At 39.4% G+C, this 72,089-nt stretch overlaps 2 protein-coding genes and 1 long non-coding RNA gene across 4 annotated transcripts; 2 read left to right on the plus strand and 1 right to left on the minus strand.

The window, feature by feature from the left end:
• Positions 1-9,684: 9,684 nt before the first annotated feature.
• Positions 9,685-12,319, plus strand: ccl20l (C-C motif chemokine ligand 20-like). The gene is made up of 4 exons (XM_077221761.1): positions 9,685-9,842; positions 10,028-10,145; positions 11,885-11,962; positions 12,147-12,319. Exons 1-4 carry the CDS (start codon positions 9,761-9,763, stop codon positions 12,241-12,243), a joined length of 375 nt encoding a protein of 124 aa, XP_077077876.1. The 5' UTR covers positions 9,685-9,760; the 3' UTR covers positions 12,244-12,319.
• Positions 12,278-14,946, minus strand: LOC143731102 (uncharacterized). 2 transcript variants are annotated; one of them, XM_077221760.1, is made up of 5 exons: positions 14,805-14,946; positions 13,565-13,678; positions 13,258-13,399; positions 12,891-13,005; positions 12,278-12,724 (listed from the first exon to the last, which is right to left on the minus strand). In XM_077221760.1, the coding sequence occupies exons 1-5, from the start codon at positions 14,863-14,865 to the stop codon at positions 12,587-12,589; spliced, it is 570 nt and encodes a 189-aa protein (XP_077077875.1). In that variant the 5' UTR covers positions 14,866-14,946; the 3' UTR covers positions 12,278-12,586. The 2 variants fall into 2 exon arrangements, with proteins under 2 accessions (XP_077077875.1, XP_077077874.1); XM_077221759.1 differs by lacking the exon at positions 14,805-14,946 and adding an exon at positions 14,193-14,578.
• A 6,404-nt stretch (positions 14,947-21,350) lies between these two features.
• LOC143731105 (uncharacterized) lies at positions 21,351-42,421 on the plus strand. The gene is made up of 4 exons (XR_013200701.1): positions 21,351-22,077; positions 40,891-40,932; positions 41,063-41,150; positions 42,058-42,421. It is a non-coding gene; the product is annotated as an uncharacterized LOC143731105 (long non-coding RNA).
• Positions 42,422-72,089: the final 29,668 nt, after the last annotated feature.

The following is a 72,089-nucleotide window of genomic DNA, read 5'->3' on the forward strand; positions in this document are numbered from 1 at the left end:
CAAACAAAGGCTCCACCCGGCCCTCACCCGGGGGGAGGGAGTGATCGTGCCACTCCAAGAGCATCTCATCCATTCCTGGGCGGCCCGCTCCGGAATGCTTTCGCTGTCGCTTGCCACCTGGCTTGGCAGCGCCTGGAGCGGGCTGGGCGTCTCTACTGCGGCCGGCTCCCTGCTGAGGCCTGGGTGGAGGCTGCTGCGGAGGGCCAGCAGGAGCGGCGGCCGGAGAACGCCCACGGCGACGAGCAGGCGGAGGAGCTGCCACCGGCGGCGGGTGGAGGCAGCAGCTGGCCACCGGGGCAGGATGTGCCGGATGACCTCCGTCTGCGCTTGAGCGGCAGAGAACTGTTTGATGCAGTTCTCCACCGCGTCGCCGACCAGCCCAACCTGGGAAATTGGGGAGACCAGGAACCGAACCTTGTCCGCATCCGCCATACCAACCAGGCTGAGCCAACGAAGGCGCTACTGGACCACCAAGGTGGACATCGCCAGACCGATCACGCACGCTACGACACCCGTACCCCGGAGGGTGAGGTCGGATGCAGTGCGGTGCTCACCTATGAGCGCACGGTCTGGATTACCCTCGTGCATGCCATGGGTGCCCTAGCCTGCAGCAACGCCATGGCACGCAAGAGGAAGGGGCTTGCCCACAGGCTTTGTAAGCTCTGCCCGTCGGAACGGACGAAACTCACAGGCCTTAGGGGGGAGACGAGGATCCCCCCAAAAGGCAGCGGCCGCCGGACACAGGTGCACCTGTGTCGACAGACCGCTCCAATGGAGGGACACCTCGCAACCCTTCACCGTTCCTCCATCAAGGGTAATGAGGGGAAAAAGCTATTCAGGCAGTTTCTGGCAGAGAAAGATGCTGTTCACCACCTGATAAGCTCTCCATGCATTTCGGGAAAGAAAGGCACTGGGGCGGCGAGCTGAGAACCAGCGCGGCCCGCCCCAAGATACCAAACTCCAGATTCCAACCGAGACTGAACGGGACACGGTGGAGGTTCCACTCGAGCCCGGCAGCCTCGGCGGCCCGTTTCAGCATAGCTGATAATTCTGGATCCGGCTCGGGCAACATTGAACTCCCGGAGGGAGACAATGCAGCCGAGTCATCATCTCTAGAAGTCAGCTCACCCTCCGATGCTGCAATCGGCGTCCTGTCCTCCAGGGGGGGCCCCGAGTGAAACCGCTGGCCCACCCATTACAGATGGACCAGCAGACAACACAGGAGGCTCCAGTGGTTGCAGTGGAAGGGAGGAATGAGGAGCCCACAGGGAATGGTTACCGGGCGGGACATCCAACACTATTCTCCGGTCACCCATCCCACACAGCACCCGAGGGTGGGGCATGGTAATGGGGACTCGCTCTCCGCGAACGAAGGCGAGTCTCGCCCTCAACACTGCGACAGTCATGTTCCCACAGTGAAAACATGAGCTGTCCACAAAAGCTGTCTCAGCGTGCTGTAAGCCAAACACGTGACACAACAGTTGTGACCATCAGAGAGAGACAGGGAACGACCGCACCCAGAAACGCACGGGCGGAATGACATCTTGAAAAAGACGCAAACGCACCCGTGTTGCTCTTTCAGAAAATAGGACCGTCACCAGTGCCGGAGCACACAGGGGAATGACCGCGGCAACACTGAACAGAGAACTGAAACAGTGAAGCACTCACTTTTCCGCCCTCTAACCAGCCATCAACACACACAAACATTTAGAAATTTGTTGCTGTTAAAACAGCAGTTGAGAGCTCAAAGCTCGCGATCACCGCTGCACTCGCGCTGTAGAACACCAGCACTGGGAGAGTCTTCCTGAAGAACACCGACACACTCGCTCGTTGTAGACAACAGCACTCTCAGAGACATCAAACGATCGGCTCCGAAGCGAAAGGCAACTAGTGCGTGCATCCACTTCCGTATTTATACCCGCGCCGCGGGGGCGGAGTGTGTGATGCGAATCACGCACGCCAATTACATTGGCTCGTTCAATAGTACTCGAAGATGATAGGCTCCCTAGCGTGATCCCATTTCAGTCGCGTCGACTACGTCCGACGTTATCGACTGAAAGGGAACCAACGCTATCTCACGACCAATTCGTACGAATTTGTACGAATGATTAAAAAGTGGCTAATTCGTATGAATTCCTACGACCTCACTCGTACGAATTTGTACGATTTGTCTGAACCCACGTGATGGGTAGGTTTAGGGGCGGGGTCAGGGTAGGTCATTCGTACAAATTCATACGAATTGGGCAACTCGTAAAATATGTACGATTTAGCAAAAATCATACTAATTCGTACGAGTGAGGTCGTATGAATTCGTACGAATTAGCCACCTCGTAAAATTCGTACGAATTGCCGTGAGATCAGGCTGGCCAGAACATACGTTGTTTGGCGTGAATATGCGAAAAATAATTATTTTAATAATTAAAGTATTTTTCCTGTGATTACAAAGCTGGATTTTCAGGAATCCATTCAGCAGTTAATGTGAGACTGAAGACTGGAGGAATGATGCTGAAAATTCAGCATTGCCAACACAGGAAAAAATTACATTTCAAAATATATCCAAACAGAAAACAGTTATTTTAAATTGTAATAGTATTTTACTGTTTTTTTTACATCAAATAAACGCAACCTTTGTAAACATAAGATATTTCTTTTTTTCGTAATTATTCCAAACTTTTGAGTAGTACAGTATATGAATTATATGTAGCAACATTTGCAATGCTTAATATTTGAAACAACTCAACTTTTGGGAGGCAATCCTTACTTTGAGAATTTTTGATGAATTGACCGGCTGACTCTACATTATCCCTTACTATATTTATAATTATGCTTTCAGAGCATAGTACTTGCATGTCACACTTTTTACCATGTTTAAACTCACCCCGCAAAATTCTGCAGATATTTTCCCCCAAAATCAAGATGAGAAAATGTGGGAAAATCCCACAAAATACATCCGAGCCTGTCCATGGGAAATGTTTCTGTGGGTTAATGTAAATCAGTCATAAATCTACTCCAACATAAAGTTATAGCACATTCACACGCATGCTGAGAGCATTGAGTAATAAAACACAAAGATAGCCAAAGAAATATGTAAACGACCTCCCGGCGCATATCTAATTTATGGATTTCATAATTGCCCACAAAGACACACCGGTGATGTGAGAATGAAGGGCATTAACCTCAACACACACATTTGGAGGAGGCTAATACATAATCGCATAATTTCTTGGCCTCTCTGACCATCTTCCAAACCACTGCTCATTTTTCTGGCTCTTTGGACGAGATGCCCCATTCATCAGATGTGCCATCTTCCTCCTCCTTCACTCCTCCCGCCGTTAAAAATGTTACGCAAACTTTCCTGAAAGTGTGTAGGTCATTGTGATTTTGCCAAATAAGACGTGTTCCTGGATCAACATATTTTAGTGATCCTGGAACAACATTCCTGTCAAATTTTGTCAAAACACTATCCTTACCTCTTAAGCTAACCGTACCCATAACTTATCCCTAAAATCAGGGGGAAATAATAGGTGAACAACACTGATGTAGAAGCACCTAACCTTGGTTGTAAGCCTAAACTGGACATTAACAGTAAACTTGTCCCTCAAATCTGATAGTTTGATTGGAATGTCTTTTCAGGATCAACAAAGATGTTGATCAAGGAACATGTTACTCGGTAAAATCACATTTACTGTACTGAATACTAGCAAAGCAATGATCAAATTCATTGTATAAATTCATTTCTCCCTCTTTCTTTGTCTAACCCGCCCCATATGGCTTAGAACCCTTTCTCTCTGGCGGTCTTCTCAGAAGCGTATGACTGCGATAAAGCTAAAGGTGACATGATAAGCTGTGCAATCATCTAGGTCTGAGGTGCCCTAATCCCTGCCTAAGCCCTGTCATAAATCCATCTGTTATCTGTGTAACTCCTCTGCTCCCGACACCGAAACACAAAGTACCCGCACTGAGAAGGCTCTTGTCAAGATGCATTCTGCCTACAGATCCTGCGTTAGTGTGTCAGAGCTGGCACTTTGATTTATTGTGGCGCACGGGCCCGTGCTCCTCTGGGCCAGCAGTGCGTGTTTGTTTTGTGTTGCACAGGAGGACAGTGTTGAGCAAATGTTAGCATGCTGCACAGAGCGCTAAAGTGTTTGCATAAGCAACTCTTCAGTAGCAGCAACACATAAAAGTGTGTGTGCATTGACGGGTGCATGTCCTTCGTTAAAATTCAAAGTGATTCATTATTGTCATGATGTATGGAGATATAACGCGATAGTTGCACACACCAAATGACAAATCTGTCATCATTTCCTGACCTGCATGTCGTTCCAAAACCTGTATTTTGAAAGAAAAAAAAAATTCAATGAAAGTCAATGGGATCCAATGTTGTTTTGGACCCTTTTCACAGACTGTGATGGCACTTATTAGTTTCAGAGTATTAGTATAGAGTTTCAGAGTTAACATTGTAAACTAGCAACGGTTTTTACATTTTCAATATATATTTTTTAAAAACTTAATTTACATTTATAACACTATACTTATATTACCTTGAACTTAAATTACAATTATCAGCAGCTGGTTAATGTCATGCGCCAGTGTTAAGGCAGTGTTAACGGCTGAGGCAGATTTGAAATCTTCTGACCAATGGTATCAATACATCAGATTTTTTTTCCCTCTTTTGTAAAATTATATAAATTGGAGCAAATGAGAAAACAAACTGTAGTTTTCATTCACCTCTATAGAAGTTCACCCAACTATATGACAACTTCTGAGAAACCCGGAAAAAGGGAAAAGGGTCTATTGACTTTCATTTCCTAACCCTAAAAATTATTCTCAAACTCTAATAATAAAAGGAAATGAGGAAAGTTGGTTGAATATGACATTGTAACACATAAACTATCTGTCAACATCAGCAAAAGTGCACACTGAAGAAACACAGCAGCTGCTAAAGGTAGGCAGAAACTCATGAGCACCCTTAAGAAACCTAAAATGACAAATGGGACACCACATGTTCTCATAAACAAGAAGTTTGCCCTTTGGGGCAGGGCCTTCCAGTTCCGCTTTAGATACACAAACTCGCTCTGTGTTCAGTCTTGAACTCCTAATCATTGCAAATGCAGGACTGCAAAAGACTTTTACACTGACACTTTTATAGAGTTAGAACTGTGCTGTCTCTGGCATGGGGCCCTCCTTGCAGGAAGCGGGGCCTTAAATAATCATTCATTCTTTTCAATGTCCTTTACATCCTTCATAGCTGTCATCTCGCCGGTTTTATTGGACAGAATTTATCACAAACTACAAAAATCACCCCTAGAATGAGAAATATTTGATTACTTAAAAGTTGGAGCGTGGCCCAAATTTGAGAGCAGGGGGAGGTATATGTTGTGTCACTGACAACGTTATGCCAGCTGTGATATTTATTCTCATATTTATGGCTCTGTGTCCACTCTGTCTGTCCTCTGTGACAAATCTCCTACTTAAGCAGACAGTTTTTTGGCCAAAGTCTTTGAGGTGATTTTAATGTTAAAAGCATTTTCGTTTTTCATGAGATGACAAAACTGAACAAATGCCACCAGGAAATGACTAAAACAGTTTTATTCAGCCTGGTAAGTAACAAATGCTATCCAAGTAAGCAGAATGCATAAGTTTTTTCTGAAAACAACAGCAATCTTTTAGCGATATCCTCATTCTTAACTCAAAGCAAGACAAGGAAAAACAAATCCATCTCCATATCCTCTGGCGCCCCCTGAAGGGAAATATTGACATTTCAAATTACTTAACGAGGAAGTTTAAAATGATATTAAGAAAACGCCTTTCCTTAGACTGATTTATTTTTAAAATTGTAGATGGCTGGTTGGGACACTTTATGTCAATGTTAAACTTCTTTTTATAAACCCATGGGGTGGAAAAGGGCATCCATATACAGTGCTTTGGTAAAACATATTTAAGTAATAATTAAGAGATATCATCGAAATTATGATAAAAAAAGGTCAAAATTATGACAAAAAAGGTCTAAATTCTGACCATTTATGTCATATGATGGAATCTCATAATTTACATTTGAGCCATAATTTGAACTCACGAAAGCATGTTTTTTTTTTAATGTGGCAGAAATGGGCGTGCATACAAAGGTTATATATATATATATATATATATATATATATATATATATATATATATAGTATTACTAGTTAATTTTTCTACTGGTCAAATGCATGGATTTTGTTACTTAGTTTCAGACCAAGACTTTTCAATATATATTTTTTAAACAATTTTTTTTATCGCAGTTCAATTAAGTGTTATTTTTCTAAAAAAGTATTATTTAAGTGGCTTATAATTGAAGAAACACCCACAATATTTGTCTCAGAGCTGAACAAAAACGAACATTTCAAGGTTCATTGCTAAAAAGAACAAATAAATGATAAGGACAAAGTTTTTTATGAGAAAAAAAAACTGAGCATACAGAATGTGCCTTTCTTTAATTGTCAGATATTTTGAATAAACAGCCAAGATAAATGTCTGTCTGTCTGTCTGTCTGTCTGTCTGTCTGTCTGTATGTCTGTCTGTCTGTCTGTCTGTCTATCTATCTATCTATCTATCTATCTATCTATCTATCTATCTATCTATCTATCTATCTATCTATCTATCTATCTATCTATCTATATCAGGATGTGTATTTCTTAAATTGTCAGATATTCTGAATAAACAGCCAAGATAAATTGCTGTCTCACCTCTGACCTCAAGGTCAATCTATCTATCTATCTATCTATCTATCTATCTATCTATCTATCTATCTATCTATCTATCTATCTATCTATCTATCTATCTATCTATCTATCTATCTATCTATCTATCTATCCATCTATCCATCTATCCATCTATCTATCTATCTATCTATAAGGATGTGTATTTCTTAAATTGACAGATATTCTGAATAAACAGCCAAGATAAATTGCTGTCTCACCTCTGACCTCAAGGTCAATCTAGGTCAAATACGAGTTATTGTACCTCGTGATTTCACAGGCATTTCCAATCAACGTATGCGAGGCCTGGCCTGAGCCTACTCACTTTGACAGGTGATCTATCTGTCTTCAAGGCTTCAGAGGACCCAGGTGTAACATTTACCCCATGAATTTTAATCTCAGCATCAAATATTTATCACCGGAGAGCAATGAATGAGAGAGCTGGTGACCTGACATGTCTTTTGTCGGTTTCTCCTCTCTCCGTCTCTCCAGATTCATCAATTGAGGTATTAATTTGTTAACCTCCCACTGGGTCATTATGAAGGAATCAAAATGAGAGAAGCTTACATCCACCCACGTACGGTAATTATTCAGACTGAAAGCAAACATGTGAAAAGACTGAAGTGCACGAGCAGAAAGTCCCACTCGCTCTGCCACAGACGAGAGGAGGCGTACAATATGATTCACGTGTGCTGCAGATCTGAGTGCGGGGGAGAGCGAGACAGAGACAGAAAGAAAGGTCTCAATAAAAAGAGAAAAGTGGAGATATTGAGAGGGAGAGTAAAGGTGTCGCAGCAATGATTAACTCAACTGTGCTGTATGTACAGATGGAGCTAGACTGCTGTTTACTCAGCGTCAGTATACATACTAATGCAGAACACCTCAATGTTCAGTGGAAATCAACATCATCTTCATTCACATTTATCCCTTCTATAAGTGAACAACTGTTAATGTTTTTATAGTCAAGTTAAATATGAATTATCTATTTACATATAAGCACAAAATCTGTATGATGACATTATGTGTTATCCATATACATCTATCCATCAAATTATCTGTCCATCTGTATCCATCTATCTGCATGTGTGCTTCCATCCATCCATCCAATTACAGTATATGTATGTAGGCTTTGCATGTATCTATACATCCATCTGTCTGTATTTCCTTCCATCTTCCAATTTTTCCATCTGTATCCATCTATTTGCATGTGTGTTTCCATCCATCCATCCATCTATCCATCCATCCATCAAATCTAGTAATCTAGTCAAAGCAAAAAATATTCAGACACCAGATATCATATTTTTTTATTAGTGGGTGCAGGACACTAGTTAATTTATGTAAGTGAGGAGAGCACAATAAAGTAAACTGTGACATATTATACCCAAAAATCCTTCACACAGTGGACTACTAGGTAAAATTTATAAAACTTTATTTCTGACTTAACTTAAACTTTAGTTTTGTTTAAATGTTTTTTTTCTTCTTTAAATGCTAATGCAATCTTTATACACCACAGACTGAACAAAATTAAGCATTGCTTGGTAATTGGTTGACCTAAATTGTTTTTTTCTAATTCTGTACTTAAATTAGACAGCTGATTCAACCTAATTCATGTGTGAGATTGTCTGAAGGATGGCCAAAACCACATTTGATAACTCTTGAGTTCTTGTCATATTTTATTACCATTTTCTAAACTATAGCGAATAAACTGTAATACTGTTAGAAATGTTTGCCGGTGTCTGAATACATTTTTGTTTGACTGTATATGTATGCACCCATACCCCTCTATCTACTGTACTCAACCATCCATGTCTGTCTGACTGCTCATCTATCTACCCATGAAGACTTCTCAGTAAATAAAGAATACTAACAAAGAAAATCACTTTGTCATGGCATTGAGAGTGCAGTTAGGGAATGTATGATAAATTACAGCAAAAAAAAAAAAAAAAAAAAAAAAAAAAAAAAACATCTTGAAAGCCACAGGGTTGCTTAGATATTAAGCCTGGTTGCAATTTCCTGGATATACAGAATAAATGATTTATCAGCTGACAGAAATAGAACTTGCTCACAAAAGACAGCTTGCACCTTGCATGAGATGTTTTCTAAATTTATACATGTCTCACAATTGTATCAAAGATATGCAGCATTTAGACAAAAATGCAGATTTACATGACAAAACCTCAATATATTTCACAATGAATAGTGTGTTACACTCAAAGGCACACATACAAGCAAGATGAAGTTAATATATGATCTTTACATTAACTCTACCCCTTGATGTTTAGATTCCAGTATTGAGATGTTTTCTAGGTCACGGAAGCTGTGCATGTTAATTTGTTCTTTTGCTCATAGGGGAAAATTCTCACCACTAAATGGGTCATGGTAAAGAAGAGGTTTAGCTAATCCTCACATTGCATAATAAACAACTTCCCCTGTAAACACTTTTGGTAGCTCAAGATAAGGCGCAAATTGATGTCTTCAATTTCAAATTGTCTAAATCATACATGTAATCATGTAATACCATCAGATAAAATAAATAATCTCAAAGAGCTAACAAAAGATTCAAAATAGATGACGAGATAACATGCATTTTCATTGTTAGCCATACAGGGGATGTAAAATGAACAAAATAGAATAGAATAGATTAGAATAGAATATAAACTATGTCTTTTTTCCTTAGACATTCTGTACAATATGTTAATTTGCATCATCAGTCACAACAAATTCAGTCATAAAAGGTATTACAAAAATTAGCATTTGCACAGGAGCTTCTCACATGGGACATGCGTAATTACTCAAAATACCAAGCGGAAACAGTCTTAGATCACTCTGCACATCTGTGGTTGGGACTTGCTTTGTAAGCGTTGTAATATCGCCATTATTGGATTTCCTGTCCTCGTTTTCCGTGGTTGCCGTCCCCATTTTTGAGCCTGTATCTGATTTGTGATTCTACGATACACGTACAGATCTTATCACTCACCAATATATAAGGCCCTGCACTGCCATAGCAAACATCTCTGTCCGAAATGCGCTTCATAATGTCTCTGGTCAGCATCACTCTCATCAGCAGCATTCTTCTGATCCTGTTTCCTCACACTTCAGCAGCATGTAAGTTTCTTATGGATACAAATGAGGTCTTACAGCTTTTTTTTGCATTGTTTTATTGGATTGATGTGGATTCAGCTGATTTTTCGGATGCTTTTTAATGGGCACTATGTAGTAGATACAATAAACGGACCTACTTTATGTGGGTCTATGATTATGACTGTAAAAACTATGCTATGTCACGTCAGATGGGCCGCTGAACTATGCCTGCTGTGTGAAATACACTCGAAATCCTCTGCCCTTCGGTGTGATCAAGGGCTTCATCGAGCAGAGCTCCCGCGAGGTGTGTCGCATAGATGCCATCATGTGAGTCACTGTGATCTGACCTCAGAGATGAGTCAGGGTTCACCCACTTACCCACACAATGTGGTTACACCAAAATAGGTGTTTATTTAACCATACATTTAAATATGAAGGCACACAGCCGATACAAAAAAAACACACACACAAAAAAAAAAACCCACATAGCATAAACACATGACATACAGTGAAAAATCTGTGACTTTATTTAATAATAATAAAATTATTATTTATTAAATAATCATAATTTTAAATATGTTAAAAGTGGGTGTTATTATAAGGTATTATATTATAAATTATAACGTAAAATGAGAAACATATACACTACCGTAAAAGTTTGGGGTCTGTAAGATGTTTCTTGCTCACCAAGGCTGCCATTATTTGATTAAAAATCAGTTACAAAATAGCAATATTTTGAAATATTATTACAATTTAAAGTAAATAAGTTTCTATAATGGCAAATCGGATTTTACAGCATCATTACTCCAGTCTTCAGTGTCACATGATCCTTCAGAAATCATTCTAATATGCTGATTTGCTGCTCAAGAAACAATTCTTATAATTGTCAATGTTGATGACTGCTTAATATTTTTGGAAAAACGTTTTTCAAGATTCTTTGATAAATATTAAGTTCAAGAGAACAGCATTTATTTGAAATACATACCTTTTTAGTACATAAATGTCTTACTATCACTTTTGATCAATGTAATGCGGTATATGAGTAAGATTCAGCATTATTTCTAGGTCACTAATTTTATACAAAATAATTTGTAAAAAAGGTATGACGTTCTTGCTTTCGTTGCAAGATGTTCTTTGAGTCTTTCTCAAATCATGCTGAAGATCAAGTTTTCAAACTTGTTGCGGAGTAAATGCGGCTCAGGTGCTGCTGCCATTAACGCAATGGCAGTTAAAAAGGATAATTATTATTATTATTATTATTTTTTTTTCATTTTTGGTTGTTGTTGAGGAGTAAAGCTTCCATGTAATGCGCATTGAGTCTCAATAAAAGTGCTATATAAATCTAACAAATTATTATTATTTTAATTTTTGAAATCAACTTTTCACTTAATTTACAGTATGTTGATGATGTTTGAAAAATAATTATAATTAAAATCTATGAAAGAACATTAAATGAACTATTCAATACACCATTGTTCAAAGTTTGAGATACATTTAGACTGTATTGTTTTTGAAAGTCTCTTAATCACACCAAATCTGCATTTATGTTATAAAAAAAATCAGCAATAATGAGAAAAATTATTCATATAAAATTAAGCCAATACTACAGTGCCATACTTCACACATCATTATAATATGAAAATTTAGTGCTCAAGAATTTTTCTTATTATTGTGAATGTTGAAAACAGTTGTGCTGCTTATACATTTTTGTGGAAATCATGATACATTCAGTATATTTTGATAGTGACAAATTATTTGAATTGAAATATTTTGCAACATTGTAAAATGTCTTTACTATCAAGTTTTAATCAATTTAATGAATTCTTGCTGAATAAAATGTATATCTTTAAAAAAATACTATCCATAGTTTTGAAAAGTAGTGTACAATATATAAATTGAGTTGAAGGCACCTTATAAAAAAGCTGAAACTGCATAAATTATTTAGATGAGTTAAAGTAATGTAAAAATATGTTGCCACAACTTGCAGCACCTTCAGAAGAAAATAAAACAGTTTTGCTATCATTGGTTTGTCTCCAAAATCAAATTTCTTAATCTTTCTCTTCAAGTTTCTTCACCAAGAACAACAAGAAGGTGTGCGCGAGCGTTGAGGATCAGTGGGTGAAAGCAGCGCTGGCACGTCTGAGGTAAGGAGGACAGTGTGTGTGACATTTAATACAAGTCATCTTATATTTGTGGCAACTGTATTATTGCAACATTGAAGCTAACATTTGCGATCACTGAGCAGTACATAGTGTCACAGACTCTTATTGATTTGTTATTTTATGATGGCCAAAATAACACTGACTTGAATTTATATTTTCTTTATAGGTCCAAAATAGCTAAATTGACAGACACGAGATCTCAGCGCCTCACCACTGTTGGACTGAAAAATACAAATCCTAGAACCACCACCCGCAGCCCATAAAGCGTTTGCAGATAAATAAGCATTAAAACAAGAATACGACGGCAGATTCTTTTAATTACAGATTATTATCCTCATACATCATACTTTGACTTCTTTTCTGACTAGTCATCCTTAACAATGAAACTCTTGTTTTCTACAAAACTATATTTTTGTACTCACTTTTGTATCACACAAAATGTATAATTCAGTCTGAGGTGCTGAACAGATGTGTCTTAAACAGCAATATTGAAAAAGCATTAAAAACTGTAAAAAAAACATTTCTGTGTACAACACTTAAAAAACAAAACCCAGTTGAGAGTTAACAGAACACAGATGCCAGCCATTATAAAACAATCACTGTAGTTTAGAATAAACCATAACACATCTGTTTAAAGGGGTGAGCATCTGATACATCAGAGCACAATGTCAAAATCTCATCTCTGTCCTCGTCAATCCCAGCAAGCATTGGTACAGGTGACCCAATTTTCATATTGTTCATCAGCTAAAAGAGAGAGACAACTAGTGAAAATTAGGCTATATGAAACAAACATCTGCTAAATACTTCTTATCTGCACTTAGTAGGTTAAGACAAACGGTATACTGTATATGTTAAAGAATTCTGCAAAAATCTTAATCTAAAATCTGTCGTTTAAAGTATTATTTATAACCTGAAGATACTCCTCAAAGTTGATAGCATCATAATGATGAGTGTCTACAGAGTCAAACATCGCTCGGCGCTGCTCAGGAGAAGAGTCATCCTGAAAAAAGTCAAGCAGCTCATTGCTGTCCCAGAGTTCATGATGGGACAGTAAATGTGGGAAAAACAAGAGGGAATAAGAGAGTATGTGAGATTATTAATACTTATTTTATTCAAATAATCTGATCTATTAGTGACCACTTGTGTGGAATGGAATCTAGTGATGTTAGAGAGTGCTGCCACCTAGAGCTGAAATAGTCTTTGTTACAATTAAAAAGATATCTGTCTGGTTTTAGCTTTGGAAAATGCATGGGTACTAAAAGTAAGTGTTCACTTACAGGATACAGTAGTGGAGAAGATACTTATAATTATCGACAAAAAACTCAAAATGAAATCTAAGGTTCAAGATGTCTTTAGAAGTCCACTGGGGGTATTTCTCCTTCAACTTCTCAACCACTTCACTCCAGTTGCGTCTATACACTGAAAAACAAGTGCAACATCGACATTATGCCTGTACCTACTATGAACACTGACAGGGGATTCTAGAAATACTTCTGCTCTTTCAGCATTGGTTGCAAAACAGAAAGTGTTAGGCACATTTCTAACTGTCTCATGTTTCAGAAATTGTGATAGACCAACTTATACCATTAAACATGTCCTCTTCCATTTTGGAGCGAGCATTCTGCCGATACATGTTTTCACAAATTTCCAAATTATCTGCATGGAATTCTGCAAAAACATTGTCATCTTCTTCTTCAACTGCAATACACAGATCGAAAACATCAAGTCATCATATGCCATTCCTCCGGGCTGCAGTAAGCTACCCTGTCCAAAAGCTAAACGACACAAATTACCCAGCTTAAATAAAGGGATAGTTCACCAAAAAATGAACATTATCTCACAATTTACTCACTTGAGGGTAAGTAAATCATGGGATCATTTTTATTTTTGGGTGAACTATCCATTTAAATAACATGTCATCCTACCTAGCTTGATTTAGCCAGTCAGTTTAAATCAAATAAACAAAATAAATACCTGCTACTCATTTTCTAAACAGTTCTGGTATGGCAGTTTGCTCTATCTTTACACTAATCTGGTGTAGGCTACTATTTTCTGAGATTAGCTATGATCAATTTCATGTAATTTACAAATGAGAAGAATAACACATTGGGAAAACCTGCCAGCTTAAAATAATTAATAAACAAACGAAATATTTACATCAGTTTGGAAAAAAAAGTGACAACCAGCCCTGGTCTCTAATTCAGTCACTGACCTTCTGTAACTTTAGACTCGGGAAGATCAAATATGAAAGGCGGTTGCGCCAAAGGAATAGAAATAAATGAGCCCATTTCTAACTGTTTGTGGACAGTCTGTTGTTTGTTTGATAAGACAAAATCACAGCGAAAGAAGACGAAACAACGTGCCTGGAGTCGAATAACTGTTTGCGCACTTCAAATACGTGTCCACGTGACGAGAAGGACGTTACGTACGTAGATCGTATAAAACAGAGGCCGTTACCTGGCTTCAGAAAACATCCTTAATAATTAAACCAGATATAATAAAATAATGTTCCTTTGATCCCACATAACCATAACAACCACATAAAACACATTTAGAGAAGGACGCATCTCAAATATGTCAGACCTCAGCGGCAAACACAGAATACATTTCCAAAAATGAAAACAAACACTGACGTCATATGGTCACCTGGATCCTAATTACCGTAACCCGCAGAATAATTGCACCTACGTGGTTAGTTCAGTTAACAAGCAGCAAGGACTAGAGAGCAGAAGCAAAGTTGCAAAGTGTAAGCAACACGCATTTAAGCATAGGTTCCAGAAGAATGTAATCAGTCATGATGAATTACATGAAACCGATCACTTACTTAACTCCTCCAGACAGGGCGTATTCTGGAGTCGCTGAACTAATGACTTCATGGCAGACATGGTGAGTAGGCCTACTGAAATGAAAATGTATATTAATGTAGTACAAATAATAGCGGGAATCAATTATTATGTAAATAGCAGACTTGAGATTGTTAAAGCAGAATCTATATTTAGTCTGGTTATGCCAACAATCAGCTGATTGCTAGGCTTGATTCACGTGATCTGCCCGAGCCGTTTTATTTCAGGCATAGGCTAGGCCTACTAAAGATTACTGTCAAATTAGTGTTAAAGAACACTCTGAATGTCAATTTTTTGAAAGTCTTACAGATATCAATCAATCTATCTATCTATCTATCTATCTATCTATCTATCTATCTATCTATCTATCTATCTATCTATCTATCTATCTATCTATCTATCTATTATTATTATTATTATTATTATTATTATTATTATATATTAAAATGCTGTGCTGCAATAACCCTATATAAATGCATTTTACAGTGATCCCAAAAGCTGAATTTTCAGCATCATAGCCGGTTTTCAGTGTCACATGATCCTTCAGAAATCATTTTAATATGCTGATTTGATCAAGAAATATATTTTTATGATTATTTGTGTTGAATACAGTTATGCTGCTGCTTAATAATTTTGTGGTAGTCATAATACATTATTTGTTCAGGATTGTTTGATGAATGGAAAGGTGGAAGGGACATCTATTTTAAATGTAATCTTTACTTGTACTTTTGATCAATAGAGTGCCCTTTTTCAGTGGTGCTGGTTCTGGAATTTTTTTTCCCATAGGGATTTTGAAAACGTCTTTGTTAAAGAATTATAAGCCATGAACCAAGCCAATTAGCTATGAGGGGAAGATAGAAGACTGTTATCTTTAGTGATGGAAATAATTACAATCCCATGAAACTTTGCAGAAGCATATATATATATATATATATATATATACATTTGCTTGTTCACGTGACATTTCGCGTCACATTCGCGCCAGCATTAACGTTACGTCTGTCTCCTGCACGCGAAACAGCAGGAGAGAAGGAGAAGAAAGCTGGTTAATTTCAGTTTAATTGTAAGTTCATTCTTTATGTGTGTAGTGGTGTGTGATGTGTATTGTCTATTATGATATTGTAATCATTGTTTTATTGTAACGTTAACTATGTACGAGCGCGCACTGCGAGCTGACATAGCATTGTCTCTCATGCTTGCTTTGACTGGTATTTTCCCTAATAGACGTATAACGTTTTTGTATTTTATCATATGTTGTTATCATACACTATTACAATATTACATCAGCAAGAGGGCTGTTTTCCCGTGGACAATATAGCAAATATGATATTTATTTTATATAACAGTTAACTTAAATTAACATTGTGAGTTACATTGACAATATTGTCAATATTGTTTGTTTTCCCTTTATTTCGCTGACGAGAATTTCAGAATGAAACCGTAGCAGAGTCTTAATGCAAAAGACAGCGATGATTTCTTGACTGAAATCCGCGTTTTGAATGAATCATTTTAACGATTCAATGAACATTCACTTGCACTTCCTGAATGAATCAGCTGTTTGAAGAATACGGTTGAATGAATGACTGCCTGAGACAGTGACTTGCTGCCGCCTACTGGCGGGTTTAGTTTCACATTTAAAGTACCCTGTAATTAAAATGTTACAATTAGAAATCAGTTCATATTTAAATATTGAATTAAGAATTGAAAAATTGAAAGAATTGAATATCTCATAGCTTTATTTATGCAATTGTAAATGGAGTGTAAATATATTAATGCCAGTTCTGATGCTGCTTCTGTGTCTCCTCTGCACTGCAAAGATGGATTTTGATTTAATGATTTAATTTAACTGGTAACAGTGGTATTGTGTTATTATTCTAATATAATTTAATTTGAATGTTAGAATTTGACCTAAAAGGTGATGCATACCTCTAAGTAAAAAAAAAAGTCCATATATGGGTGAAAATGCCCCTGGAACTCAATTTAAGGTTGCAAATATTGTCCTTTAATAAAAAATGTTAATTTATTTCACTGCTGTGAACTGACCACTGCATAGAATATGAAATATATATATATGTTCGTGAGTCAGCTGTCAACAACAGGCCTAAACCAGCCATGGCACCAGTACACAAACACAATATAAATATCATCTAATTATCAACAAAACTTTGAAAATGTTGAGACATATTGTTGTCAATATTGCGCACCCCTAATGTAAGGTATTAATTTTGATTTCTTCAGGTCTTAAAAAGGTCTTAAAAAGCCTTACATTTGACTTTAAAAAGTGTGTATATAAGACTAAATTTAATCTGTTCATCATATAAAGTGATCGTGTCTCTTCAGATAATTTAGATTTAACTACTCAATTTGTATGGATTAGTTTACGATCTCATTATGAACTTTTTGAAACGGCAAAGTGTCGGAGGGACAGAAAGCTCACAGATTTCATCAAAACTACCTTAATTTGTATTTCAAAGATTTAAAAAAAAAGTCATATGGGTTTGGAATGACATGAGGGCGAGTAATTAAAGGTATTGTAGGTAGAAATCCACAAAAATACTTTTTGTCAAAATTTGTTTAAACTGTCTTTATATATCAATGCATAATTAAAATGTAAGTACTCTGGAAAAGAAATTATAAAAATCGAGTGTCTGTAGTCCTCTTAGGACTACAATAAACAGAGCTCATTATTCCATTAACTCCCACTCCCTCCCTACTCGGCTCCTTCCAAAGCCACGCCCCCAAAACAAATGAAGGCGCGATCCCGGCCATTCGCTCAGCTGGAAGAGTCGGACGTGTTTACCAGCTTTACCAGATGTAGTGACATCATGTCAGAATCACAAGTAATAAAATAACTAACTTTATCAGTATGAATATAAACAATTAACATGGCTGTTACCTGTTAGTACTCACTATCCAGCTCGCATAACGATACTTGTAAAGTTTAAAATATTTTACTAGCTCGTAACGGAATCAAACTCAATATAAGGCAAAGCTATAAATAGCTTCATTGATACACGTTTGCCGTTACTATCAGTTACACTGTGATGAAGTTGAATTTGTAAGATTCATAACATAAGATTGTTTACAGATAAACTGAATTACATACACTCAAACACCTTCTCACAACTGCATTGCAGACCCAAGATAATATAACACACACACACACAACATATATTGTATAGCACATACAGATACAACATAAAGACATATGTAAACATATGTAGAGCATATAACAACAAACCAAACGTGAAAAAACGGAGTAGGTAGAGTTCACGGTGAAAATAGGAACACAGTTTAGGCAGAGGGTAAAGCTAGGTATAAAAATAGATCCCCTAAACTTTTTAACCTAAAGTTAGATTCGGCGAAATTAAATAAAACAGCTTTCGACTGCAGATAGGCCTATTGCTTATTTATCGTCTCAACCCTGGCTCACTAACAGTAACGTTATACTAGTCGACACCAAAGTTACACTGTCATAGCTAAGCCAGTACCGTTAGTTATGCTACGTAACGTTAGGTAGCTTTATATTAGGTAGTTAGGTGTGCTAGTGATACATGCTTCATGAAAAAATAAATGCCATCAAAATGAAAACAGCAACATTACCTGTCCAGCAGAAATAAAGCCATCATGGAGTCACTTTTCAGCCCCTTGAGATCACTCAGTAGTAGCCGACGCTGGAAAGCCACGCCGACTCTCTTATGATTTCTTTATTTATCCAAAGACTTTTTGTTCATAGCCTTTTCAAATACTGTCTTCCTTTTTTTAACTCGTTTGACTTCGCTGCCTCTATATGCAGGTAACGTTACTGAGAATTGTGACTGTTCTTTCTCTGCCATAATTGTTTGTTATTACTAGCTTCCGTTCCTTTTCAAACGGGTGCGCGCATTTGGGCTCCTCCTGTATCAGCAGAGGTGGTATCCATGGTAGCGAGGGAGAGTGACAGTCGCCCCAGCCAATCATTTCTTTCGTCCCGAATGGAATAAAGAGCTGTGTTTATTACAGTCCTGAGAGAACTACAGACACTCGATTTTTATAATTTATTTTCCAGAGTACTTACATTTTAATTATGCATTGATATATAAAGACAGTTTGAAAAAAATTGGAAAAAAGTATTTTTGGGGATTTCTACCTACAATACCTTTAATGACAGAATTTTCATTTTTGGGTGAATTATCCCTTTAAAGGGATAGTTCACCCAAAAATTTAAATTCTGTCAGTAATAATTGCATCAGACAGTTTGTGAGACTCATTACACTATTAGCACCGCAGTTCACTCCAACTCACCCAGAAAAATCACACGAGTTGTGTGAGAAATCAAGATGAATAAAACGTATATTAATTTTCACATTGAAACTCTTATCTTTCCATAAAATATGAATTAAATGCAGTTGATTTAGTAAGTCGGTAAGAAAAATATATCTGTTTCTGTGTTGGCCTTCAAGGCTGTTATTCTTATATCCAGAGATATAAGTTGTTGATAGTGTTATCGGTGAGTGTCTAGGTTCAAACATCACTCTGCGCTGCTCAGGAGAAGAGTCATAAAAGAGGTTTAGGGCCTCATTGCTGAAACTTAGTTTTATAGGAGAAGAATTAAAGAGAAAAAAAGAGAGACTATTTAACTTTAATATATTATGATGATTCTATGCACAAAACTGATTTATTAGTCACCTGATGAGAATGACGGCAATGTTAGAGAATGCTGCCACCTATAGGTGAAACAAAAACAAGGCTATTTCTCCTTTAACTTTACAACAGTGCCACTGCAGTTTTGTTTAAGATCTAAAAAGAGGTAATCAAACTATAAACTATGAATAATAACTATCAATGTAACATAATGATGTGACTAGATTTCTCAGTGGTTATTAAGGTACATATATTACCACCAAATGTGGCCTGTTCATTTGACCTCTGCTGGACTACGTTGTAACAAAACCTCTGGTTAACTTAATACGATTTCAAAGCTAATCCCAGATCTGAGTCTGTAATGTCTGTATTGCAGAAATCAACAACATCAGACTCAACATGGCAAAACCACAAGCAGGACGACATTCCCCTGGTTTCACAGAAAGCCTACAGTCCCAGACTGTTCTAACTGAAAGTAACTTGCACTGACATATCTTAAAATATTACTCTGCAATTGTTTTGTTTTAAGATGCACACCAGTAAAGGTTTTTGTTTTCTAAGGCACGTTTTTAAAAGCCACTTAAATATCCTAATTGAACTAAGGCCTAATCCTGGCTCAATCTAAGCCTTGTCTGTCATTATGACGAGAATGATGTGGCGTTGAAGATTTTTCTGACATTACGCTTTGTTTCATGATTAACTAACTGCGCATAAACTATTGGGATCTATATAAAAAACTTGTTAAAATGTCAATGTGATGACAAGCACAGCTTCAGATTTATTTAGCACTTTATTTGAGCACAATTCGTCCTCGTACAGGTGCAATAAAGATTGTTTCAGATATAGGAACATAGATTGTAAGCAGTACATATAATAAATGTCTTTCTTTAGTCAAATTCCTGAAACGCCAATTTAATATTGATGAATAAATACATCAATTCACTGATAAGTCACATCACAATAAAAAACATGAAGCATACACAGCATTTTCAACAAGTTAACTGTTTCAGCAGAACTTTTAATCCGTCTAAGCATCTTTCGAGTATTTAAGGGGAGGAGGTTGAGAGAGGTGTAGAGACTGTGCTGTTCATCTTCTGCATTCTGAGAAAAACACTAGACAAATAAGCATTATTATATTGAAAATATCTGTTCTTTCTGATAGATTTCTATAGTCAAGTCAAGTCACATTTATTTATAAAGCGCTTTTTACAATGCAGATTGTTTCAAAGCAGCTTTACAGAGACAACAGGAAAAGAATGCAAACAAAAAATTTAATCAGTCTAAATGTTGTCATTCTTAATACTACTGTTGCATCTTACTATTTTTCAGTCTTACCCTTGAAGTTTCCTGAGATCCTGGAGCTTTTTCCTCTCCCAGGTCTCTCTCCAATGACTGCATCTCGGGCCCTCACTTGTGTAGAAACTGTGCCAAGACAGGTAGACAGATTTAGAAACAGCATTTTTTTTAAAGATAATTGAATATAAGACTAAATAGATATTCTTTATCTAACATTACATGACTGCTTTGACACAAGGAGGTTTACTCTTCTGAAGTTTGAATCCTGTTATAGGTAACATGATTTTATTGGTGGAGACGGATGTGCAGCATTCGACAGGATTGTTTTTCAATCTAATGAATTGAGGAGTTTGACACGACACAGATGCATTTAAAAGTATAGCATCTCAAATACTCACTCGTCCCCATGATCATAACTGACATAATGACGGCGATGGCAGCGAGTCTCATCATCATCTTCTGCTTGAGCTGCATGTTGTGTTCACTGGATCTTCTGTCAATAAAAAGTCAGAGATGCTCACTGACTCGTCACATTTACACCAGCTCCTTTTGTATCATCAAAAAGAGGAACTCATTGTCTGATTCATCGCAGGAATTGCACACATCTTCATGTTGCCTTCTGGAAAACTACTGCTTATGCTTTCTCTGTGATTTTATAACGGATATTTGATGGTGCAAATAAGACCCTCAGTAAGTGGTGCAGTTATTTTTCACAGAAAAGAAAGTTTGATGATGTATTTTGGACATGTGAAATGCCTAACTTCATGGAGGGCAATGAATCATGGAAATTGCAAGTTGTTTAGTCATCAAATGCAACAAGGATCAAGGAAAGAATGTGAGCAGCACTGGCATATTTTGGATCTTCTATCAATGTAAAGTTAGAGATGCTCACTGAGATCTCACTTATACTAACCCTTTTTATATCATCAAAAAGAGGAACTGTCTGTCAGATTTGCGGTAGTTCATGATTTTATTTTCTGTAGAAACATCCTCCTGCATTTATGCTCACTCTGTGGTTTTGGTCCAGATATTTCATGATGCAATCCTGTGCCTGTGGAATAGATGAAAAATCCCCCAGTCAGAGACAACTTTTTATATTATTTTTATTGCAGCTTTTGCTGAATTCTCTGCTGTTTACTGTTTGGCAAAAATATATTTGTTGTTCTCCCCCCACATGTACTACTATGTTGATTTTATTTGAACAAATAAACAAACACAAATAAGCAGTTTGAACTTATGTCGTAGGCACATGATAAGGACATGGTATGGACAAGTGGCCGGAGGGGAGCATCAGAGCAGAAAAGAGGAAGGATGTGAAGGCTCCTGGAGAACTCGGTGAGTAAGAGAATCACTCAAATCATGACTGTAGGGTGGGATGTTCACCCTTGCACTTTCCATTCTGACCTCCATAAACTAAATCAAGACTCGAGAGTCACCAAAGACGGTGACTTTCCACTCTCTTGCACATTTTGAAACTCTCTAATACCCTACTCGAAAACTGTCATCTAATACACTGTGCATAGCTCTATGAAATAATCACAGTATTCAGTAAAAGATAAAATGGTGTCTCAAAAATACAGTTTGCCTTAAATTTTGAATCGTAAACACTACCGTTCAAATATTTAGGGTCACAGGTTTTTTTTTTTAAATTCAGCAAGGATGCATTAAATTAATCAAAAGTGACTGTAAAGACATTTATAATGTTACAAAAAAAATCATATTTCAAATTGATGAGGTTCTTTCTGTTAACTTTTTATTCATCAAAGTATTCTGAAATGTTTATATAAAGTATTAACAAAGACTTTATATAGCTACAGAAAGACGGTCCACTCATATTACTATGAATGGGAGAACGTGCAATGCGCAATATGGCGGAATAAGACCCACGTTCTAAAGAAAAGAGCGTCACTAAACCCAAAGTGCAGCTGCCGTTAGAAGCTATGGTTGCTATAGAAACAAACAGTGTTCTCAGACAAGCACTTAGGACTGCGCATGTGCATTACCTTGTTCCAGCCTGAAAAAATAATTTTTAGAAACAAGATTTAATAAACAGTTGTTGTCAGGTTTCATTGGTGATTTCAAATATGATATTTAATCGTAAGCTTTGCGAACAGTTTTGGAGAATTTTGTGTTTCACCATTCAAAGAGGAACTCATCTTGCATGCGTTTCAAAGATGGCCACCGAGTGAAATTACTTGTCTTAAAGGGACTTTGGTATTAAAGGGTTAGTTCACCCAAAAATGAAAATTCTGTCAGTAATTACTCACCCTCATGTTGTTCCAACCCGTTAGACTTTCAAGGAAATTTCTGTAAAAGTTTTATTTTTCTTTTATCAAGTTTCAAAGGTTGTAGTTCCTATTAACCAGACTGACTTACAACAGATTAAATTGTGCCAATAGCTCCCTGTGTATGCACTGTACTCAATTAGTTTTTTTTATAAAAACATTAGGCCTACTGTAATTCACCTTAAGATTTTTTTTTTTTCATGTTCCAAAGCTTGTGGTAGGTTCCTAGTGACCAGACTGACTTATTAGAGGTGAAATTGTGCCAACACCTTCCTGTAATTCTGTAATTCACCAAATGGTTTTTATTTTTATTTATCAAATTATATTGTAATAAATTATATGTTTTAACCACTTGGTGGATTTGCCAGACGTTTCCTTGTGGATTATGCGCTGTGGTAGCGTGTAAAGCATTCTCGATTATAAATACGCAGCTATAATTCATGAAGGTGATTTTGAAGTTATATTTTATGTCGATATACAATGGTTACATACTGTTAAAACTAATTGTGGCATTGATATCTCAAGACTGCCGACTCAGAACTTTTTTTATTTTTCTTAATTTATTGAATTTTATTGAATTTTCAAAATTACAGAATTCAATATCAATGGCATGGAAAACGTCTCAGGTTACGTATGTAACCCTGGTTCCCTGAGAGGGAACGAGACGCTGCGTTGAGACGCGGTGGGAACGCTCTGCGTGATTGCGTCGTGAAGCACGAGTATAATCAGTCCAATGGAAGAGCGAGACGTCATAGGCGGTGACGTCATAGACCAGGAAGCTATAAAGCACACCAGAAAACAGACCGCGACAGCTTCTGAAAAAGCCTGAAGCAAGTCGATCAGGGCATGCAGGAAGTATGGCGGGAGAACGCAGCGTCTCGTTCCCTCTCAGGGAACCAGGGTTACATACGTAACCTGAGACGTTCCCTTTCAAGGGAACTCGAGCTGCGTTGAGACGCGGTGGTGTGAAGTCCTTGCGCACACTAGAAGCAAGCAACCTAGCCCCGGGAGTGGAGAGGTGTAGGTCATAAAATCTGACAAATGTATGAGGTGAGGACCAGCCTGCCGCATTACAAATATCCTGAAGGGAAACACCCGAAATTAAAGCCTAGAGGCAGCCATACTCCTAGTAGAATGGGCCTGAACAGCCACAGGTGAACGCTGTCCGGCCGCTTCATAAGCAAGTGAGATAGCCTCAACTACCCACTTGCTCATTATCTGTTTAGATGCAGGGCAACCTATCTTAGGTTACCCGAAGTAGACAAATAATTGTTCTGATAAACGCCACTGAGCAGCTCTGTGGACCTAAGCATCCAAAGCCCGGACAGGGCATAACAGATTTAAGTTTTTCCTGATCTGGGGTATTAAAGGGACCTAGAAATACAACCCGATCTGGGGTGAAGAAATACTACCACCAACCAGGTGCAAATCCAAGTACGTGCAGGCCTCAGCCTCATGTACCACGGAGAAGACGAAATTAGGGATCTCTCCTCAGAGATAGCCCAGCAAAGAAATATTCATTACAGAAATCAAGTACTGTACCAAAAAGGGCAGAAACGAGATTCAGAAGGCGTTCTCTGCACCAGGCAGAGAACAGCATATTAGTCTTCTCGTGGAGGGAGCTCTAGACTGGAGTATGGTCTCCACGACCTCGGTCGAGAAACCTGAATCTATGAGCTGGGCCCCCTCAGAGGCCGAGCCCACAGTATCCACAACTCCAGAGCTCCCAGGAGCAAAGATATCGGGAAAAGCGTATAGGTGTACCACACCTATTCGATACATCCAGTCCAAGCGGAGCTGGATGCGTGAGGGAGAAACACAAGGGCAATGCATTGTACAAGCGATGCGAAAGGTCGACTTGTAGTTTGACCGAAGTTCTCCCTAAGAAGCTCCACCACCTCGGGGTGAAGTCTCCATTCCCCGGGCCACAGCCCCTGCCTCAACAGGATATCTGCTCTGATATACGAGACCATCAGTGTGTTGTCCGGACCCTTCGCCGACCAACCACTCATGATTGCCCCCGACTTGTGAGGGAAACATCCGTCGATAGCATTATGCGTCGACAAGAAGCCCCCAACACTGGGCCTGGGCGAGGAACCAAGGTTCTTCCACATGACCGAGGCACGAAGGCATAGCCGCGTGACCTTGATCATGCGAAAACGGATTTCCCCTCGGAGAAAACCCCTTGGTCCCGAGCCACCGCTGCAGGGGTCTCATGTACAGAAGGCCAAAAGTAACTACGTTGGACGCAACTGCCATGAGCCCCAGCCAAAGACCGTTCACCGACCGGCCACTCATGACCGCCCCCCCATCCTGTGAGGGAAGCATCCGTCGATAGCGTGACGCGTCGACAAGAAGCACCCAGCACTGGGCCCTGGGCGAGGAACCAAGGTTTCTTCCACATGACCGAGGCACGAAGGCATAGCCGCGTGTAAGGTCCACCCATTGGCCCAACACCGGAATCCAATGGTATGGTCGAAGGAATAATGCGTGTATGTCTTTTCAGCGCTCCAGTGAAGTTCACTTAATTTATTGGAATTTAGTTTAAATAATACTTTAGCTCTACGCTTAATCTGACTCCAATTTCAAATGTTAATCAAATTTAGATTGTGTTTCTTATTAGAAAACAGTCATAAATACTGATTATGAGTTAATTTAGATCTTTGATTATTCTGGCCATTTCATAATTTCAAATATTCGTTCATTAAGGACCTGGTGTCGCTTTGAGACGTCACGTCGCGAGTGTGCGCTCACGATCACAAACTAGCCAGTCCTAAAATAGTCAGAGGGTGCAGTGCAAACTATCTTACCCTACGCGGCCGCTCACTGCTGACTCATAGGTGTAATTTTCTCAATAGTTGCAGCGTACAACATGCTAAGTTAGGAGATAGTCAGGAATCAGAAGGTCTAATGATGTGCCCCATGCTCCATTCATTAGTGCCTTAGGTGTGATCTATCCTGGACAGAGATTTGCGGGAACAACAGACTACACATAATCTACTAGAAATAATGATTCCAGAAAACTTCAGAATAATCAAGGTTAACATTTATTTTTTTCAGGAAAAATGTACCGTGCCAATTTCACAAGTAAATGATTAAAAGCCAATTCAGAAATAATAAATGCATGACATCAATTACTCAAAGATGATTCTAAAAGTAAGCAATGCATTCCTGACAGAGACACACAGTAGTGTGTGAGAGCTTTCCAAGGGGATAACACTGACACATTACTGCATGGGGGTTTTCCTGGTTACAGGTCCCCCAGATTGCTCTGTTACCTAGCCTTAAATACCCAGACCAGAAAAAGGGTTGTACCAATATTTTCCCAGTGTGTTTTGGGTCAGTTCCTGTACCCCAGGGGGTAGCACCTGGTCTCGGGGGAGAGGGGAGATGTCTTGAAGAAACATCACCCAAAGAGGGACATTTTTGGACATTTTCCTGTTTCCACATTCTCAGTGAAGTCGATGGGTGCAGGAATCAAGTAGTCACCTGAAATAACAGCATTAAGACAGGTTGAACATTAAAAGGAAAACACTGCAGAATACACCTCTGTGACACAGTCCCTTTAGGTGTAGGCGTACTGTGCTGAGTGGATGCTGCAGCAGCTGGACGGGGTGTCCCATGATCCTCTTGGCCGGGTTTGCTTTCACCTGCACTTTGTTGCGGTGGTATCCAGTCTGTGGAATGACTCGTTGTATCAAGTCTGTTTGCGTTGGTCAGCATGATCAGAAAGTGTCAGTGGAAAGTGTCATTTTAACGCTCTGAGGAAACATCCGTGTCCTCCCTAGGATGTTTTAACTGACCCTTTGAGGTCCTCGTTCACCTTCAAGCAGAAGGTTTTGTTTGCCGGGCAGGGCAGAACTCCATCGTTGAAGGAATCTTTTCACTGATGACACTCCATTGCGTGTAAGACACCTGAACAACTTCTGAATGACCATGCAATGATTGAATACTGATGTATGTGTGGTCATGAGAAAAAGTTATTGGATAAACACAAGAACACAATATAACAAGACATGATGTACTCAAAAGTGCGAAAGACAAAAGTCAGAAGTGCGAGTGGTAAATGAGGTCTCTTTTTCAAAATCATATATTTATTGACCAGGTCTCATTTGATCACCAAATTCTTCACTACCACAGTGTTCTGGCAGTGGAATTTAGACTTGGTCTGGATAAATTAAGAAAGGGCAGCAGAAAGTCCGTATAACTATATTTACCAGCAGTATGCATAATTGAAGTATATCACATAATTAAACATGGAAATACACAATTGCATAATGATAAAATTGTCTATATTAGCTGTTTTAAGTGCAAATCATTAATGAAACCTAAGGTTTTAATATGTTCCATTTAGAGAATAAAATGTACAGAAACATAGATTTAAACTTTGTAGCTTAACTTTTGCAATCATCCTCTGTGCATTTGATGTACAGGCTATGTCACACTCAATAATGCAGATCTGACTGGGAATTGTATTTGACCAATAGAAATGGCTGCATTTTAGATCTGTTTAGATCATTTTTTATTGTCATTTGTCATTTGTAGAAAACCAGGGGGCCCTCCTGGTTTGCAACAACGCTAATGACTGGACATAATAAACATTTTGTCCAAAGACCAGTTGTATTGATACTTAGGTCTCAATTAGATTTTATCTGTGGAATTTTAACTTATTGATGTGTGACCATAGCCATGCCCATTATGCACATCAGTGTTTACATTCAGGAAGATTCTTGAAAGGAAATTATTAAAATAATTTCCCTGGTCCTATATGTATGAAGGTGAATTTTGTATTATAGATTTGCATGATGTGAATAATTTTGGCCTGGATAGTCTTATGATCTATGCCAGGAAGAGATGTTCTAAAGGGTTGTGGTACTGATAGTGTTTATTGTGTATGTTTGTATATAGGAGATGGGTGGTGTCTATCCTACCATAATCTGTGTTGCATAATTTAGTTCCGGTGCTAATCCGGGAGGCCACATACAGTAGCTACTTCTGTAGTGTTATGAGGTGTGAGCGGCCCCTTGAAGTTTCTCCACCCCCATCTCCTACATGTAAAGTTGTGTGTCCTGCTTGATGCAGGCTTGACCAGACCCTTGCAGAATCTGGTTCTGAAGAACGGCAGTTGTCACCCTGTAAAGGAGATAGACCTAGAGAGGAAAACACAGTTAATCTTAAGCCTTTAAACAAATTGCATTGAGATAGATGGTCTATCACAATATTTGTTTGATGGCCTTAACCAGAAAGTTGTTACTGGTGGCTTTGATCTGTTAATATTTTATGCCATTTGGAGAAAATTTGTTTTAGTTTACAAAGACATGTGTCATTATCATGATCCTGTTTTTGCAAAGAAAAGGTCAATTAAACTGTGTGATAATGGTCAGATCTGACTACCATTGCAGTTAAACTCATACAGTCTGCTGTGTTGTGTTTATTTACACTAGCCAGATCTGTGTTCAGAGCAATTAGATCACCAGTGGTGCTCTGTTTGTTTGTTTGTTTGTTTAGCCTTTGGAATTTATGGTGCCATTCAAACTCTTGACCATGTGGATCTCTGTGGTCCATACTGTAGATTCTCTGCCTGATGTTTACATTTCACACAACTTTCCTTACATGTCCAGTAAAATACCTTATTTGATCAGATCCCATGTGAGCTGATACTCCTAGAGAGGAGTTAAACACTTGCACCACTTTGTTTGTGGTTTTTGTTGCAAGAGAAAATTAAAACTTGTACCTCCCCTTGTTGTTGGGGTGAAGATATATTCGATCAAATTTAAATCCTCCTGTGAATTTGGACGCATTCAAGACATGGCAATCGGGTTGATAATTTTAGTTGGTATATACTGGGCATTGTAATTTTTCTCATTAAAGATTCTTGCACAAATAGAAGGTAAATAAGTTCTTTCTCATTCATTCTTCTCTTCAGTTTCCTTCCTTACCAATACTTTCTCTAACCATCTATTATCTCCTTCCTCCCAACACTAGAAGTGTTCCTGACTTCTTGCTCCCTACATGCACATACCATCTCTCTACATTCTGATTCTTTTCATTCTCCGTCAACATCTTCTCCTCTTCTAAACCAATGCTGAATCATCAAAAGACTAAAGCCATTCCTGGCCATTATAATATAATATATATCACAATCTGGTCATAATATAAATTATATTATATAAAATTGTATAAATCAAACAAATTTCATTTACTGGTCTCTGGGGTCTCTACTGAGTAGATGTCCAGGCTGACTTGTTATTATCTCCCTGATCTTTTAGAAGCCATTTGGCCCTGCAGCTCCAGCTGTGTTGGCATGAGCATTGTGTGGACAGCAACAAACTAAACTGGAAACCAGTTATAGCTGCTTTGATGCTGTGAACATTAAATGTACTGCAAGCACTGAGAAACATGGGTCAAATAATTGCTCACTTCAAAGATTTCTGTGTCTACAATATAGAATTGGACACAGTTAACTTGTTTTAGGCTGAGATGTTATCAATTGCATTCTTTTAAGAATCTATTTGAATATGAAAAAAGGGTTGGACAAACAGGTCTGATGGAGGGTGCCAAGATTGTTTTTTGGTTTGTTAGTTTTGTCTGTCTCTTTTGAGACATCGAAAACATACAAGAGTGCAGTGATTGCAAAGTCTGATATAAGACCAAATTAAAAGCTATGTTTTATAAGACTGGGTCTTAAATGGTGTTGTTTAAACCATATTCTGGGACATCAGTCATGAACTTTTTAGCACTATTGAAAGATTTTCGAAGAACAGCAATTAATTTGAGGTACTTCATATTGTGCTTTGTCTCAATTCTCTTATGAGACAACGACAAGCTGCACATGTGCTCTGAAACTATCAGGCCTGGCTACAAGCCTCTTAGTGACACAATAATTGTCATTATATGCATCAGTTTTAAACGACAAATATCTCAGAATTTAAGTTTTTAGTTTAAACTTTACAGCCCTTTGTTGAGTACCAGAATAAAATTTGAATGAAGTTATTCCAATTTAGGTTACATCACTTGTTGCGTGGGCAAACAAGGAGGTATTTAAAGTTAAAGCAAGGGAATATAATTTCTCATCTACACTGCCGCTATCATGTCCCTGGCATGTGGTTTTATCTAATTCTCAAGCCCCACCGGATTTTGCGCTCTCCGGTCTAACTGGGTATGCCGACCCATTCTATAAATGTGTCTATATGAGGTGTGTCTGAATTTTCCCTCAACACTTTTAAAAAGGCAAAAATAATTGACTTACCACAATGGCTGAAGAAAGAGAAGGAGATCCCAATATTTCGCTGAAAAGACACTCACAATCTGGAGAATCACGTCGGGGTCACCAATTTGTAAGGTCCACCCATTGGCCCAACACCGGAATCCAATGGTATGGTCGAAGGAATAATGCGTGTATGTCTTTTCAGCGCTCCAGTGAAGTTCACTTAATTTATTGGAATTTAGTTTAAATAATACTTTAGCTCTACGCTTAATCTGACTCCAATTTCAAATGTTAATCAAATTTAGATTGTGTTTCTTATTAGAAAACAGTCATAAATACTGATTATGAGTTAATTTAGATCTTTGATTATTCTGGCCATTTCATAATTTCAAATATTCGTTCATTAAGGACCTGGTGTCGCTTTGAGACGTCACGTCGCGAGTGTGCGCTCACGATCACAAACTAGCCAGTCCTAAAATAGTCAGAGGGTGCAGTGCAAACTATCTTACCCTACGCGGCCGCTCACTGCTGACTCATAGGTGTAATTTTCTCAATAGTTGCAGCGTACAACATGCTAAGTTAGGAGATAGTCAGGAATCAGAAGGTCTAATGATGTGCCCCATGCTCCATTCATTGTGCTCCATCCCCAGATTGCTCTGTTACCTAGCCTTACATACCCAGACCAGAAAAAGGGTTGTACCAATATTTTCCCAGTGTGTTTTGGGTCAGTTCCTGTACCCCAGGGGGTAGCACCTGGTCTCGGGGGAGAGGGGAGATGTCTTGAAGAAACATCACCCAAAGAGGAACACAGGATTCTCCTAAGTCCTCAATCCTTCTCATATTACCAATGACTGCAATGAAATTAAGACCATTTTACCAATCGCACCGAGACACTTAAAATGATACCAAACACGAAAAGGAAAAACAATAGATTCCCAAGATACATCATATATGATATATAAGCATTCTTAGTGAACTTTTGGTGACTTGACTCAGGGGGAGAGGGGGATGCAGAGATAAGATAGGAGAAACGTTTGGACAACACAATGTCCTGTGCTCTGTCTTTGCGATCTTCTGTCCAGGGTGCATTTTATTGCTTTATGGTGAGTTTTATCTCAGCTTTTGTCTTAGCAGGAAAATCGGTTCTTACACGCGTGACCTTGATCATGCGAAAAACGGATTTCCCCTCGGAGAAAACCCCTTGGTCCCGAGCCACCACTGCAGGGGTCTCATGTACAGAAGGCCAAAAGTAACTACGTTAGACGCAACTACCATGAGCCCCAACAGTCTCAGAGACTGTTTGCAGTGAGTGACTGACCTAGTTTTACATTCTTTACGGCTGTGAGAATCGCAGAAATACGTGCAGGAGACAGACGTGCTTGCATTGTTGTCGAATAATCCCATAATACACCTAGAAAGTGGTTCGGACTGAGCTAAAAATCAACCAATCGTCGATATAATTTAATACGTGAATGCCCTGGAATCTCAGAGGAGCCAGAGCTGCATCCACGCATATTGTAAAAGGTGTGGGGTGATAACCAAGGCCGAATGGAAGAACCCGATACTGGTATGCTTCGCCCCTGAAAGCAAACCTCAGGAACCTCCTGTGATGAGGATGGATAGATAAGTAAGCGTCCTTTAAGTCTATTGTGACAAACCAGTCCTCGGACTGAATCTGTGACACAATCATATTTAGCGTAAGCATAATATGCTGTTTAATTGACGCAGGTCTAGAGTAGGACGCAACCCCTCATCCTCTTTCGGAACAATGAAGTAATGGCAGTAAAACCCTGACTGTCTGCCGGGAGGAGGAACCCCTTCTACAGCTCCTTTTGCAGAAGTGTCAGTACTTCCTGCTCCATAACCAAAGCCTGCTCGGGGTCCACCACAGTGGGGAGGACCCCTAGAAATCTGGGCGGACAAGAACCGAATTCTGAACCCTTTTCTATAGTGTGCAGGACCCACCGAGAAATATGTGGCAGTAGTTTCCACGCTGCCAGAAATTCTACTAGGGGAACCAGTCTCTCAAGACTGGCCTCTGGATTTGGTTGAACAGTCAGTACGGTGCCCTGAAGTGGCGAACCGGCAGGGAACAACCGAACTGACCATTCTACGACCCTCCTCGGAGGATCGTATGGGGACGCTGACACCTCGGTGCCCTGAACGGCGAACCGGCAGGGAACAACTGAACTGGCAGCGCTGCGACCCTCCTCAGAGAGTCGCACCCCAGAGGGCGCCGAGGAGAAACGATTTCTCAAAACCGTCCCTGCCCCAGAGGAGCCCTCAGAAGCTTTATTAGAGATGACAGTCCTCAGATCTTGCCTCCCTTTAAATAACTTAGTTCCAATGACCCTCCTCGGAGGATCATTGGAAAAAGGTGGCACCTCGGCACCCTGAAACGGCGAACCGGCAGGGAAACCGAACTGACTGCTCTACGACCCCCCTCAGAGGATCGTTTGGGGACACTGACACCTTGGTGTCCTGAACGGCGAACCGGCAGGAAAACCGAACTGGCAGCGCTGCGACCCTCCTCAGAGAGTCGCACCCCAGAGGGCGCCGAGGAGAAACGATTTTCTCAAAAACCATCCCTACCCCGGAGTGGACCACCCTTTAGAAGCCTGATAGCCTCGGCATCAGGGCTTCCTATTGTCCAAGCTTTTTTAGAGATAAAATAGTCCTCAGATCTTGCATATCTCTAACTGGCTAGACTGCTACCGCCACCCAAGTCCCCTTTGATTGTGGAGGAGCCCAAATAGCGATGCTCGCTGCTGCGAGGAGCTTAGTAGACTGAGACTGCTCCGCCCAGCAGTCTCAGGAACATAGATTGGTGAGGAAGAAACCTCTGGAACGCCGCTGAACGGTTTATTCTTAGTTTCTTGAAAGCGGAGCATCCAGAAGAACAGACATGATTTTATCTTATTTTTCTTTACTTTTAAATCAGAAAAACGTATATATATATATATATATCAGTCCGTGGCCACCAGCAGGAAAACAACCGAACTGGCCGTGTGCGACCCTCCTCAGAGAGTCGCCACCCAGAGGACGCAGAGGAGAAACGATTTCTCGAAACTGTCCCTCCCCAGTATAGTTTATCTGTTTTTGCACGACGCAATTCTCGAATAGCGTCAGTGCTGACAACCTCACATTCATCCATGTCTTTATAATTTACCCACCAGCGTTGCCTAAAAATTGTTTTATTTTTTTTTGCATTTTTTTTTTTTTTTTTTGATGGCTGGTGGGTAACGTCGGGGTTAAAAAATTATGACGCCGACTCGGGAGAGAGAAAGCTAGCAAGCGTCTCTTTAACCCGAGGCACTGTCATACCATGATACTTAATACCCATAGCATTACTATAGTTAGACGTAGGGCATTAAACACATAAAATAGAAACCGACTTATTCCACGATCTTGACACCTCAGTGTGGTGTGGAGATAGGGAAAAACGGCAGTCCCCGACGAGGAGGCTGAGATACAGAGTTTTTCTGTTTTTAGATTTATTTCATCTAATAAACTCCTTATTTTCACTCTCATAAAGTTCAGCTGGCCAGAAAATATTTAACTAGCAACAACACTAGATAAACCTCCTTTTAAAGCTCCTCTTTATTCAACAGAGTTATGAGCTGACTTATTTATTCATTTATTGAAAACTCAAACATCTGCCTTTTCTTAATATCTTTATTTGTTTTGTTCTCTTTTTCTAAACAAAACACTAACGATACCAATTCCTCGGAACTGGAAATCGCCAGTACTGGATCTGGCAGGTGAAAGCTGAGATAGGGCAGAGCCCGTCCCAACCCCCGCTGTCAGATCCGTTTGCGAACCCCAAAATGCGAGTCGCCGCCATGCATCGGCAACAGCGGGACCCGCGCGGGGAGCGCGAACCGAACCGTCCTCCTCGAAGAACGCCCGGCGGGAGCGGAGCGTCCTCACGGACAGTTTCTCGCAATGCTCACAGTCAGCCCCCTCGAGAACTGACTGTGGCATGCTCCACTCCCAAATAGTAACAAAAAGCTGATGTGTGTGTCCCCACCCGTGATATAACGTGGGCAGGGAACAACACAAAAGCTGCTTGCTCTCTTTTGCCATAATATATATATATTGCAACTTGACAGACAACAATAAATATGACAAGGACAGAATACACAGATCGCTTGCTGAAGGCAACAGAAGCTGTCGCGGTCTGTTTTCTGGTTTGGTTTATAGCTTCCTGGTCTATGACGTCACCGCCTATGACGTCTCGCTCTTCCATTGGACTGATTATACACGTGCTTCACGACGCAATCACGCAGAGCGTTCCCACCGCGTCTCAACGCAGCTCGAGTTCCCTTGAAAGGGAACTAACTTTACTGCGCTCCGAAAGCCCTCTAGTGGTCGGGAGCATTTCCGTTGTGTTGAGGCTTTATTTTGTTGTGTTGTGCATTTTCCGTGGTGTTGTGGCTCATTTCCGTTGTGTTGTGGCTTAATTTCATTGTGTTGTGAACTTATGTTTGCTTTTTAAATTTCTTTGCGTTGATATAAATAAATAAATTATATATAATTGATACAATATAAATGATATAATTTCCTTTTTTTTTCTCAAAATGAAATGAAATTAAGTATACAGTATTGTCCCTAGTAGGGAAATATGGTGTGGTTACAAATACAAAATCCTATCCAATACAACACAATAAAATACAAACATATCTATAATTTATCCTTGTTTAATAATTTAATTGACTTACAACAGGTGGAATTGTGCCAATAGCTCCCTGTATGCACTGTACACAATTTGTTTTTGTTTTAAAAAACATTAGGGCCTACTGTAATTCACCTTAAGGTTTTTTTTTTTTTCATGTCCCAAAGCTTGTAGTAGGTTCCTAGTGACCAGACTGACTTGCAAAAAACAAGTTTTTAACCCATTTAATTTACACCGTGAGATTCTATAACGTCTACTGGAAGGAAACAGAGCAAGTATGAAGTACATGTGACGGGTCACACAAAATCCTTCTAGCTTCTCTTAAAGGTGCTCTAAGCGATGTCACACGCTTTTTAGGCCAAAACATTTTTTGTCACATACAGCAAACCTCTCCTCACTATCCGCTAGCTGCCTGTCCCCTGAACACACTGTAGAAAAGCGCAGTCTCTGCAGACACCCCAGGCTCCACAAACGGCAACAAGAAACAAACTGGGCTAACCAGCACCACAAAACAGAACAAACTGTTCCAGCCAATAACCGACAAGAAGGATTTGGGGGTGGGATTTGGGGGGGTTAGTGCGCGGATGAGGAGGAGGGAGGGTCTAGCTAGCCTCCGTTTTGTTTGACAATACTTTAAATGTCAACAAGAAGTGATGTCACTCGACATTGCTTAGAGCACCTTTAATGTCTAACAAATGTATGTTCTGAAACTGAAATGTCATGTCGATATCTATTCACTAACTGGATGTTACCATTATACCAATATCTTATAATAGTAGCTCTAAAATTTTATTTAGCACATGAAGGAAGTCTGATTTCATCCTTTTTGAAGACCATGTTCCTCACATGCCTTCAGAGTCTCACATGAATTGATGCAACAGTTTCCCAGACAGCAAAATGTATTTGGGCCAGATTTGGGCCAAATCTTCATTAGCATTTGGCGCAGATCCGCTAAACGGACCTGGGCCGGGCTCATTCTTTCCAACGGCCCAATACCGGAACAGGTTGGAATTACGGATCAGAGACAGATCTGGGCCAGCACTGGCCCAGTACAGTTATTAATGCCATGACATGTGGTGCAGATCTGGCCCAGATCCGTGACTCATATTTTACATCTGGGGCTCATCTGGCCCTGGTCTGTGATTCATATTTAGGCTATCAGACAATTAAGGCACAAACACCCAGACAATTTGTAATTTTCAAAAAACTTTTTTTATTTTAATCACATTTATTGCTCCTTAGTTGGGTGTGACCGGGCACGGCGGCCACCCCCACGGTCGCATGCAAGATTAAACCACCTGATGTTATACTGGTTTATCTCGGTGTCTGTGGCTTTGTCAGACATGGGATTCTTCCTCACTGCTCCTGTAAGACGTACAAAAAGGACACAAAGCAAAGAAACAAAGAGTAAATATTAGATCCAATATTCAAAGATTCTTTATTACATGCCATTATAGTACAATGCTTGCACAAATAAATAATAATAAATGTGACTAAAGTCTAAAGTGGTGTAGAATGAGTAGTATAAAGGTAAAAGAGTAACAACACTCAAGAGCACGTAAATGTGAATTTGAAAACTTGTACAATAAATATTCATACTTGTACGTGAACATTTACACTCACAGCTCCAATGTGAAAACCTGTCAAATTAAAATCTGAAGTTGAATGTTGAAATTTGCACTCGCAGACAAGTCACAAACCTGTATTCTGAATTTGAAGCTGCAGACAAGTAGTCACAAATGTGTAAAATGCCATTCACAGAAATACGACACGCACAAACTTGTAATATATATTTGCATTTAATCGCAGTACAACCTCAATTAGGCACTTGCAACTTCTCAAATCTGTCACTGCAATTTCAAATTTCGCGCCTTGAATTTTGCTACTCTTTTCATGCAAGTTGCAAAACTAACTTGTGCACTTGCAACTCAGTGGCAGTAAGAGAGAAAGGGGGACGCTCTGAAAAGCTAACATGACTTAATGCATTAGACTGATATTTAAAGAAATAAATGATATTATCAAACTCAGTAAACACCATACTAATAATGCAATCAACAGAAAAGCCGATGAGCACAGAATATGACTAAATATGACCAAATTTGTGTTCAGAGCAAATAAACCTGCTGCCTGTGTTTTATTAATAATTTATAACGAATCGTGTTTTATTTTTTATAACTGTTGGTCCATTAAGCCTCATTAAGCGTTTTCTATGGGAGGGAGAAAACAACCCCCCCCCCCTTCTCTCTCGCCGCCACTGAGTTGCGAAAAAAGAGTAGCAAAATTCAAGGCGCGAAGTTTGAAATTGAAATTGCAGTGACAGATTTGAGAAGTTGCAAGTGCCTAATTGAGGTTGTACTGCGATTAAATGCAAATATATATTACAAGTTTGTGCATGTCGTATTTCTGTGAATGGCATTTTACACATTTGTGACTACTTGTCTGCAGCTTCGAATTCAAAATACAGGTTTGTGACTTTTGTCTGTGAGTGCAAATTTCAACATTCAACTTCAGATTTTAATTTGACAGGTTTTCACATTGGAGCTGTGAGTGTAAATGTTCACGTACAAGTATGAATATTTATTGTACAAGTTCTCAAATTCACATCTACGTGCTCTAGAGTGTTGATACTCTTTTACCTTCATAGAGTAGTGAGTGAATGAATGAGAGAGTGGTGATTAAGTAAAGTGAAAGGCATCTATATATAATACTTATGAGCCATAATAGCCTTGGTTGGTTATGATGTTTTTGGTATCTCTTCCACCAATGAAGGCCAGCATTCCCACCTGTGGAAACAAGAGACTAAATTAGTGAGAAGTAAATGATTGATAAATGATAGAGAGGTATGGGCAACATATTCATAGACAGTATATTTTGATTTACAGGATAACAAAAGTAGATATCCATAAATCTCTCTGTAATTATTTCTCCATCTAATATGTGAACACAATGAAAAAATAATTTTGAACCTAATGAGAGAAAATGTTTTTGCCTGCCGTGTCTAGATCGCCTTAAGAGGATTTAGCATTTCAAATTTATGCATTAAATTATTATTAGTATGACTGTATTATTATTATTGTTGTTGTTATTATTATTATTAGGGAAGGCCTACTTTTATTGTTAAATTGATAGGCTATTATTATTATTAATATGCCACGCAATAATTTAACTGCGCATCACCGCATAGACACGCTGGGAGGATAATAATATTATATAGGAGCTTGCTTGGGCTGAAAATTATCTAAAAACATTTAACGTTAGATCGATTATACAATGAATTATAGGCCTATAATTAAAGTTATTAACAGCCTATAAATAGTATGTCCGAACACTGCAATAATCAGTCATCAATGGAAATTAAAAACCGCTTTAGGCTATTTCACAAACAGCTTGTTTAACAAATTAATAAAAGAGGCACATCGCAGTGGCTTAGAAGACGTGGGTAACGTTAATATGGTTTATCCATTTTGCAACACGAACTGGAGGTAAGCAACAGTAGGTAGTTTGATAGCTAACATATCGACATATCACATATATGTCGCACTCTACAGCCGGTATAATACAGTGAGAATTGATATGATACTGACGTCGAACTAGTTTAATGTATTTGGACGTGGGAAGTCATTAATTTGTTATTGTTGCAGTTGCTAGCAGCGGTCACCGCTGGTAACGTTAGTTGGTAGGCTAACATTATACGATTTTGCAGATAACACACAATGGACACGATATTCAGCAATTTTGGAGAATAATAAGCAAATATCACCCATTCAGCCTTAAAGCATATGTTCACATTAGTTGTGGATGTTTAAAATAACCTATACTACCAGCTAACCGCCTGCTACTACCCAGCTTATCTGACACGTCTCAGGTTGTAAGAATGTCAGTGTAAACGTTTGTAAACTTTCATTTTTAATATAATTATGTAACAGACTAATATGACATCAACACCAGTTTACTTTTATAATGTACTTACTAAATTATATGTGTATAATGCACTTACCAATTAGCAGAGACGGTGCAGCCTGCACTCTTCCACTCTTGTCAGCGGGTTTATGTGGGGTGGCGCCCGCGCGTCCGGTCTGCGCAGCTCGCGCGGCTCCGGTCCACAACAGGCAGGCGGACTCAATTCAGTTGTGGCGCGTATGGTCTGCGCAGCTCGCACGGATCCGGTCCAAACCCGCCAGGCGGACTCAATTCAGTCGTGGCGCGTATGGTCTGCCCCGGATCGGCGCCGCACCCGCCGGACGGACTGTCACAGTCGAAGCTACAGACAAGTCTGGCGCAGAGTTGGTGCAGATCTGCATATTGAGTGCGACTGCTGCGCGAATCTACTGATTCGAAAACGGACCTGGCACAGATGTAAATGCTGTCTGGGTTTGCTCAGCAGCACACGATGTTTCCGGCACACCAAATCAGGCCACTAGACTCTTGCGACCTAGAAAAAAACCCACAAATGATTTATCTTTCTAAGTTCACTTGCTAGGGGTCGCCATTGTGTTTCTACCTGAAAACTGAAATATCTAGAGGATATTGGAGGCTTCTTCTCACAGTAAAAACAACTTATGGGGTGGCTTATCAAGATTGATGCTTGAAATTTGCTTGAAATTTTGGTTCACAATGACATTTTGACCTCAAAGAAGTGTTAAAAGATGGGAAATGTGGTTTTAAAAAAAAACCTTCCACTTTCACTCCCACATCAACCCACATTTCTCGTGTCTCTGAATGCTGTCACGATTCGAGGGTTAAAAAAAAAAAAAAACTTTGTGTGCAAAAAGATGCTGCATGAAGTCCCTATTTTCAATATTAACTGAAAACTTGGAAAACCCATTACATAATATTCATGAAAATTATTATAAATACATTTTTATTATTTCATCAGTCTTTGTGTGTATGATTGCTTTTGATTGCTTCTTACTCGAGGAACAATGCTTGGTATTTGGTATTTGTTTTGTATTACTTCAAACGTTTTAATCATAATGTAAAGGCTGATTAAATGTTTGCATGTTTGTTCAAATATGAAAAGTCAAATAAAATAATGTACCACATTCAAAAGCGAAACAGTTCGAGATAAACTCTGTGACACTTTATTGTGAACCTTTCAGCCACAAAGATCTTATATACTGTACTATATGTTGCCACTGTGAGAACTGCAACATGATAACCTCGGATTGTGGACTGAGAAAAAGAGAAGGCCGTCATGACCTAGAAAATCAGGAAATGCAGCAAACAGACTCAAAAGTAAAGATGCTATTAACATATTTAAAGTGTTGATTGTGTTTGATGTCCTCCTTTCCAACTCTGATCGCTAATTAAATACCTAAATATTTGTCTCACATATACAGTACCGGTCAAAAGTTTGAAAACTTTAGTTTTTTTTTTTTGTTATGTGTTTGAAAGTAGTCTCTTAATATGCTTATTAAAATGATAAAAATGATTTCTGAAAGACCATGTGGCACTGAAGACTGAAATAATGACTTCTGGAAATGCTTTACTAACACAGGAATAAATTACATTGTAATATATATAACAACAGAAACCAGTTAATGTAAATTGTAATAATATTTCACAGTATTACTGTTTTTACTGTATATTTATCAGATATATGCAGCCAGGTGAGATTAAGAGACTACTTTCAAAACATTAAACAACTTAATGTTTACAAACTGTTGACCAGTAGTGTACATTATCAGTTTGTTTGCCTTTTTTGCTTTACATCCACTAATAAGTATCTTGTCTAGTCATTTTTTAATTACATCCTCTGTGACGATTGAATGTGTTGGTTAGCCTTTACTCTAGCAAGCATACTGGTTAGTAGTTTTGTTAGGTGTATACTTCATTATTATTCAACAACCTATGACATAGAGTGGAGCCTGTCAGTGGTTGGAAACGCCTTCAATGGGTCCTAGTAGAATACAAGCTTAAAAACACTGTGTCTTTTATGGATAACCATCTGACTGAAAGTAAAATGTTGCGTGTTTCTTCAGTACTGCTACTGTGGCCCCAGATCTTCTCAACCACATGGCAAGGTGTGTTTCACACTTTTCTTACCAGGGGTTTGTCAGAATATGTTTTTGTGTCATTACTAGATTCATTGCTAGGAATAAGTAATACATTAATTTCAAAATACTGGAAAATGAATGTCCTTTTATCTCCTAGATGGATTCATCCAAAGCAAAGTTCCTATGAAGAATCTGCGTAGCTACATCATCCAGAGCAAACCCTTGTTCCCTGTGAATGCTGTGAGGTGAGAATCCATTCAGATTTTGGCAGGGTGACGAATATTACAAACAAGTGACCCGTCAATTATTACAACATTCTAACACTGTGACACAATGGGCCACTCGTGTCCAGAGTAGACACACTGTAATATGGTAAAGATGAGGACATTAAAGTTAAATTATTGCCACATACTGTATCTCTGTCTCTAGATAGATGGACATCTATTTCTGCTTCTCTTATAACTGAAAACATTCTCATTTCATTCTCGTCAATCTCGACAGTGATTCTTAAAGGGACATTGTGTAGGAATTTATCCCATCTAGCGGTGAAATTGTATTTTGCATTCAAACGAATTGCGTGTTGCATCTACAGTATCTGTTATGTACCAAAAAGCCATTTCTGCTGCTTTCAGTTACGTGATGCTGGCTCTGAACGAAAGCGCGTTGTGGAAACGCGTTGGCCTAGTACTTTTTGACCCTCCCTGCTATTATAGTTTTTCAAGATTGCGGAACTACATGGAAGCCTCCGTGGACCTACCCGTCACATGTATATAAAGATAATAAATTCTTCGTTTATGAGGATAAGTCAGATAATTGGCAGAGGTATTTGTACACCATTGAGGACATATTTATGAATAAAAATATTGATTTTAGATAATAAAATACCTGAAAAACCTCACATGGTCCCTTTAAGAACATGCCAACCAAAAATACAAAATCAGCTCAGAGGTAAAATAATACAGAAAATTATGTGAAATAAAATAATTTACTAATAAATTACCTTGTCTGTAATAGATGAAATGAGTCCAAAAATTTCAAGAAAACATTATGCACAATTGTGAATAAATACCATTTTTGATTTATCACTATATTCTAAAGATATTTAAAAACTTTTTATTCTAAAGAATAATGTGTAAATTTGCGTATTTACAGCTCTACAACTCGAGTATGCTATCCTCCAGGGAAGAAGCAGGTTTAAAATTACACACAGAACTTAACAGACATAGGGGAAACAACACCCACCAAAACAGGAAACGAGACAGATTTTCGTATCCCAGTAACCAAACTGGAGCAGGATTGGAGAGGATCTACTGAAACAAGAGAGACATTTCAGCTGGATGGGCTGGCACGGGAGGAAGAGGAATCCACCATTATGAATGAGCCATGTATTTACAATTACTCTTGTTTGAAAAAAGAAGCAGGTTAAATACTCAAGCTCTTAGTGTTATCTCTATATTCTTTTGTGTGTGCAGTGCCTTTTTAACCTCATGACTTGTAATAAAAAACTGTTGAGAAAGTTTTTTTTTTTTTTGCATGAAAAAAGGATATATATATATATATATATTAGTGGTGGGCCGTTATCGGCGTTAACGTGCTGCGTTAACGTGAGACTCTTATAGGACGATAAAAAAAAATCGCGGTTAATCTATTCTCAAAGTTGGGTTGGGAGTTGAGCTGGGTCTGTACTACGCAAGCTATGATGACTTTCACCTTGATATTTTAGCGCGGATGTATACCTAGCCGAATTGCACTGTATGGAGGTAGGGATGGGAATTGAAAACCGGTTCCACTCGAGAACCGGTTCTAAGTTTTACGAACCATCGATATTGTATGCCCTCGACGTTAACGATTTCTCTTATCGATGCTCCTGCTCCGAGTCCCAGCCTTAATATACTGACCGCGAACGCAACTTTCCCTTTTGTCCTTTATCGGGCACCATATGCTGATTTCACGCAGCCGTTATTTTGAAATCGAAAGCGAGGCTCCGGTGGGAAGACAACCGGAAGTGTCGCCTTTAATCATAGGAGAGTCGCGAATGCGATGGCGTATTGTTGTGTTTAATGTAGAAATGAGTTATTCTAAAAATGTACATACATTTCTTTCATAACTTTAGACTATATACAGTGAAATTCATTTATAAAAAAAATTTTTTCAGAAAGTAAAAAAAGAAGCAGGAACGAACTATATACTTATCCTATATTGGATATTAACATCCAATAGTGTAAATTGCGGCAGCAGCTTCAGGTTTGTAGTCCAAGGCATTGTTGTTTATCTTTACTTCCGGGATTTTTCCCACCGGAGCCTCGCTTTCGATTTCATAATGGCGGCTGTGTGAAATCAGTGTATAGCGCGACGTCCGCATCTGTGTGTCATTCATGATGTCAACGCGATTTGAGCAGAGGAGGTAAACATGAAGTGGAAAAGACGATCTATTGACGGCTTTATTTTACTAAACGAGACAAATTATGCTGTTTCCTGTTTGCATAAACAGGGTTTTTCCTGCATTAAATTCGGTGAGTAATGTAGATGAACTGCTGCGCTTGTGACAGGACACGTTTAACTGAAATAACGAGCAGAGAGAGAGAGAGAGAGAGAGAGAGAGACCCGGTCGCGCGCGCGCACTCTCTCACTTCGGAGCCAGGCGAATGTGTAAACAAGACTTCACCATCTCCACACTAAGCGCTTTCCTGCTCTCTCTCCCTCACACATATTAACCAAAATAAGTCGACACGATGCTAAAAAGGTTGGAAGACCAAAGTTTCATGTGGAGCATTCTGAGATGTTGTTTTCCTGAATTACCGCTGGGTGTGAATTGTGCTAAAATAAGTTACCGTATCTTCTCTGAAAAGCGTTCCACGCATTCAGCTGACAGTCTGAAGTACTTCTCTGTAGCCTAGGTCAGGCGCTTCTGCCGCTGTTTCTGGTTCAAAAGTGGCTTGACCTGGGGAATGCGGCACCTGTAGCCAATTTCCTGCACACGCCTGTGCAGGGTGGCTCTGGATGTTTCTACTCCAGACTCAGTCCACTGCTTCCGCAGGTCCCCGAAGGTCTGGAATCGGTCCTTCTCCACAATCTTCCTCAGGGTCCGGTCACCTCTTCTCGTTGTGCAGCGTTTTTTGCCACACTTTTTCCTTCCCACAGACTTCCCACTGAGGTGCCTTGATACAGCACTCTGGGAACAGCCTATTTGTTCAGAAATTTCTTTCTGTGTCTTACCCTCTTGCTTGAGGGTGTCAATGATGGCCTTCTGGACAGCAGTCAGGTCGGCAGTCTTACCCATGATTGCGGTTTTGAGTAATGAAACAGGCTGGGAGTTTTTAAAAGCCTCAGGAATCTTTTGCATGTGTTTAGAGTTAATTAGTTGATTCAGGTGATAAGGTTAATAGCTCGTTTAGAGACCCTTTTCATGATATGCTATTTTTTTGAGATAGGAATTTTGGGTTTTCATGAGCTGTTTGCCAAAATCATCAGTATTAAAATAATAAAAGACCTGAAATATTTCAGTTGGTGTGCAATAAATCTAAAATATATGAAAGTTTCATTTTTATCATTACATTATGGAAAGTAATGAACTTTATCACAATATGCTAATTTTTTGAGAAGGACCTGTATATATATATTGTTCAGAAATCAAGACTAGTTCAGGACATCTAACACAATATGTATTTCAAATAGACATTTGTTACATGTCTGTTTGTTTTCGGACTTCTTTTTGTGTTCCTTGTGTTCAGTCACTGTCTCCATCATCACCATCCTCATTAGTTAATATAGTTCAGCTGTATTTTGTTAATCAGTCTAATCAGTTCCTCCCTGCACCTGTGTATATACCCTGTGTTCTCCCTTAGTGTCTGTCGGTTCTCATTGATGTCTGTTTGCATTTATCTCCCGCGTTCTTTCTCGTTTCTTGTTCTTTCGTTCAATAAAGTCTTCCTTCCAAAGTTCTTCATCGTCGTGAGCATTTCTGAGCACCACCACACCTAACAACATTGTCAAGTAAAGTCATCTTTATTTATGTAGCACTTTATACAATACAGATTGTTTCGAAGCAGCTTCACAGTAATAAAAAATGTTGAGAATGAATTAATAGGATCATGTGTTTTTGACAAATGTTCGTAAAAAAGAGCAGAGGAGCTCTAAAAAACTATTTTACTGCTGTACAATCAGTTGTGAGACATTCCCACCTGCAGAGCCAGAGAATTATATGGGACTGTAGTCTCAAAACAGAAGTAAGGGCACAGTTGAAAAAAGTCCCCAAAAAGTAGAGAGACACAATAGCATCCAATTTTAGGGCTGCGAACCACAGCACCAGGCCAGCAGTGTCAGACCAGAAGTTAAGGCTGTGCTAGAGTCTCATGAAAGTTTGGGCATTTGTCAACTGTGCCCTTTGGTTTGAGACTACAGTCCCGTATAGTATTATACGGGATTATATAAATGTGACCCTGGATCACAAAACCAGTCTTAAGTAGCACGGGTATATTTGTGGGAATAGCCAACAATACATTGTATGGGTCAAAATTATCAAATTTTCTTTAATGCCAAAAATCATTAGGATATTAAGTAAAGATCATGTTCCATGAATATATTTTGTAAATTTCCTACCGTAAATGTATAAAACATTTATTTTTGTGAGTGAATGCAGCACAATCGCAAACATAAATGGACAACTTTAAAGGCGATTTTCTCAATGTTTCGATTTTTTGCACCCTCTAATTCCAGTTTTTCAAATAGTTGTATCTCGGCCAAATATTGTCCTATCCTAACAAACCATACATCAATGGAAAGGTTATTTATTCAGATTCCATGTGATGTATAAATCTCAATTTCAAAAAAATGACCCATATGACTGGTTTTGTCATCCAGGGTCACATATATATAAATTCGGAATAGCATACTACCAAAACTACTTTTTTCTGCTATGTCTTTATATTACTGAAATAATTTAAATTGTACTCTGTGCTAATGTGGTATTTTAGATCTTGTGGTGTGTAGCTATACTACAATCGATTAACTGGAACACATTTTGGAAGTGAGAAATTTCAATTTGGATATTCCCACCTTCATCTGGGTCAGGTCAATTTTAATGCTCATCCATGTTGGTTTAATTCTATTGCTGTAAGCTCTATTGTAGCTGGTGAACCAGTACAGTCATGGTATTCATCGGTAACACTAAGGCCGTATTTACATTATATGGTTCAAGTGACCCAATTCTGATTTTCTTTTTCCCATGTGGCACAGATCAGATATTACCCACGAACATGTAAGCAGGAAAACGCACATGGATACCGATATTCTCAGATCGGATTCAGGCCTCATTCATATGCGAAAATAAATCTGAAATGATTCAGATAAGTGCATTTGCATCTGCCATGTAAGCAGACAGATCTGATATTCCCTTAAATGCGAGTAATACTTAATTGAAAAGGTTACTATTGAGAATGACGTGGCGAACCAATCGCGATCACATGGTTCTTTTTCGTCGTGTAGGACGAAGTCTCAACCCTGTAAAGGTGACCTGTAAAGATGGTGCAGAAAGCAAAAGCTTGTATTATAATTTTGTCTGCATCCATTGCAAATCGCAATGTTTTTACTTCCTTTTTGGCCTAAGCTTTTCCGGGCCTGTACTTCTACCTAAGGTTGTTTCGCCAAGTTTATAGTGTAAATAATGTAAATATCTTATAAAAAGATATCACTTTTAAAAGATGTAAGCTGGTCGTCAGAAAAAAAATTGGATATAGTCAACACATTGGAATTGGAATTAGTGTAAATGAGGCCAAAGATGGTCAAACTAGTTGCCCAGTATGGTCTTTCTGGTAAAGCTGGTTGACCAAAATGGTCTTGCTTAGTAATTAGATGAACACATATGTGCTTCATTAATGCACATAGACAAACACTTGCATTAACCTAGGTGTAATGACCTTGTGCACCTTGTGTTGTGGACTTAGTTTTTAGTTTTGTTTAGTTCCTATTTCCCCCTTAATTGTTTCAGGTATCTTGATAGTCCCATTACCCCTATCTACTGTATATAAGCCCTATTCTGCATCCAAAATCACATACTGTATAGTAGGTCCTACATTAAGTTTGAAACTTACTGTAAGACTAAGACTCTTAAAAAAGTATGCTATGTTCTATATAGTATGAATGTGTGTAGTATGAATGAAATTCAGACATACCATGTTCACAATGTTAGCACTGACATGTGATCTATGGTGTCAGTTGTCAGCCATTCACAAATCCTCTCCTGTGGTCTCATAGTAAAGTGTCCATCGAATGCACATTTCAAAATCTCACCAGAAGTAGTAGGTCATCCGGGGGCTTTTTGCCTACTGTTTTTCCAGTACTATTTATTCAGACACTATTCTGTTGGCATAATGTTTTTTGCATAGCCTATAGTAGGAAAGTATTCGATTTCGGATGCAGAGCTAGTGTTTCCTCTCCTCAATGTTGGGTCTTGTCTTCACATCACTGGATGTTCATGCTCAGTTTTGCACTGGGTACTTTCTCATTGCTCAAAAAAACATTCAACCACAAGGATATGATGTGCACTCTGATAATACTACTTAGTAAAGTCCCCCAATTTGTGGTTTGAGAAAAGCAGACCACCATGACCTATAAAAATAAAAATCAAGAGATGCACCAACCAGAGTTAAAAGTAAAGCAAACTTGCAATTTGTCAAAGATAAATTATGCTATTTACATATTCAAAACACCTGTTTCAAATACACATGGTGTCAGATGTCCTCTAATCCAACTCTGATAGCTTATCATAATGAATACTTAAACATTGTGGTAACGTTTTAAAATAAGGTTAACATTAGTTAATGCATTAACTAACATGAACTAACAATGAGCAATACATTTGTTATAGTATTTATTAACCTATGTTAATGTTAGTTGTTAAAAATACAGTGGTCATTTGTTTGTTCATGTTAGCTTACAGTGCATTAATGTTAACAAATGCAACCTTTGATTTTATTAACATATTAGTAAATTATGAAATTAACATTAACTAAGATTAATAAATGCTAAAGAAGTATTGTTCATTCTTAGTTCATGTTTACTAAGGTTGTTAACTAATGAACCTTATTGTAAAGTGTTACCAATATTGTTTTCATATTGTATCTGAATCGTATACATTTACAGCATCAGTTTACCTGACATTTTGTAATACCTTCAAGCAGTTAAACATAAATTAGTCCTGATAAAATAATAAAAACCTTAACCAGTAGTCTGGGTAGTGGTTTGTTTAGTATTACCCTTCGTTTTCTGCCTGTGGTGGCGTAAGAGTGGAGCAGTGTTAGTGGGTGGTTGTTCCATGTGCCCTAGTTCAGGTCTGAGCTTAAATAGACACTGCCTTTCTTGAGGGTCACATCACAGGTGACGGCCAAGCTAGAAAATGAAGTCGCATATGTTGGGTTTCCATGCAGTTCTGCTGCTGTGGCTTCTGGTCTCGTCCTCAGTGCAAGGTGGGTTTCACACATTCTTACCAATATTCAGAAAGTCTTTTGTGTTGCTAGTAAATTCATTACTGCTAATGAATATGGTGATGATTGTATTTTGCAAAGTCTTTCGTTTAGTGGTAGTTTACATTTAAAATGAATGCCCTGCTTTTATCTCCAATAGATCATGGTATTGCTTCAAGCTGTCTAACTACTACAAATACTAGAGTTCCTATGAAGAATCTGCGTAGCTACATCATCCAGAATACATCATCCTTGTCCCCTGTGAATGCTGTGAGGTGAGAATTAATTTAGATTTCTTCAGAATTATCTTGTATTATTAAGACACAAAATAAAGGGATAATGAAAGCTTTATTTTACCTGATATGTGACTGGAAATATTGTCATAATAGCCTGTTCTGTTTCATTCTGTAGATTTCTTACAATCAAAGGGATCACAATCTGCTCAGATCCTTCCTCACAATGGGCCATAAAAGCAATGAAGTACCTGGACGCAAAGAAGAAACATCAGTAAGCATAAAGTACAGCTCATCAATCTGTGACTGCGGCTCCTGTGAAACATAAACCACAAATATGACTCGGTCATCGGCTCAGGTTGATACGCAGACCTTTGAATGAAAATTACTGCTAACTGGCCAGAATCATTTTGCAGTTTTTAAAGATTTTCTCTTTTGAGATAACATGCACTTTATTATACATCACTCACTTTAAGTTGTGATGTTTTTTTAATAATAAAAAAATCAATGTATGTTAATTTTTTCTTACAAAGAAGATTGTACTTTCATACTTTATACTATCTATTAATATCTATATTTTTTATTTCTCTAAAATGTTATTGATGTGATTATGTATTTTTATGTATAGAGGTGATGTTATCAATTAAATAAATTAAAAACCTTTGTGCCAGACCATTTTGAACTGCTTGTATTTAATTCCTGTAGGCTAAGCTGTAGCTTTAAATATAAATATGTGCGGTATCAAATGTAGACATGTTATTGTTTAGAAAATAGATGGACCCATGTCTGTTCATTTAAAGTAAACTCAAATGTTATTCATTAAAAATTGTATTTTCATTAAATCTTTTTCATTAAAAATGAAAAAAATCAAAACAATCAAGGCAAAAATCAAAACAAAAAATCAAAACCATTCCTATGGTACAGCAGTTTAACCACTAGTGAGCAATGAAATATACCAAGCGCAAATCCATGTTTCTGACTAAATTCTAACATGAACTGTAGGATGGACTGAATATGTGAAAACCCTCCCAGACATCCAGAACTAAACTGTACTTTTAGGGTAAACAATATGCCTTGAATAGACGTGCGATTAAAATACAGTGTCTATTTATATGTGTCATTTACCTTTAATCGTGTAATAAGTGTCTTTTTCAAGAGTGCAAATAGCCAACAAAGGCTATTTTGACTAATTCTATTCCTATTGTAAATATTTTAACTTTAGTACAAATAGCACATTACTTTTATTATAAATAATAGCATTATTATAATAGCATTTATCTCTAATTGTTTTTAGAGTTGAAAAAAATGCAATTGTTTTTGATACCACTTTTTTTTTAGCCCTAGAAACCACTATTTCCAATAGCATCTAGATTTTTACACTGTGATCGTAATTGGCTGCTGCCTTAATTCTTAGTTTCAAATTTATATACATGTATAAGTAAATATGATTTGTATTACTTTTAACATTTGAAAAAAGGGACAGAACTAATATCGAATATTCTCACTGCTCTTATAAGTAAATAATTATTAGGCACTTTAGTAGGTCATTGTTTTTTTATACACCACTTCCCCCATTTCTGAGGAATAGCAAATGTCCTAATTTCTCTCCTGTGGTTAATTTGGTAAGTCATCATCTTACACCTCCTTGCGGTTTTCCAGCTGTGCTAAATGGTAAGTAGGCTTAGACAACTTTCTATCAATTGTCGGTTAACACCCTTAAAAGGCACTGAATCAAGTGAATGATGAGCATTATGTGGGATGTATAGTAGAGTTATTTGAGTTATTCAAGTTGAGCAACAGAAAAAACACAACCAGAATAAGGCTAAAGACATTCCATTCTACTAAAAATCCAACACGACTATTTTACATTTTGGCAAATTGGTCTCATTGGGATATCTCATTGGCATATTTCCGTAGGATCTGCTTACGGGCCAGTGGTGGTTAGGTTTAGGGGAAGGGTTGGGGAGGAACTTCATGGTTACCTTTTTCTAAAAATTATACATTTTTATATATCATCACATGGTATGAATTCATATGAAGTCGCCACCTTGTAAAATAGTTACATTTTCCCGTGAGGTGAAGATATCTTGGATAACTGATAACCTTGTCAGCAATAACATCTGCATTTATTCATTTAGATGAAGCCTCTATACCAAACGACTTACAAAGGATAAACATTATAAGCAATTTGTCATAGACCACCTTATTAATGAACAATCAAAGATAGGTACAAACTAAATGATATGATGGAAAAGTGCTGTATGTGTAGCCCACTATGATGCTCCAAAATGGCTGAAATCAAAGGTACAATGCTTTCCATATTTGTCGTGTAGAGTGTAAGAAAGCTAAGCCTCACTGTGAGAGCTCAGTTTGTGGGTTAATGTTGGGGAAGTTGAGCATCTGCCACTGCATGTTTGTTGTAGATCAAACTGTAGGAGGATGGACCTAATAATTCACAGAGCTAGCATTGGTTTAGGGGGGTTTCCCCTCTTGTTTAGGCTCCATGCATGTTATTTCCAAGACATGTGCTTTAGCATTCTCTTTTAGCTAAGCAAATGATAATCATAATTATGTGACACCAAATATGTTTGATTTATTGACTTTGTTTTCATCATAGGGTTTTTGTCTGAAGGCAACAGACATGAATAGATTGTCGACGGATACTGTGTGTGCGATGACACTGTACTTCCTGTGATGTGTAGATAAGCCCAAGAGCAGTTTCATATGCAGTTGTAGTTGGTTTAAAGTGACGGTGAAAATGTACCTGCTTATTCATAGATGAGCTGTTTTAGATATTTGCATGTTTGGCTTTCACACCTCTCATTTTCCTTTCTTATTGACGGTCAACTCTTTAGTCATATTTTATTGACCCTAATGGAACATATTATTATTTGACTTTTAAGATATCCAGAACCCATACTGATTATTCTAAGAGTATACTTAGTACCAAAAAGTCAACATAAATAAATGTTTTACTTCTGTAATTTGAACTTAGAACTTGCATTAAAATTCTAATTTATTCTACTGCTCAAAAGTTTGTCATTAAGATTTTAAAATGTTTAAAAAAGAAATGTATACGTTTATTCAGCATGGATGCATTACATCCATCAGGTTTTTTTCCGATTAAAACTTACTCTGGTGTGATTGCTCTGTTAGTATGGTTCACTTGAATAAGTATGAAGGCTGAAAAGGTCTTGGTCCGCTTCCAGGTGAACTTTGGTGCTGTTTGACTAAAATATGAATGCAACATAGACCAAAGACATCAAAACGATCCAAAAACAGGACATAATATCCCAAGACGCATCCCTAAAAAGTACAAAATGCTGAGGCATACTTGTTTTTTCTCATCATAGGAGCTACATTGCCAATTACATTTCGGTACATGCATGGGAAACGCTTGTGAGTACGAGTATTAAGCAAGTTAGCTTACGCTATGGGAACCACTTTCAAAACACCGTGCATGCTTAAAAACTTCACCCCATACTATAGCCTAGGGCCAAGCGCCCGAGGCTCATAGAAGAGTAAAGTTATGAGTCCTAATAGAGGCCAGATCAGTAATGAGCCTCATATAGGGAAATATAGGAATGGGCCTTATAAAGGGCCAAGCTCCTTCTTTATATGGTGTATAGAGCTGTAGTTCAGGTTCACCCAGGACCAGACAGATGCCGGGCCTTATAGTTTAGGAAAATGTGCTTAGACACTTTATTTATACGGAAAAAACCCTTGCTTGTAAAGCGGGAACTTCTAGGTAATAAAATCTCATAAATGTGGACGGTAAGGCCCAGCTGGCCGCCGCACAAATATTTTCAATTGGTATTCCACTCGACCATGCCCATGACGAGGCCATGCCTCTCCTGGAATGAGCTCTGATGCCTATGGGACAACGGAGGCCCTAAGACTCATAAGCCAGCGAGATAGCATCAACTATCCTGAACATTGTCAGTGGGCAGAACGCTCTAAATCAGTGGTTCTCATCCTCTCCTGCAGGGATCCCCTGACAGGACATGTTTTTGTTTTCACCCTGAAATGGCACACCTGACCAGCATCCAAAAGCTCTTGTAGAAAGGAAAGAACCTTTGTCACTCAGCATAAGAAGGGATCCAGGCTCCGTGCTGTGCACAATCCAGAGAACACTGACCATTTTAGAAGACAAAGGCGCTCTTGCTTCAGTAATGGTATTTAGCACCCTTTTCGGAAGGTTCGGATACTCGTTGAGGGGCCATACATGGTGGGCCCACAAGTCGGCACGGGGATGCCAGATCATCCCGTTCGCCTGCGTGAAGAGGTCTGGAACTCCTAAACAGGACCGGCGAGGGGGTTTCTCTAGGTGAGAGCAAGGCTCACGGGGACTGGGCCGGCGTGTGCTCGCTCGCATCTTTCCGCTCTGGCATTCTTTGTCCGCGCCGCTTCTTCTTGCGTGGCCCGAGCAAAGGAAAAGCGGAAGGCACGGGGTCGTCGTCAGCGAAGCTGGGCAGTCGAGTCCGCAGGGTGACAAGCACCTTTAGTTATCTTTATTTTTAAGAGTATATAGAGATTAGTCCATAGGTGCGGTAACTAGTGAAATTTTGCAGAAAAAGTTCCATTGTCTATTGTCAATGATGTAGCAATATGAAGCACAGCACTCATGCAGAAGTCACAGAAGCAGATTTCTGTTGGTCAACGCAGCATTTGTGTGACCAATTTGAACATGAGCGAAATCTGTGTGTGGGACATTTTCGCCTTCATGCAAAACTCCCCGATACTGAAATACCTGGATTTCACTGAGCAAATGTGACTGCATATTAAAGGTGCTAAACCTTTGGGTGCTAAACCCAAAGACAATTGTCTATTAATGGACTGACAGAGAAAAAAACATTAAACACCAATGAAATGGGGATGAAGCATCAACAAATAAATTCATGTATATATTAATATTTCAGGAATTTCAGGTCCCAGATGGGATTTCTTTTGATCACTCTGACCACTGGAAATATTATCATTAGCTTTTATTTCAGTCCATGGGAAAATGAATTAACAGCTAAGTCATGTATTTCCAATGGGCACCCATGTTACCAGTATGTCTAGCAGGTAGGCGGTTTCCTCCTCTTTTATTAATACTATCAATACTATCGCCAAAGTTGGTGAGATCAGTCCGACCAGTCGACATGAACAAGGTGATGCTGATTTTCACAGTTTGTGTTTTCGGGGTGATTTTAGGGTCCTTCAGTGTGTTTGCCGGTAAGTTTTTTTTCTCTCTCTCTGTAAACAGTTTTATGGCTTGTGCAAGGGTGTGAAGTTAAGTTAAAGCTAGTGCAAATGTGGTTTCAGAGCTTTACCTCTCTAGCTCTGCCACAAAGAACCGAGTGGTTTTGTGTACAATGTTGCCCTGTGTGAGAATGAAAAAAGATAACTTTGTACTGAAATATTCAATCAACGTGAAGTATGAAATATGGATTAACCGTAAAAATGTATTTCTGTTTATATACGATGGACATCCACCGAGTTGTTGCCTCAAGCTACGATGAGAGTGCATTTGGAGAAAGTATTGAACTACATAATACAAACTGAAGGACCCATTAAAGCAGTTGTCCCATTGAAGCAGTTGTGTAAGTAAATTTCAGATGCAAGTCCCTAATAGGAACTAGACTTGCCTACAGACGCAGGTTACACTTCGGTTACTATTTTGACTATTTGACTGTACTCCACTTTAGACATTCAAGGAACTATACAGTAAGGAACTTTATAACTACATGTGAACTATCAGTCATTCGAGTATTACTAGACTGTCTGCTTAATATCTGCTAACACTTTATTTTGATGCTCTGCCAGGAGACATTCTACTGACTATAAGTAACTTTGCAAGTACAGGTCAACTTATTCTATTAACTCTAACCCTAACTCTATGACATAAAGTTGAAATGTATAGTTGCAAATTAATGAGAGTTAGTTAATTGACACATAGTTGCTAAGTTACTTAGAATGTCCAAAATGAACGATCAAAATAAAGTGTAACCCGAATAAATAAATCGCAGTGGTAAAGCCCCTTGAAAATTGTTTAATATGAAGTTATCTATACTAGAAGTCCATAAAAAGATAATGAAAAAAGATAAATCAGCAAATAATGAGCACGTACAAAACATCCTTCTTGTTCCAGGATCCAGACTGTATTTGGAAAAAAGACTCTGTTCTGATCTAATAGTAACTGGACAAAGAGGGCCATGCTGAATGTGGATGAAGCAAAGAAGAAGCCCAGCGAGCAGGAATCTGTACCTGCAGAAGGAGCATCAGCGGATGAAAGTAAGAAGGGCAGATCCTGTGACACAAACATAGTTGCCATTGAATAGCAGGCGGTATAGAGTAAAACAAGACAAAAGAGTCTTGCTCTGCCAAAATATATAGATTAATCATTATCGAAGCTACAGAAGTGATTTAGTCAAGAACAGTGACTGATTTTGTCTCTGATTATGAATCTCTGATTAGGCTCCTGTTACTTTAAGACCTGACATCTGTTTTTTTCCCAACTCAAGTTCATTAAAGACTTTTTAACTCATTTATGTAACAACTGCTCCCTCCAACCAACAGAGGGGGCCCTCACCTGAATACTGACATCACTCGATTTCTTCTACAGTCACTTCCTGTTTGGTATATATAAAGAGCCATGCTCTCCACCATAGATATCATATAGAGACTAGATGCCCTATTGGTCGCTGTGGCGCAAGAAATGCGGCCGCCATCTTAAACCGGTCATACTCCTATTTGCGTTGCATATCAGCAGTAGATGCCAGCGCACAGTGCAGCATATTCCTGCTCAAATCGGCGGACCATCACTCAGGGATTACTTTCCACAAGTAAGATTTAACATTTAACATTACCGTACTATTGGTTGTATTTTGTGAACAAAATATTCAATGTGTCCTGTATCGTAGCTACGTGTATGACCTTTGCAGCAAAAAAAAAAACCGCGTGAAAATCAGTTCGGTATTCAGTGAGATTAATTAAATGCGCTGGCAGCTCATTGCACCTGCCAAACAGATTACACTGAGCGGAGCGGGTGACTGGTTTAAGATGGCGGCCCCACGGCTCGTCCGCGCCAATAGGCAGTAGCGGTCGATAGGGCGTCTATCTATATGATGTCTATGCTCTCCACTAACACTTTGCGAAGTATTGCCAGTTTTTCCTGCCTTACTGAGCGTTCTGTCATTGCTATTGTTTTTGCCTCTTGTTATGACCTTTTGCTTGCCTTTTGGATATCATGTTTTTGGATTACTGTTTTTGCCTTGGTTGCTTTCTTGGACTGCCTATTTTTTGTTCACTGGACCCAGCCTGTATCTTTGACCATTGCTTTGCCTGTCGATTTGGATTTTCTGCTTCAATAAAACTTTGGATTCTCAACAAACGCCCATCCTGAGTTCATTACAATTTAAGACGGTGCTTATAAGGATACTCGGCCTGATGTTTAATAGCTGTGTTGTGAAATTTAAATACTCACATGACTTTGAAAGTGAAATTAGGCTGTATCAGTAGGTCTATAAGGTATGCCCAAATTCCAGTGTCATCGCATTATTCAACACATTCTTCTTTTATTTTTTTTATTAAATGCTTGAGAAAAAAAAAATAATTATCATCATTGTCATAACATAATACAACAATACTCCAGTCACATTCTTCATTGAAATGTGCATGTAATCCTCTGCGCATGTAATAGAGACATCCTGAAAGCCTACCTGTCCAGCTGTCTAAAATAATTAAGGAGCTATAGACTAATAGTATTATATACTACGTATTAACAATTATGAACATGTGTGAATCACACTTACTAAAGCAATAACTAAGTAAAATATGAGGTCATTCCAGAAATGTTGACCCACACCAAGACTGAACTTTAGCTGAGCGGTTTTATACAGTAGTAGCTACATACGCCCCCATGGAGGCATCTCAGTAGACAGGATGTGACATGTTCAGATTTGTTGCTTTTCTCCTTATCCTTCTGCCTGTGGACGCAGCCAGTATTATTGTGGTGTACAGTATATAATTGATGGAGTTCAAATCCCGATCTTTTATGTTCATTTAGTGAAGTCGAATTCTGCCTTTACAGGTAATCAGATAACTATTTTTTTTACCTTTAAATTGATACCAACAACATCATGATGTAGGGTAGTTGGAATGTTTACATGTGAATATCGAATTAGCCTATCAGACTTCATTTGTAAACAGACCTATCAGACTTATTCACAACTCTAAACGTATTTAGTAAGAGAACTAGTGGAGGTATGCTATGTTATCAACTGTTGTTGAAATTACCAAAATAAAATTCTATTTAATGAGTCGCATTCTACCTTTTTTTTTCTCAGAGAACAAGTGAACAATTGCAGACAACACAGCTTACAATAACATTCATATGAATAGAAAATTGCATGTAAATGGGAGTGAAGATGTTTGATTATCATGTAAACATTTTAATTAGAATGGATTATTGTCAATATCCTCCACTCATCAGTCATCTTTTCCTGTCCCCGACTGAGGTGTCTGTAGGCCTAGGTGACGAAGAAAAGTGATCGCAGAGGGTGGTGAGCTTTGTGGGCTAAAAGACCTCCCTCAACATAGACAATTCAGCCCAGCAGAAAGTTTCAGAATTAGAAGTGAGCAACAGAACAAGATGAAGTTCTCTCTGTTTTCTGCCGTTCTTTTCTCTATAGGATGGATGAGTGTTGTAGGAAAAGGTGAGATTTGATTATTTTAATTGCTGAGCTCTTTGTTTAAATACTGTGGTTTGACCTCAGTAACTTTCACTTGACCGAAATGTAGAGAAGTTGAGCTGACATTGTATCTTTATGAGAGAGAGTATGTGTCTGTGAAAGTAATGATTATTTAACTGAATACATTGATGTGCTTCTCCTAAAGGTGATGGTCATCTATAAAAATGCTGTCTTAAAGTGAGCCACACCAAAACACCAGTTGAAAATATTAAGGATTATACAAAACAAGAGTCATCAGGAGTATGTGCCATCGAAGCTGTAAGGCAAGTTCAAAAGTTATTATAATATATCAAAATTAGATTTTTTTGGAGGGTGGTTAATTAAATGATGAAAGCTAAAGCATCAAGTATTCTTTTTTTTTCGATGTCCAGATTCCGCACCAGAGAAGGTGCATATATCTGTTCAGATCCAAATGACAGTTGGGCTATCAAAGCGATAAATCACGTGAATGTGAGAAACACGATCAAGGGACCTTCTAAAGGACGTAGTATGTGCTATACAAGAACAACAAACATGATCCCAACTGTAACTAGAACAAGCAAACCACCGGAAACCGAGACTGAGACCAGCACGAGTACAGCAGCATCACGAATAAATATGATAATCAAAACATCTAGACCAGAGACTGAGACCAGCACGAGTACAACAGCATCACAAATAGTTACGACAATCAAAACATCTAGACCAGAGACTGAGACCAGCACGAGTACAACAGCATCACAAATAGTTACGACAATCGAAACATCTAGACCAGAGACTGAGACCAGCACGAGCATGTATGTTTTAAAATGTTTTATGTATACATTTGCATATTTACAGATTCATAACTGTGGATAACAACATAATATGCTCTTCTCTAGTTGAAGACTGGATCCAGGACAAAATAAAAACAACTGAAACAACAGACCAGAGAGATTTTGCCAAGAATTACTTTTGTTTAAATAAGGAACAAGCTAAATACTTCTGTATCAAACAGCCGTAAAACATATTCTGTTTGAAAAGTTTGTACAACGTTTTATGCTTGTATACTGATACTACCAGGATGACTGAATGACTTCTAAGTGTAATAAATTAATAAGGTAATGGTAGTGAAAAATCAGCACTTTGATTTCACTCACTAAGTCAATTTCTCTTTTGTCATGATTTGTATTCATGTTTTGTGTGGTGACTTCTATTTTGTGTATTGTGTTTTCTTAATTTACTTAAAATATATACAAGTAGTAATTTAACTAAAACATAACCATATTTATTTATTATATATATGGCTAATTCATATGATGTTGTGTCTCTAATAGCATCTTTTTTTTTGTCAATTAAATTTTCTATCTCAGGCTTCTATAGTTTTTCCCATAGTTGACGTACTTGAGTGCTGTCAATTGATAAAAAAAAAAAAACTGAATTAATCACACATTTTTTTGTAATTAATCACAATTAACTGTACATAACATCACAGCATTTTTATACTCTAATAAGTTCACATCGAATCTCCTAATTAATGCAGAAACAAAGATAGTAGGCTATATTTCTAATATTTGTTTATTTCCAAAGTACTGTGAATGAAGGCCAGTATCACCGATACCAATACTGATTTCTTAAAAAAGAAATGTATACGTTTATTCAGCACGGATGCATTACATCCATCAGGTTTGGTTCGATTAAAACTTACTCTGGTGCGATTGTTCTGTTAGGATGGTTCACTTGAATAAGTATGAACGCTGTAAAGGGTTGGTCCGCTTCCAGGTGAACTTTGGTGCTGTTTGACTAAAATATGTATGCAACATAGACCAAAGACATCAAAACGATCCAAAAACAGGACATGATATCCCAAGATGCGTCCCTAAAGTACAGAATGCTGAGGCATACCTGTTTTTTCTCATCATAGGAGCTAAGTTGCCCATTACAGTTCGGTACATGCGTGGTAAACGTCTCGGTTACTAACGTAACCTCGGTTCCCTGAGAGTAGGGAACAAGTATTGCGTAGGTTAGCTTACGCTATGGGCACCCCTTTCAAAATGCTGTGGGTGCTTAAAAACTTCGCCCCATACTATAGCCTAGGGCCAAGTGTCCGAGGCTCATAGAAGAGTAAAGATATGAGTCCTAATAGAGGCCAGATCAGTAATGAGCCTCATATAGGGAAATATAGGAATGGGCCTTATAAAGGGCCAAGCTCCTTCTTTATATGGTATATAGAACTGTAGTTCAGGTTCACCCAGGACCAGACAGATGTGTGCCTTATAGTTGTGGAAAAGTTGTGGAAAATGTATTTATACGGAAAGAACTCTTGCTTGTAAAGCGGGAACTTCTAGGTTACAACTTCTCATAAATGTGGACGGTGAGGCCCAGCCGGCCGCCGCACAAATATCTTCAATTGGTATTCCACTCAACCATGCCCATGACGAGGCTATACCTCTCATGGAATGAGCTCTGATGCCTATTGGACAACGGAGGCCCTTAGACTCATAAGCAAGCGAGATAGCATCAACTATCCAACGTGACACTCTTTGTTGACACGCTTTGTGACCGCGAAACCTCTGGTGCGGCTGCCGAAGCATACGAAGAGCTGTTCTGACTGCCTGAAGTGGGCAGAAGGCTATATATTGACTCTGAGAGCCCTCACAGGGCAGAGTAGAATCGCGTTTCTTTCGTCTTCTGACGAGGTAAGAGCTGACAGCGAAATGACCTGCGAAAGGATGACTCTGGAGTCATTGGGCCCGAATTCAAGGCAGGAAGCGCTCACTAAGAGTGTTTGTAAATCACCCACTCGCTTGACTGATGCCAGTGCTAGCAAGAGAGCAGTTTTGAGCGAAAGAGGCTTCACTGAAGCTGCTCGAAAGGGGCCCCTTTTATGGCCTCCAGGACCATGGAGAGGTCCCAGATAGGTATAGAGGGGGGTCGAGGCGAGATTAGCCTTCTGGCCCCCTTGCGGAAGCGCATGATTAGGTCGTTTCTTCCCAGTGATTGCCCGGCCACATGAGCGTGAAGTGCTGCTATGGCCACCACATATACTTTGATCGTGGAGGGGGTGCGACCAGCATCCAAAAGCTCTAGTAGAAAGAAAATAACCTTTGTCACTCCGCATAAGTAGGGTTCCAGGCTCCGTGCTGTGCACCAGCCAGAGAACACTGACCATTTTAGAACATAAAGGCACCTGGTTAAAGGCGCTCTTGCTTCAGTAATGGTATTAAGCACCCTTTTCGGAAGGTTCGGATACACGTTGAGGGGCCATACATGGTGGGCCCACAAGTCGGGACGGGGATGCCAGATCATGCCGTTCGCCTGCGTGAGGAAGTCTGGAACTCCTAAACAGGACCGGCGAGGGGGTTTCTCTAGTTGAGAGCGAGGTTCGCGGGGACTGGGCCGGCGTGTGCTCGCTCGCATCTTTCCGCTCTGGCATTCTTTGTCCTTGGCGCTTCTTCTTGTGCGGCCCGAGCAAAGGAAAAGCGGAAGGCACGGGGTCGTCATCTGCGAAGCTGGCCAGTCGAGTCAGCACTGTGGCGAGCGCCATCTCATCGCACTCCGGGCAGCCACCCCTTAGAGAGTGCAGCTTCAGCGTGGTCACGGCCCAGACAGGAAGCGCACAAGATGTGATGATCCACGCCGAAGAGAGGGCCTCGAGGCATTTGAAACAACGCCTAGAAAATTGCCCTTTTAGATAGTACTTTGCAGCGGCGAACACATTAAGTTTAGCTTAAGGTGAGACACGGCAGGCAAAAACATCGTTTTTTTTCACTGGTCAATTTTGAGATTTTGTCTTCAATAACATGTCTTCTTTCAGACTTGTGCTGAAAAAAGGTCCAAAATTACACATTTAGGTCTTTAATTTACTACAACCAATCACATGGCAGTTGCTTCAATGCATTTAGGGGTGCGGTCCTGGTCAAGACAATCTCCTGAACTCCAAACTGAAAGTCAGAATGGGAAAGAAAGGTGATTTAAGCAATTTTGAGCGTGGCATGGTTGTTGGTGCCAGACGGGCCGGTCTGAGTATTTCACAATCTTCTCAGTTACTGGGATTTTCACGCACAACCATTTCTAGGGTTTACAAAGAATAGTGTGAAAAGGAAAAAACATCCAGTATGCCTTGTTGATGCTAGCGGTCAGGGGAGAATGGGCAGACTGATTCAAGCTGATAGAAGAGCAACTTTGACTGAAATAACCACTCGTTACAACCGAGGTATGCAGCAAAGCATTTGTGAAGCCACAACACACACAACCTTGAGGCGGATGGGCTACAACAGAAGAAAACCCCACCGGGTACCACTCTTCTCCACTACAAATAGAAAAAGAGGCTACAATTTGCAAGAGCTCACCAAAATTGGACAGTTGAAGACAGGAATAATGTTGCCTGGTCTGATGAGTCTCGATTTCTGTTGAGACATTCAGATGGTAGAGTCAGAATTTGGCGTAAACAGAATGAGAACATGGATCCATGTGCAGGCTGGTGGTGGTGGTGTAATGGTGTGGGGGGTGTTTTCTTGGCACACTTTAGGCCCCTTAGTGCCAATTGGGCATCGTTTAAATGCCACGGCCTACCTGAGCATTGTTTCTGACCATGTCCATCCCTTTATGGCCACCATGTACCCATCCTCTGATGGCTACTTCCAGCAGGATAATGCATCATGTCACAAAGCTCGAATCATTTCAAATTGGTTTCTTGAACATGACAATGAGTTCACTGTACTAAAATGGCCCCCACAGTCACCAGATCTCAACCCAAAAGAGCATCTTTGGGATGTGGTGGAACGGGAGCTTCGTGCCCTGGATGTGCATCCCATAAATCTCCAACTGCAAGATGCTATCCTATCAATATGGGCCAACATTTCTAAAGAATGTTTTCAGCACCTTGTTGAATCAATGCCTCGTAGAATTAAGGCAGTTCTGAAGGCGAAAGGGGGTCAAACACAGAATTAGTATGGTGTTCCTAATAATCCTTCAGGTGAGTGTATACTATACTTTACACACTATATATACACACTATATATACAAAACAATTACATTACACAACACATATAAGTTTTGTATAATATAATTACTATATAATACTAAACAAATCTGTAATTGTGGGATCCTAAAGTGGTTGTGAGTCCCTCAGGAAGAAACATATTCACCTGTGTGATGGACTGTTGATGTGTTGTTTTGGATGTTATGATCAGTGATGGATGAAGCAATGATGAGTTTTGGATGTTAAACAGTGTAATACATTTTACTTGGACCTAAAGCATATTTTTTTCTGTAATTCATGGCTTTCAATAGAAATTAGTGGAATTTTGCCATAAAAATCTTCAATGGCCATTTTCTCAAAATGAGATTTTTCTCACACTCCTAGTGACGATTTTCCACTTCTGTAGCACCTACATACACCAAAGATTATAGTCCTATTCCTAACTATATTGTGAAGGTTTGTCCTGAGGGATTTGTTGATATATCATTCTTGGCCTGATTTATATGACATTTTAAACTTAAAATAGGGCGGAAATCAATTTTTTAAGGCTATTGGCAGTATTTTCTGATTTACAGTGTAACAAAAGGAGATATTCATAATCCCCTCTGGTAATGTCTTTTCATTGAATATATCAAAAAAATGCAAAAATAATTTTGAACCTTGTTTTTTTCATCTTCAAAAAACTTCACTTCAAAATATATGCAAAGTAGCGCATATTTAGTTAGATATAGCCTGATTAGCATATTCAAGCATAACATTACATAAAACTTGCAATACATTTTTTCTCCTATTCATGCGAGTAATCAACTGGTAAAGTTTCATGGTGATATCTGTAAGTTAAATGTTTACCCTATTCACATGTAGTGTCTCGCCTTAAAAGGATATATGCGTGCCAGATGGCAGAGCAGAACAGCGGGCTGAAGGCGGTGTCCAGTGAAAACCAGGAAGCCAGCGTCCTAAGTACTGCTTAGTAGTTGGCTTGTTCCGCTGAAGGCTTTTCGGCGGTGGCGGACGGCGGTGAAGGCTTCTCATCCGGAAGTCAGCAAAGTGGAAACTTGCTGAAGGAGATTAAATCTGAATTCTATGGCGAAAATGGGGGCTTATATAAGCCACGCCCATACTGGCGGGCTCTGACTCTCAGCTATATGTCTGCTGTGCAGCTACACTGTGTTTTAAAAATTTGGCTTCAATATTCTCGAGAAAAGGAGTTTTCCCATAGTGTAAGCTAACTTACGCAATGCGAGAGACCTCTCAAAAGGGAACGCCGTCTCCTTGCAGCAGATCTTTGTTTCTGTGACGGTGTGATTCCTGCCACTATTTTGACTCATTTACACATTTTATAAACTTTTCTGGAGTTCATAGCTGGTCAAAATACCATCATATGTACGCACATACAACAAGCACATTTAGTTTAGCGCACAGCATAGTTTAAGATGTTAATAATATAAATATAATATAAGATGCAAAATAAAAATGACAGTGTGAACGCTAAGCGAACTAAATGTATTATTTTTTGGTCCCGACCAAGAGAACCGAACAACAAATGTGAACACAAGACAAAAATTGTCATTTTAATAATGTTCACTGAAAGGTTGTTTGGGAAACCCAAATGGATCTTCTATGGCATTGCTGCAAAAAACACCTTTTTGTATCTTTATTCATTATTATTTAGTATAGAGAGATTAGTCAATAGGTGTGGTAACTAGAGAAATTTTGCAGAAAAAGTTCCATTGTCTATTGTCATGCAGAAGTCACAGAAGCAGCTTTCTGTTGGTCAGCGCAGCAAATTTGTGTGACCAATTTGAACATGAGCGAAATCTGTGTTGTGGGACATTTTCGCCTTAATGCAAAACTCCCCGATATTGAAATAACTGGATTTCGCTGAGCAAATGTGACTGCATATTAAAGCCAAACCCAAAGAAAAGTGTCCATTAATTGACTGACAGAGAAAAAAAAACATTAAACACCAATGAAATGGTGAATGAAGCATCAACAAATAAATTCAAGTATATATGAATAATGATTTCAGGTCCAGATGGGATTTCTTTGATCACTCTGACCACTGCAAATATTATCATAGCTTTTACTGTGGGAAAATGAATTAACAGCTTAGTCATGTCTTCCAATGGGCACCCATGTTACCAGTATGTTTAGCAGGAAGGCGGTTTCCTCCTCTTTTATTAATGTTACCAGTAGATGGTCACCAAAGTTGGTCAGATCAGTCCGAACAGTTGACATGAACATGGCGATGCTGATTTTCACAGTTTGTGTTTTCGGGGTGATTTTATTGTCCAGTGTGTTTGCAGGTAAGTTTTTTTTTCTCTCTCTCTGTAAACAGTTTTCTGGCTTGTGCAAGGGTGTGAAGTAAAGTGAGAGTAAAGTTAAAGCTAGTCAAAATGTGGTTTCGGAGCTTTACCTCTTTAGCTCTGCCACATAGAACCGAGTGGTTTTGTGTACAAGTTGCCCTGCGTGAGAATGAAAAAAGATAACTTTGTACTGAAATATTCAATCCCCGTGAAGTATGAAATATGGATTAACCGTAAAAATGATTTTCTGTTTATATACAGATGGACCTCCACCGAGTTGTTGCCTCAAGTTAGGATGAGAGTACATTTGGAGAAAGCATTGAACTACAGAATACAAACTGAAGGACTGTGTCCCATTAAAGCAGTTAAGTAAATTACAGATGCTAATCCCTAATAGGAACTAGACTTGCACTACAGACACAGACGGTTACTATTTTGACTATTTGACTGTAGTCCACTTTAGACATTCAAGGAACTATACAGTTAGGAACTTTGTAACTAAATGTGAACTACTTATTTGAGTATTAGTGGACTCTCTGCTTAATATCTGCTAACACAGCAGACATTCTACTGACTATAAGTAACTTTGCAAGTACAGGTCAACTTATTCTATTAACTCTAACCCTAACTCTATGACATGTAGTTGACATGTAGTTGCAAATTAATGAGAGTTAGTTAATTGACACATATCTGCTAAGTTACTTAGAATGTCCAAAATGGACGATCGAAATATAGTGTAACCCGAATAAATAAAGTGCAGTGGTAAAGCCCCTGGAAATATTTTTAATATGAAGTTATCTATACTAGAAGTCCATAAAAATATAATGAAAAGAGATAAATCAGCAAATAATGAGCACTAATTGCAAAAAAAACGCACTCGGTTACTAACGTAACCTCGGTTCTCTCTAGAGAGGGAACGAGTTCTGCGTAATATCTTACATTATGGGGAAAACCTCTTTTCCACGAGATATTGAAGCCAAAAATTATCCTTAATTTTGAATCAATGTAAAACGCATTGCGACAGCATGCAGACATAGGCAAGGTCGGCTCGCGTGCCTATTGGCTGACCTGTGGCAACAGCAGCAGCCTATCGAGAGATGACATATCGAGAGATGACATACCCAGGTGACAGCTGTTCCATCCTGGCATTGGACAGCGAGGAGTGGTCGAGTTCCCATCACTCCGGCTCCTCCTCGATCCAGGAATCCAGCAGGACTCTGGCTGGCGTGGACGCTGAGCTCATGCGCCTCCTTTCGAAGGCCATCGACCAACTTGGCCACGGATTGGTCACCGCCTAAGGAGCCCGCGCTCAATAGGCTTGACGGCTGTTTCCTTCACAGCCGCCCCCCGCCCGTTTCCAGATCTGCGCCATTTCTGCCAGAGCTTCATGCCGAGCTTTCTAAGTCGTGGAACGCACCATTCTCCGCGAGGCTCCACTCACATGTCTACTCGCCGCTCTCCCAAGTGGACAGCCCCGCTGAGAAGGGGTACAGAGCTATCCCCCCAGTGGAAGAGGCGCTCGCAGCGCACCTTTGCCCGCCCTCTGCGAGATGGCGCTCAAAGTCTGCCCTCCCGTCTAAAGCCTGCAGGACCACCTCAGCCCTTGTCGGCCGCACGTTCGCTGCCGTCGGACAAGCTGCTTCCGCCCTGCACTCGATGGCTGTGCTACAGATCCTCCAAGCTGATCTCCTCCGCAAATGGGATGAGAAAAGCAAGGACCCAGCCGCCATCACGGATTTGAGGAGCACGATGGATCTCTCCCTTCGTGCTATGAAATCCGCGGCTCAGGCAATGGGCAGATGCATGGCCTCGCTGACCGTCACAGAGAGGCACCTCTGGTTGACGCTTGCGGATATGAGGGAGTCAGAGCGCTCCGCGTTTCTCGACGCGCCGCTCTCCCCTACTGGTCTCTTCGGCCCAGCGGTGAACAGGATCGTCGACCACTTCTCCGAAGTACAGAAGACCTCGCAGGCCATGAACCTTTTCCTGGCTCGACGCTCTAGCTCCTCTGCAAGGCGCCCACGTGAGCCGCCTGCATGACACGCTAGTCAGCGCCCAGCTCAGCCCCAGCCTCCGCAGCGTCGACAGAGCGGCCGCCCTAGGACACGCTCGTCTGGACGCAGGCCGTTGTTTTTTGGATCGTTTTGATGTCTTTGGTCCATGTTGTATTCATATTTTGGTCAAAAAACACCAGAGTGCACCTGGAAGTGGACCAAGACCTTTTCAGCGTTACACTTATTCAAACCGTACTAACAGAGCAATTGCACCAGAATCGAACCAAACCAGTGTAAACAGACCCTTAGTTTGAAAAACATTTTTTTTTCAGGTGACACAATTTTACTATGTAACAAGGTTTTTGTTGTGCATGCAGCAGTTATTGAATGAGATGTGCCAATGCGCTTCTGAAAGGCCTCCCTCAACACAGCCCCTTCAGCCCAGCAACGTTCCCTTATTAGAAGTGAGCAACAGAACGAAGATGAAATTTACTTTTCTTTTCTCTATACGGTGGATGAGATTCTGTAATAAATGGGTTGATAATTTAGCAATGAGCAATTTTATTCTGCCACTTTTTACAGATTCCGCACCAAAAAGAATAAAACAATATGTTCAGATTGTAAGACTGGAAAAACTGTAAGAACTGTAAGAGAGGGCTACTCTCTGAGAAAACAAAGGAAATTACCATTTGAACTCACACTTGTGCACCATTCGAGACGCAAGTCTCTACTCAGAATCATTCTAATCTACATCTATTTCCCTCCACCCACACTCTCTCTCCCTCGTGGTGAGATCACCCAAACTCACACAATAATCTATATGGTTTTAATGTGAACAATTATCATACAGTTTTATACATGTTTGGTATCATTTTAAATGTCTCCGTGTGACTGGTACAAATGTCTCATTCCCAAAGAATTAAACCAAAAGGTAATAACGTTCTTAAGAGTTTAGAAATATCTTGCACACAGAAGGGGGTAACTTTCAAGCAAATGGTCCTCTGTACACAAAAGGTGTGACCTCTGAATGCATGAAAATGCTGAATTACCATTGTTAGCACATGTTACTATGTGAAAGAGATTCTGGTATATGATGGAATGCAGAAAAAGGATCAGGGCCTTCTGTATCTCAGATCAGCCCGTGAATGTTGAGAGCCACCGTTACTCTCAACTTCATGTATTTCTTAATGTTGGGTTTGCATCTTTTCTCTTTATTCCAGAGCATTTGATGTTATTGTATTGTTATTGTTATTGTGCTATTATATTTGAACTGATTATGAAATTGGCATGATACATTTACCTGAACATGATCAATTGTTACATTTGATTATTCTAATTGACTTTGACATTATTTTCATTCAAGAGTAGAAAAGAATAGTAAAACATTCACTGACACTTAATGATGCACAGATAGCATTAAAACCTTTTCATTTATGGAGTCAGATGAAATAACAAGTTAATACATAAGGAAATGTATTTCATTTAATAAAAAATACTTTGCCGTGAGAAAAGACAGTATCCTGCAGAAACCTTCCATGCTGGTCGGATGCCGGACTTTGGGCCGATCGAGCGCGAGTTTACAAGATCCACGTGACAGATGGACAAAATGTGTTATGAAGGCACGGACAAAGGAACCTTCCGTAGAACATTATATGTGCCCTACAACAACAGCAAAGTTGATCTCGACTACAATTACAATATTCATTACAACATAAACTAAAACTGAGACTAGCAGAAGTAAAATAAAACCAATCGCAAGTACAGCTAAGGCTAATAAAGCAATAAGCGATGTGGGTGGAAGGAGTTCTTTTGATGTCATTGTGAGTTTTAACAATTTAAATTGTTAATGAACACTTCAGAAATACTGACACTGTTGGAGTAACTTGTAATAGCTTAATTTTAGTGGAGATGATATTATAGCTTACAAAAGAGCAAACACGTTTTCAGACTATGAAATAATAATTTACTTGTGTAAGATTACTTATGTGCTTCAATAATAGAGGATGAAACTCTATGAAGGTGCTGTGATTTAGACAGACAACAACATACCAATTAATAATGTATTGCATTATGTTCAGGCTTTTGTTCCATCAGATCTGTATATGTTCACAGTATCATAATTTCACAATATGACATTTTAAAAATTGCATAAATACTTAATTATATGGAGTTCTGGGTAAATCCTATATTGTTCCTCTTAGTTATTCTTGGTTATACAGACTTCTGGCTAACTGCTAATACACCTAGTAAAATACATGGTGTATTTTAATTTTTCCACTTGCAGTATTCAAACCTCAAAAGATCCAGAGAACCGTTGGACTACCACTATACCAGAGGTGGTTATAAGAAAAATCACAACAGAGGCAAAAATAACAGAGAGCACAGCTGTCTTCTTTGACAACATTCAAATAATTGGGTGGTCTGTTGATACATAATGTATATACAGTATTTTAATTTCATATGGGGTAGTTGGTTATGATATGTTTTGGGGGTTTTATTGACATCCAAAATAATGTTGTTGTTTTTTATTTTGTTTTTTTTTTTGTGTGAAATATTGCTTTCTAACTAATAAGTCTTGAGTTGGATTTTTCATATATTTACAGCCAAAAGCTGATCCTTAACAGTAATGAAAAACAAACCAGCGCTTCATAAAATTGTGGACTACAGCGTTCAAGAAACCCTGCTTTGCCCTGCCAGTACTGTAAGTTCAGGACTAAAATCAATAATCCTATTTACATGGCTACCATACTTTTTTTTTTGTTTTTGCTATTCTTTTTTTTCTTGTTTTAATATTTCAACTATAATATGATAGCATTATCTATTCAAATTCTATTGAAATTCATGTTTTAAAATACAATATTAAAACAATTCATGTACATATTTGCATATTTACAGATAGATAACTTTGGAGAACCACACAATATGCTCTTCTCCAGTAGAAGACTGGGTCCAGGTCAGGATTAGGCTACATACAGAGCTTAAACAAAAGAAAAACAACTGAAAAAAAATAGACCAGAGAGATTTTGCCAATAATTACTTTTGTTTAAAGAAAGAACAAGTTAAATACTTTTGTATCAAACAGCCGTAAAACATATTGTATACTGATAATCCCAGGATGACTTCTAAGTGTAATAAATGAATAAGGTGATGGTAGTGAAAAATCAGCACTTTTGTTTCACTCACAAAGTTCATTGCTGTTTTGTCATTATTTTTGTTCATATTTTGTGTGGTGACCTTTATTTTGTGTATTGTGTTTTTCTTCATTTACTTAAAATAAATGCAAGTATCTAAAAGTATTTTAACTAGTAACACATAATTGTATTAGTTCAATATGTATAGCTAATTCATATTCACATGTTGTGTCTCTAATAGCATCTTTCTTTTTAGTCAATTCATCTCTCTATAATAAACAGGTCTAGTTCCCTTTCGAGGGAACTCCAACTGCGTCGAATGACACTTTGGGGGAACGCCCCTCAGCGTAGCGCCTCTGAAGTATGAATGAAACTGAGCCGATCTCTGATTGGTGCAACGTCATGACGTAATGGGTGACGGCAGATAGGCGGAAGCTATAAAAGCAGCCGGCACACATAAGATGTCAGCTTTCTGTTCTTCAGCAAGCGCTATCTGTGACTGTTTGTCTTATTTATTGTTGTCTGTTACTGAATGAGTGAAATGGCGAGTGTGAGCTTCAGGAAGTGTGTGCATCCTTGCCCTCGCTACATCACGGGCGGGGACACACACCAACTGTGCACACATTGTTTGGGAATGCAGCACGCGCAGGCAGCTCTCGAGGGGGCTGCTTGCAAGGATTGTGAAAAGTTGACAATCCGTGTGCTGCGTTCCCGGCTGGCTATCTTTGATGAAGATGGTCAGCCTCGCGAGCCCCGTGGTGCGGGACCCGCGTCCGCTAAGGCGGCGCGGCGACGCTCTTCATGGGGCTCGCAAAGAGATCTGTCCGGGGATCTCGAGGCTGCTGAGGCACCTTCTCGGGATTCATCGGGCAGTTCTGATGTCCTCGAGCCTCGCGCAGAAGCCCGCCCCGCGGCTTCTTCTGCGCGAGTCGAGGATCCGATGTTTGAGCTGTCTGCCTCTGAGGAGGTTGACGTGCTCAGCATCGAGGGCGGGGATTTCGGGGACGACTCGCCGCCCCGTGTCCCCGCGTATGAGGAGCTGATTGAGGTTGTTTCCCGTGCGGTGGCTCATTTAAATATCAGCTGGCCACAAGAGAGGCAGGAAGCGCAGACTAAAAGTAAACTGGATGAGCGCTTCCTGCAGCACAGGGAACAACCTCATCACCGGGGCTTGCCGTTCTTTCCCGATCTGCACAACGAGTTGTGTAGATCGTGGAAAAAACCTCACTCTTCTCGTGTCTCCAATCCCCCTATTATAAATTATAGTAACATCATGGGGGCACGAGAGAACGGTTATGGGATGATGCCGCGCGTTGAAAAGCCTTTGGTGAATTATTTATCGCCTGAGTCGGCATCATCCCTTAAAGCCCCGGTGCTGCCCACTAAGCCGTGTAGAGACACATCAGCGCTAGTGGGCAGGGCTTATATGGCTGCGGGTCGGGCTGGTGCGAGTCTTCACACCATGGCTATGCTCCAGGCGTACCAGGCCGACCTTCTTAAGGACATTGATGAGGGCGAGGGTCCAACTCCGGAAGATATTGCGGAGTTGAGGAAGGTCGCTGATTTGTCTCTCCGAGTCACCAAGGAGACGGCCCGCTCTGTCGGTCGCTCCATGGCAGCTATGGTGGTCTCGGAGAGGCATTTATGGTTAAATATTACGGGCATCAGGGAGAAAGACAGGGCTTTCCTCCTTGATGCCCCGATTTCGCCTTCTGGCCTGTTCGGCGACGCCGTTAATACCGTCGTCGACAGGTTTCAGGAGGCGAAAAGACAATCAGCGGCCTTCAAACAATATCTCCCTCGCCGCTCAGTGTCCAAGAAGTCTGCCCCCAGTGGGCAGCCGCAGCCACAGCCATCAGCCAGCTCCTCCGCCTATAGACAGGCTCAAAAACAGAGCGTCGCGTCTAGAGCCCCCCCTCAAGGAGCTTGGGGGCATAGACAGCGCTCTCAGGCGAAGCCTCAGCCTAAGCAGGGCGACCTGAAGGCCGTCCTGCAGGCTAAAAAGGCTTCGTCAAAGAGATCCTAGCTACTCTAGGATCTCTGCCGGCGGCCCCACCCGTGGTGGAACGACCGAGGTCGTCTCCTTCACGGAGCCCGCAGGAAATCGATGTTGCTCTCCCGCCGTTAAACACGCTTCGGGACACATTGGTATCCAGCGAACGCAGGCTGCACTGTCCGCCCCACAGGCTTGCGGTCAGGCAGCATTCGCGTCCGCCCATCGAGAATCGTTTTCGGTTCAGCCCTGCCGGGAATCCGCTTCAGGGGGCAGAGAACGAATCCCGATTAATACCCGAAGCCAGGCTCGAGAGCCTGGTTCCCTTGGTAAAATATTTCGATGCATGGAAAGATCTGGCGAAAATTTCTCCTTGGGCCCTGCGCACCA

Source organism: Siphateles boraxobius, unplaced genomic scaffold, assembly GCF_051911475.1.
Source record: "Siphateles boraxobius isolate OS27281-9 unplaced genomic scaffold, OSU_SipBor_1 86, whole genome shotgun sequence".
NCBI classification, from domain to species: Eukaryota; Metazoa; Chordata; class Actinopteri; order Cypriniformes; family Leuciscidae; genus Siphateles; species Siphateles boraxobius.

What these genes read in the sequence shown, in the direction of transcription:
- ccl20l (XM_077221761.1), top strand. Translation starts at nt 9,761, where the DNA reads ATGCGCTTCATAATGTCTCTGGTCAGCATCACTCTCATCAGCAGCATT. An exon ending in TGTCGCATAGATGCCATCAT is followed by an intron (nt 10,146 to 11,884) that starts GTGAGTCACTGT and finishes TTTCTCTTCAAG; the next exon opens with TTTCTTCACCAAGAACAACA. An exon ending in GCAGCGCTGGCACGTCTGAG is followed by an intron (nt 11,963 to 12,146) that starts GTAAGGAGGACA and finishes TTTTCTTTATAG; the next exon opens with GTCCAAAATAGCTAAATTGA.
- LOC143731102 (XM_077221759.1), bottom strand. Translation starts at nt 14,268, where the DNA reads ATGGGCTCATTTATTTCTATTCCTTTGGCGCAACCGCCTTTCATATTT. An exon ending in CGAGTCTAAAGTTACAGAAG is followed by an intron (nt 13,679 to 14,192) that starts GTCAGTGACTGA and finishes TGTGTATTGCAG; the next exon opens with TTGAAGAAGAAGATGACAAT. An exon ending in GGAAGAGGACATGTTTAATG is followed by an intron (nt 13,400 to 13,564) that starts GTATAAGTTGGT and finishes CTTGTTTTTCAG; the next exon opens with TGTATAGACGCAACTGGAGT.